This window comes from Pollicipes pollicipes, unplaced genomic scaffold, assembly GCF_011947565.3.
Source record: "Pollicipes pollicipes isolate AB1234 unplaced genomic scaffold, Ppol_2.1 Scaffold_6138;HRSCAF=7277_pilon_pilon_pilon, whole genome shotgun sequence".
Classification (NCBI taxonomy): domain Eukaryota; kingdom Metazoa; phylum Arthropoda; class Thecostraca; order Pollicipedomorpha; family Pollicipedidae; genus Pollicipes; species Pollicipes pollicipes.
Genome location: NW_023596818.1, coordinates 24,396,927 through 24,454,100, shown reverse-complemented (window position 1 = coordinate 24,454,100; position 57,174 = coordinate 24,396,927). Strand labels below are relative to the sequence as shown.

At 53.7% G+C, this 57,174-nt stretch overlaps 1 protein-coding gene across 1 annotated transcript; it reads right to left on the bottom strand.

Annotated features, from left to right (window-relative positions):
* Positions 1-17,567: 17,567 nt before the first annotated feature.
* On the bottom strand, positions 17,568-29,225 carry LOC119105277 (tyrosine-protein kinase Src42A). Its single transcript, XM_037228743.1, has 7 exons — positions 28,473-29,225; positions 26,551-26,836; positions 26,071-26,239; positions 25,302-25,463; positions 20,669-20,879; positions 19,332-19,456; positions 17,568-18,328 (listed from the first exon to the last, which is right to left on the bottom strand). Exons 1-7 carry the CDS (start codon positions 28,904-28,906, stop codon positions 18,120-18,122), a joined length of 1,596 nt encoding a protein of 531 aa, XP_037084638.1. The 5' UTR covers positions 28,907-29,225; the 3' UTR covers positions 17,568-18,119.
* Between the last annotated feature and the right edge of the window lie 27,949 nt (positions 29,226-57,174).

Sequence of the window (57,174 nt, the reverse complement as noted above, 5' to 3'; positions counted from 1 at the left end):
CCCGGCCGGCTGGGTGGATGGGTGGTGGGTCCACTCGCCCGTCGTCCTCCCTCCCTGGCGGGCTGTGTGGGTGGCTGTTGTGTCCACTCGCCCGTCTCCCGGCCGTGCTGTGTGGATGGCTGTTGTGTCCACTCGCCCGTCGTCTCCCGGCCGTGCCGTGTGACTGTTGTGTCCACTCGCCCGTCGTCTCCCGGCCGTGTCGTGTAGACGGGTGCTGTGTCCACCCGCCCGTCGTCTCCCGGCCGTGCCTTGTGGGTGCATGCTGTGTCTACCCCGCCCGCCGTCTCCCGGCCGTGCCGTGTGGATGACTGTTGTGTCCACTCGCCCGTCGTCTCCCGGCCGTGCCGTGCGGACGGATGCTGTGTCCACCCGCCCGTCGTCTCCCGGCCGTGCCTTGTGGGCGCATGCTGTGTTTACCCCGCCCGCCGTCTCCCGTCCGTGCCGTGTGGACGGATGCTGTGTCCACCCGCCCGTCGTCTCCCGGCCGTGCTGTGTGGGTGCATGCTGTGTCTACCCCGCCCGTCATCTCCCGGCCGTGCTGTGTGGGTGCATGCTGTTCTCCCCCCCCGTCCGTCTCCCCGGCCGTGCTGGTGGGTGCATGCTGTGTCTACCCCGCCCGCCGTCTCCCGGCCGTGCTGTTTGGACGGATGCGGTGTCTACCCCTCCTGTCGTCTCCCGGCCGTGCCTTTTGGGTGCATGCTGTGTCTACCCCGCCCGTCGTCTCCCGGCCGTGCTGTGTGGACGGATGCGGTGTCTACCCCCCCCGTCTCTCCCGGCCGTGCGTGTGAACGGATGCTGTGTCTACCCCTCCCGTCGTCTCCCGGCCGTGCCGTGTGGACGGATGCGGTTCTACCCCGCCCGTCATTTCCCGGCCGTGCTGTGTGGACGGTGGACCGGCCGTTTGCACATACTCGTCCGCCGGCGGCCCTGCCCCGCAGGACACGTGGGGCCTGCCGGCTGGTCAGCGCGTCCCGTCCGCCCCGGACACGGCCAACCAGCAGCGGCGGATCGAGCCCTTAACAGCCGGCGGGGTGGGGTGCGTGGGGGGGGGGGGGCAACATCGGACCTTCCTTGGATTTGGTCTGTGCGGATTATTTTGGGGCATGGCTGCTTGTTCCCCTTACACGCGCTCGGGTGGGAAGGGTCAGGTTGACCCTCCCAAAGGTTTTTTCCAGAATGGGTTCCGAACGGCGCGGCGCAGCCGCGCCAAATTTTGCATAGCTGTATACAATTGAATTGCGGATCGTTTGGTGTAAAAATTTAGATGTACCTTGTAAGTTCGCTGACCTGTGGCAGGTCAAAGTCAGGCCATGGTTTCAGCGAAGTCAGTTTCTAGGGAATCGTTTAGTATGATGCAACAACGAAGTGTTAGACGAAACCATGCATCTCTAAAATGCTTTCTTAGGCAGCACAAATATTGAATGAGCAAATTACGTTGACCTAAGGTCAGGTATGGACGTCAGAGCAAGGCCAAAATAAACCTGTTTTATTACTCTGGGGTTTTCTTTATGGGGGAGTTTCTGGTGCTCATTCATAATTTATTAATAGCAGGAACCGTATTATACATCTTTCATGAACTTCTTAGAGGTCATAATAGGTCATTGACCTAAAATGATCCAGGTCAACATTTTGTCTTTGGACATACTACCTAGCGTAATCTTTGTCGCTAGCGTATTCCTAGCGTAATATTATTCAAATGCAACACTCAAAGCAGTCTTGTATGATTTTGGTTACCATGACCTTCAAAAGGTCAAACAAGGTCGCGGACCGTAAATGGGCGTGTGGCCTTTTGCTTAGAAACAGTCAGCTAGGTTCTGGGGTACTTCGGAGACCAACCTGAAATTTGACCTTGTTTAACCTTATTTGACCCGGAGGTCATGACCTAGGAACCTCAAACTTTGAGTAAAATGAGTTCACGTACAGGTCAACACAACCTGTGAATTTGGTGTCTCTAGCCTTTTTATTTCCCGAAATATCAGCAGGTCAAATTGACACCCACCCGAGCGAAATGTGTCCAGCTGGCCACCCGGGCGCGTGTTAGCACGTGCTCGGGTGGGAGGTCAAATGGGGCCCCCAAGGGTTTTCCGAAATGGACTCTGAACGTCGGGGCGTCGCGCGCCAAATTTCGCATAGCTGTAGACAATTGAATGGCGGATTAGATGCACCTTGTAAGGTCGATGGCCTGTGGCAGGTCAAGTCAGGCCATGGTGTCAGCGGAGGCACGTTCTAGGGAATCGTTCAATCTGATGCAACAACGGAGTGTTAGACGAAGCCAAAATCTCAGATGCGTTTTTAGGCAACGCAACAATTGAACGACCAAGTTCCATTGACCTAGGGTCAGGTATGAAAGTCAGACCAAAGTCAAAACCAACCTGTTTTATTACCCTAGGGTTTCCTGTGTAGGGTACCTTCTGGTGCTCATTTCGAATTGATTGATGACAAGAACGGCATAAGACATCCTCCATGGACCCCTTAGAGGTCCGGATAAGCCACTGACTTAAAATGACCCAGATTATCATTCTATTTTTAGGAACATACTGCCTAGCGTAATCTTTGTCGCTGATTCAAATGCAAAACTCAAAGCAGTCTTCTATGATTTTGGTCGCCATGACCTTCAAAAGGGTGAAACAAGGCCACGGACCGAGAATGAGCATGTGACATTTTGCTTAAAACAGGCATCTAGGTTCCGGGGACACTTTGGAGACCAACTCGGAGATTGACCTTGTTTGACCGTATTTGACCTGAAGGTCATGATCTAGTGACCTAAAAATTTGACTTGAAAAAAGTTCGTACAGTTCAAGACAACCCTGTAAATTGAGTGTCTCTAACCCTCTTACTTTCTGAGATCTCAGCGGGTCAAACTGACCCCCACCCGAGCGAAGGGCATCCAACCGACCGCCCGGGCGCATGTTACGAATCTGTTTGCTTTCGTCCGTCGCCTCCCGCGTTGGCTAACCGTTGACGTCGGCGTTGGCGGCGCCAGCCGGTCGTGGACAAGATCGCACCAGCTGGTCAGTCCGAACGTTCGCTCCCTGCCGCGTAGGCATGTCGTCGTCCGTTCAATGTAGGCAATGTCGGTCTGACGCGGCACATTGGTTTCGTTTGGGCTGATATGCTAAACTGGCCAGAACCCGCTTCTGATTAGTGTCGCCACAGGGGAATGAACTGGCGCTCCGCAGCGTTGTGCTCTGCCACACACGTGCGGTCAGCACAGCCGGCCCCGGACCAGACATGGGACGGAAGGCTGGTTTTTTGGCACTGATGCACGATTTTGTGGGTATGGTTCAGAGTTTCGAACTGACGGTCTGGATGTGGCAGACGTGAGCGCTGTTCCAATTGAACATTCAATGTAGCGCGAGTCGGTGTCCTGTCCGAACCCCGTCCCCCTGCGAGCCAGTGACCTGTCCGACCCGCCCGAGCTGCGAGCCAGTGACCTGTCCGAACCCGTCCCGCTGGGAGCCGGTGACCTGTCCGAACCAGCCCCGCTGGGAGCCGGTGACCTGTCCGAACCCGTCCCGCTGGGAGCCGGCGACCTGTCCGAACCCGCCGCGCGGGGGGCCAGTGACCTGTCCGAACCCGTCCCTGCTGTGAGCCGGTGACCTGTCCGAACCCGTCCCGCTGGAGCCGGTGACCTGTCCGAACCCGCCCCGCTGGGAGCCGGTGACCCGTCCGGACCCGTCCCGCTGGGAGCCGGTGACCCGTCCGGACCCCCCGCCCCGTTGGGAGCCGGCGCACCCGGCCCCCGTTGCCCGGACGTCGCGATTGATTTTGTGCCGGCGGCGGTGGCGGCGCCGCGCCGCCGCCGCCGCCGCTGCCGCTCAGTCGGCGCCCAGACGCGGCGCGCAGCGGCCATGGACACGGTGCTGGCATCGCTCGGGCTGGGCACGCGCTACTGCCTGGTCAGCGACGACCACGAGCGGCCCGAGTCGTACGGCGACGACCACGAGCGAGGCCCGCAGACACCCTGCTCGAGCGCTGCACCGACCTCGGCGCCGTGCACGACACGTTCTCGCGCACGCCGGCCAGTCGGCCGGCCAGCCTGCTGAGCAAGACTGAGGCCGGACAGTGAGCAGAAGCGACCGGCTGTGCGGCGCGAGCGGTCCCGCCCGCGCCGCCCAGCCCGAGAAGGAGAACGCCGGCCCGCGCGCCGAGGCCGCACTTGGCTTGTTTGACCGGCTGGCGTCGAGGCACGGAGACGGGCGGCTGGGGGCGCTCGGTGGACTGCGACCTGGACACAGGTACTGTCGGGAGTGGCTCCCCCCTCCCGCCGCTCCCCCTGAACCGGACACAGGTACTGTCGGGAGCGGTCCCCCGCTGTTCCCCTCTGGACCGGACACAGGTACTAGCCGGAAGTGTCCCGTCGCACCCCTCCCCCCTCCGTACCGGACACAGGTTGTGTCGCGATTGGTCCCCCCCCCCGCCGTTCCCCTCTGGACCGGACACATGTACTGTCGGAAGTGTGCCCCCCCCCCCTTCGTACTGGACACGGTTGTGTCGGGATTGGTCCCCCGCGGTTCCCCTCTGGACCCGGACATAAATATGCTGGCGTTCCCTGTTCCTTTTTTCCCCCGGCACAAGCGCAGGTTTCTGTGGCGGTACCCCACTTCTCCACCTGGCACAGAAACGGTTCTCGCCCCCCCCCCCCCTCCCCCCGTTTGGACTGGACACGGGCACTGAGGCACGCTCACCGTTCTCTTCGCCACAAGTACTGTGGCAACCATTTTCCCCTTGCGCTAGTTGCAGGTACTGCACTGGCCCCCTCCCCTCGGTCGGTCACGAGAACTGCTGAGTCCGCTTTCCCTCTCTGTTGGACTCGGCCTTCAGGGCCGGCTCGTTCTCAGCTGTTCGTGGGCAGGTTTCTGTCGTCTCCCCGGCGTGTGGCGGTGGGTCTGATGGCGGCCGCGAAGCAGGCGGCGCGCCGCACCGCTCGAACCGCCGCCGCCGCTGATGAGACGGCCACTGCGGTCCGCTCGCCGATGTCGGCCCCACCTCCCCCGCCCGAGCGTTGTCAGCCGGGGCCCGCACGCCGTGCTGCACGCGCCAGACGCTTCCGATGCGTATGATGGTGCCAGGCGCCTGAGCGACCGCTGCTCTGTGCACCAGCCGTGCGCCGAGGCCAGCTGGCAGGTCGGTGGAGCCGCGTCCGGTCAGGCGCCGGAGTCCGTCCCCAGTCCAGCGTCAGCCGCCAGAGCCACCAGGCAGGCGCCTCGCTGTTTTGTTGTCCACGGTGCGGTACATGGGCGAGTGGCGAGTCACCCTGACCCTGCTGGAAAGAGACTTTTTGTCGGAGCAGCCGGGACGCCGCCGTATTTGGAGCCGGCATGGCCTGCGCCGGACCGTCGCCGGCGTGACACACCAGTCCTCCGTGCTGGCTCACGTCAGCGGCGCGGCGGCGGCGACTGCCGACCGCGCCCGGCTGCCGGGGACGACCGCGCCCGGCTGCCGGGGACGACCGCGCCCGGCTGCCGGGGACGCCTGCGCCCGGCTGCCGGGGACGGCTGCGCCCGGCTGCCGGGGACGACCGCGCCCGGCAAACCGGGGACGACCGCGCCCGGCTGCCGGGACGGCTGCGCCCGGCTGCCGGGACGACCACGCCCGGCTGCCGGGGAACGACCGCGCCCGGCTGCCGGGTACGGCCTGCGCGGCGCCGAGACGGACCGCCGCAGGTCATCGGAGGCGCTCGCGCCGCCGACCATCGCACTGTGTTCTCGACGTGCTTGCCGTCGGCTCTGTGCCTGCCGTGTGTGTGCCGCCACTCTGGCGCCGGTCTGGGCGTCGGCTCGGGGGTCGCCCTTTGTCTGGCCTCTGACCAGTTGCGGTCCGGAAGGCGGCAGTGGGTACGGCTCGGGCCGGTGCTGCACCAGATCGCAGCACCATCGGGCCGGCCCGCGCCGGACCTCGCCCCCGCCGCCGCTTGCAACAGCGCCGCCTTGAACTGCCGCGCTCATGTGTCTTCGGCCGACCTGATTGTTTTTGTGAGCCCCATGTGACGGCGCTTAGCGGGACCGGCGGTTGCAGGCGGCGCGGCCGCTCGGGCGGCTCGGGGCCCGTGAACCTTGTAGGGAGGCGCGCTGCGACGGGGCGTGACTCAGCACGCCGGCTGACCGGCATTTACAACAAGAGATTTCCTCAATAGCGCGGCGATCTCGATCGGATTGGTCCGCACCATGTTCAGACAAAGACGAGGAGCGTGATCTGCCCCCGAGGCCGCGAGTCGATGCCAGACCGGAGGTTCGGCAGTTGTCATTCGACATAGAGGCAAGTGAATGACCTGTTCACGCTCTGTAATTCTTCTGACCGCACCGAAAGTTCCGAGGCATGCGATTGAAGGGCGTCGGAATTATGGTCACGTGCGCTGCCACGGTGGAGGCACGTGGGTGAGGCCGGGGGCAATGCCGCGGCTCAAATAAATGCCGGCGGTATGGCCAGAGCGGCGTGATATGAAAGCCGTGTATAGCTGGACGACAGAAGGCCAGCTGGTGCGCTGTTTCCTGCAAGAATGTGCCCTGGATGGGCAGAGTATCATAAGCTCAAGTCGCATTATTTTCATTGGTGTCCAGAGGCCTTATCTACATCTCGCCGTTCGTCTGAGTCACCTCTCGCTGCGTCCCTGGCCGTTTGGTCCGGTTCGGGTTCGCTGTCTGCCGGGGACCGGCAAAGCGGCATTGCTTTGTCAGTCTCGATGTCGTGTCTGCGACCGCAGCCGGGTGTTACCGAGGCCTCCGTTGCGGTTCTGAGACGGCGCGGCGGGGTATTTAAACGGCGCTCAGGTCTCACTTACAAGCAGTCGCTCTGGGGTGGTGACAGCCGGTGGCGTGGCTGCCGTGTGTATGGATTCTGCCTGTTGGCTGCTCCGTGCGGACGGTCTTGTCTGTGGGCTGCCGTGCGGACGGTCCTGCCTGTGCCGTGCGGATGGTCCTGCCTGTGCCGTGCGGACGGGTCCCTGCCCCTGGCTGCCGTGCGGACAATTCTGCCTGTTGGCTGCCGTGCGGACGGTCCTGCCCGTTGGCTGCCGTGCGGAACAGGGTTTTTTTTTTTCCCCCCCACCCCCCTGCTGGTTGGCTGCCGTGCGTGCGGGTCCTGCCACGTTGGCTGCCGTGCGGGATGGTCCTGCCTGTGCCGTGCGGACGGTCCTGCCTGTTGGCTGCCGTGCGGACGGTCCTGCCTGTGGTCTGCCATGCGGACGGTCCTGTCTGTTAGCTGCCGTGCGGACGGTCCTGCCTGTTGGCTGCCGACTGACGCATAGTCGCCAGCCTCGGCCGGCATCTCTCCGGGACGGCCATGCACGTTTGACCCGAGCCGGCCGGGTCTTTGACCGGCGCCGCCGCCGGACCGGGCCGCGCACGTGCGGTTGCGTCAGGCCGGCCGCATTATGACGCGGCCGGATGGGTGCAGTGGCTGTCACGTGGCGTGACGTGTGACGCGGCGACAGCGGTGCAGGCGGCCATTTGTGATGTGCGCACTAAACCACATGATAACGCGCTGTGACGCTCATAAGTGTGTTGTATGCATGGTTGTTATTTCTTGCTGTTCCACATACGACACAAGTCGTGAGAATTGCAGGGGCATTACCTTCCAATAGCAGCATAACCACTACAGTGGGCTGGCTCTGAAACGCATACTGGCGTGGGGTGAAAACGTCTCACATGTACCAGCACTATAAATTCACAAATTTAGATAGACTTAGACTGGAGCCCCCCGCCCCTGTCTTCCGGCGGTGGCGGAGGGTGCAGCGCTCCAGATTCCCGTGTCTCCCGAGTATGGGGAGTTGAGGTGTCCCAGATTCCATCTCCGTGCCGCTTAAGACGGCCCGGTTCGACCCGAGCGAACAGTGGCGGAGAAGGCGACACCGCGGCCGCCTCTTGTACAGCTCAAGACGCTATTGATATGCCCCGGCTGAGAGAATGGTAGAGATGCTTTTTAAGGAGGTAAGCTGCTTGGGCTGGGATTGTCGGCTCTGCCTGCCCAAAATGAAGTGAAGATGAATTCAGGAGGTTTGGTTGAGTGCAGGTTTGGTGTCCTGCTGCTTTTTTCGAACGGCTACCCTCATGTTTTGTTGTCTTTTATTAGTTTGTGTCGGTGCAGGTTTGCTCCCCAGTAATTCGTGCGTCCCTATCAAGCGAGATCGTTCCCAGGCGTGCTCTGCGATACGAGCCGCGTCACGGGCCGCGGTCGGAGCGGGACGGGCAGCAGACAATGGGCGACAGGAGGTGGTTGTCTGGCCGGCCGTATGAAGGTCCGCCGGTCATGGCGTCTGGCTCTGAAGGTCCGCCGGTCATGGCCGTCTGGCCGACCGTCTGAAGGTCCGCCGGTCATGGCGTCTGGCTCTGAAGGTCCGCCGGTCATGGCCGTCTGGCTGATCGTCTGAAGGTCTGTCGGTCATGGTGACTGGCTTGACCGTCTGAAGGTCTGTCGGTCATGGTGACTGGCTGACCGTCTGAAGGTCCGCCGGTCATGGCGTCTGGCCGACCGTCTGAAGGTCCGCCGGTCATGGCGTCTGGCCGACCGTCTGAAGGTCCACCGGTCATGGTGTCTGGCCGGCCGTCTGAAGGTCCGCCGGTCATGGCGTCTGGCCGACCGTCTGAAGGTCCGCCGGTCATATGGCGTGTGGCCGACCGTCTGAAGTCCGCCGGTCATGGCGTCTGGCCTACCGTCTGAAGGTCCGCCGGTCATGGTGTCTGGCCGACCGTCTGAAGGTCCGCCGGTCATGGCCTTCTGCCGGCCGTCTGAAGGTCCGCCGGTCATGGCGTCTGGCCGGCCGTCTGAAGGTCCGCCGGTCATGGCGTCTGGCCTACCGTCTGAAGGTCCGCCGGTCATGGTGTCTGGCCGGCCGTCTGAAGGTCCGCCGGTCATGGCGTCTGGCCGGCCGTCTTTCGCCGGCTGATGTGGACCCCGCTCTCAGCACTGGGAGCCGCCCAGCCTTTGGACTGCAGTGGGACGACCCCTCGGCTGGTCAAGTCTCCTCAGTGACGCCCGCTTGACCGCCAGGACTCTGAGACTCGTGCTTAAGTGAGCCGTCTCGCTTCCAGATCGGACCAGGGCAGTGCACCGCTCATGACGGGCGACAACGGCAACGACTCCTGGGGCTGGAACTCGTCTCCAAACAAGTGAGTGTCCTCTCACCTGGGGCTGACGCTGCGACACGGCGGTGTCGAACTGTATCATGCGGGAGGAGTTCGACTACACTGAATGCATGTCTCTTTCGTCGCCATGATACACGGAGCTTTTGGTTTATATTTTGTCGCGTTCAAGGGGGTTTTATAGCGGCGCTATGTTGTGTGCTTTTCCTACAGTGTGCACCGGGTGACGGCAAGAGAACTCCACACGACACGTTACACCGGGGCCCGTTTCCCCACCCCTGACTGTGTCGACGTCCGGTGTTTTGAGTTCGTGTGAGTAGCTGTGCCGGCCCCGGTGTTCTGAGCTACCGTGTGAGGGCTCTGCTGGCCCCGGTGTTCTGAGTACCGTGGGAGTGGCTGTTGCTGGCTTTGGTGTCGTGAGTACCGTGTGAGGGCTCTGCTGGCCCCGGTGTTCTGAGTACGTGTGAGGGCTCTGCTGGCCCCAGTGTTTCTGAGTACCGTGTGAGGGCTACTGCTGGCCCCGGCTGTTCTGAGTACCGTGTGAGGGCTCTGCTGGCCCCGGTGTTCTGAGTACCCGTGTGAGGGCTCTGCTGGCCCCGGTGTTCTGAGTACCGTTGTGAGTGGCTGTGCTGTGCTGTGCCGGCACACGTGCCCCAAGTGGGGCACATGGCCGGCGCTGACAGACGCACCGTGGGCGCAAAACCCACCCAGTTTGGAGCCGTATAACGCCCCTCAGCGTGCCGCACGGAATGCTTTTGGTGCTGGTGGGCACCTCACGTACGTGCCAGTGCCGGGAAATCGACTCCAAAGGGTACAAATGCCTGCTGATAGAAAGCTTTGGAAGGATTGTTCGCTCAAGAAATTAACGGGTCTAAGCAGATTTATTGTTATCATATTTATTCTAGGACACTTCCTCAGGCTTCTTCGAGTAGGGCATGGTTGATTTGCGTTACTTGGCCGTTGCGATGGTAGTGCCTGGGAGGGAGCCCCAAACAGGAAGCAGGCCGGTGTCGGCCAAGAAAGTAGCTTTAGACTACTTTCCTACCAGTCACGAGTTCCATAATGGAATCACATTAGTGTAGGAATCTTGCGATGTGCCCTTCTTGTTAAGCTCCAATCCGTGTCCATCGTCAATACTTTTTGCGTTGGGAAAGATGTTTGCAGTGTTTTTATTATAGCTGCTTGTTCTCAACAGACCCGTGCTTAATTCCGAATGTGACTGGTAAACCCATGGCGAAGATTTCGGGTCTTGGAAACTGAACAGGGCTTTGAGTCATGGCCAATTCCGACTCCGGGAGATATCACTCAATACCGGAGTCGGTTCCAATGAATCGATTCCGATGGATCAGTTCCGGTGACGACAGCTGCCTACATAAAAGGACAGTCATTTTAAGAATTGTGCAGTTTGGCATGTCTGCATCCCATGTTGTAAGCATAAAACCTGCCAAAATTATGGCTATCACGTTGCTTACGTTATTCAACATTAAGTCGACTCAGGGTCGATTCAGACCACACCCAGAATCGAGCACAAGTGCACTAACGAGTAGCTTGCTTTTCCGATCATCAGGTCGTCTCTTCGACCGTGGGTTTGTTACTTTGTTTGCTAGATGAACTAGGGGGCCGGCTCCTCGACACCGACTGGATATAGCAGGCTCGAAGCTTCGGTGCGTGCTTCATAAGGCGACACCCGGCTTCCTCTGTCCATGCTGTGTCGTGATCTAGGCGCGCGTGGCATGTGCCGTGCGCGGGCCGCGCGGATGTCTTGAGCTTATGCCTGGGATGGGCGCCGCATGGGCACAGCTGGTGTCACCGCCGGTCTGCTGCAGCCGAAAATAGCTCCAGCGTTTCGAGGAGGTCCGGGAAAGCAGTGATCTAACGACGCCGTCGTTCTTCATTTGCATATAAAGGAGTTCTGAAGCTATCCCGAAGTACGTGTCTGGCGTAAACCCTACCATAACAAGAGATTATTGTGGCATAATCTTCTCCCAATTTTTCGGAGCATGTTATAAGCCATGGTAACTTTAATGATTGTGAATTACGTTATGTACCTCTTAGAATATTTAAATAAACATAAACAAAATGAATCGTCATCAGAAAAAGGGACGGCGATGGGATGGAGTTGGTTGCCGTTCGTAACACGATGGTCGTCCGTATTGTGACGTGGCGGTCGCGGGCTGGTGGATGTTTCGCTTCATTTGATTCACTGTGAGCCGCTGGTGCCCCCTGCGACAGGGGCACCGGCGGCTCATAGTGACTGGCGACACCCACAATATCACTCGGTCAAGTGATATTGTCTCCGTGGCCGTCCCTGTTCGTCTGATTGGAAGGACTCTCGAGTGGTTCCCCAGTAGCTCCCCGGTAATTCCCGGTAACTCCTCAATCACTCCCTAGTAACTCCCCAGTGACGCCGCCTCGTCTGCCTTGCAGGACATCCTCTGGTGACGTTCAGTGGGGCTCCGGCGCGGCCTGGGACGACGCTCAGTTGGCGGCTCCCAAGACCAAGGCGGCCAAGGCGCGCACCGCCAAGAAGCCGGGCGGCAGCGACCAGGCTAGCCTGATCGATCTGGGCGACGCCAAGGAGGGACGACTGGCAGAGCTGGGAGGACGACGCGTGGGCCAGTCTAGAGCGCAAAAACTGAATCTCGCGCCACTAGGAGACATGCGGCGACGGCGGCGGCGGGGCTGTCGCTGATCGCCGGGCCCTGCAGGGGAGACGGCGGCAGCGGTGCCGGGGGGGGGGGGGGGGGGGAAGGGCGCCGCGTGGCGAGAGTTGCGCCGCCTCACCGGCCGGGAGGGGTGTCACGGGGTCGGGTCAGGTGACGCTGGGCTGGCCGGCTGGTGCCGCTGGACGTCGGCCTGGTGCGGTCCGCGCCCGCGGTGCCACCGCACGGCTGGCCGCCGGGCTTCGCGGGGCCTGCCTGCTAACGCGTGGCCGGAGACGGCCGCTAGCCGCTGCTCCGGGCCGCGGGCCGGCCCACTCCGAGACGTGCCGGGGACCGCCGCCGGTGCGGAGGCTGGGTCACGGGCGGCGGGCGGCGGGCGGCGACGGCGCGGCGCAGTTCGCCTGTGACGCAGTTGGGCCGGCCGACCGTGCTAGCATCGGTGGCAGTGCTGCGACGCGGCACGGCACACTGTGTGGACGGTTCTCGGTGAGGAGGCGCTGGGCGAGGGGGAAGGGGATAGGACCTGTGCTTCTTATGTGTCTCGAGCTATATGATGTCGAGAACATGTGTCAGATGTCCTGTCTGGGTGTGCTTTGGCAGGAACTCCGTGGGAAGTGGTGTGCGGGCCACGGCTGCAATTTCGTTGTTGCGATTCCGCTGTTTAAACGCTAATATATACTTTATTTGGAATTATTCTAGAGTTGTCTAGGGCCTACGCGTTTCGAGATGCATGCGGTGATCCATGTGTGCGCAGATGTGAAATTATTTTTCCTGACACATGGGAGGTTATTTTTGGAAGAGAAGACGCAGCCTGTTTTTAATTGGTCGATGTGCGGCGGTAGGACGTGGGAGCTATCCGTAAACATTCTTCCCGTTTCCGACAGCGCTGGCGGTCCGTACGTGGGCACGCGACTATGTATTGTAACTGGCACGCGGCTATTCCAAGTGACGCCAGACGCGCGGCGGTCTCTTCAGTCGCATTAGCTTCAATCGTGACGGACATATCGACGCTCGGCTATGTATGGTGCGCTATGCTGTGCTGGGTGTGATCGACTCGACGGGGTCTCTTCGCCAGCTGCGGGCAACTTGTCATAGGATGTCTTTTTAAATCCAGGTTATCGTTCTAAAGTGGCGAGCTGAAAACGTCCGAGGTGCCCGTAGTGTGCCCTATGTGTGGTACACTATACTATGTCCGGCGTGGCGCACTCCCCGGATCGGGGAGGGGATGCGGATGGGTGGGTCCGTCTGGAGTCGTCACAGCATGTATGCTTGTGCATTATGTGAGAACTTCGAGCTGTATGTAGCGTCGTTCGGGACAGTGCATCAATTCAGGCTGATACCCAGCCGATAAGCTCGTGTCTGGTTCGGTCGGATTGCTCCGTCTCCTCCGTCTGTACTTCGGTGAACGGACCATGCAGTGTAATCTAAACAGCTGGGCCGAAGAGACCCAAACGCTCATAAATCGAGTGTTGTGCGAGTTTGGGCGCAACTGAAGTGAATACAAGTATTTAAATTCGTACGTTTTGAGGTGTACACGTGCACCATGCCTCGCGACCCGCGGGCGCCCCACCTCAATTGAGAACTTTCACAGCTAACTTGCGATCAGACGCACCAGAGCTTGATAACTAGCTTGGAGGGCTCCAGCCCAAGTTCTGCCTTTTGGCAATACTCACCATAAGTTCCATTCTGGCCTTTAATGGACCGTCGCATTGAGTACATTTGCGCTATCGTGGACGCCCGGAGCCAGATGCATGCTCATCTGCAGCGCACCGGTGCCGCTGTCCAAGTGCTTACCGTTTACCGCCTCATTCCGTAGGCTGCGCCGTGCGCGACGGTGGCGTGTTGACCGTGCGCGGGAGGAAGGGAGAACCCCGTGCGGGAGCGAGGTGGATCTCCGTGGGATGGCCTTGTGCGGGAGCGAGAGAGATCCCCGCGGGATGGCCGTGTGCGCGAGCGAGAGATACCTCCGCGTGATGGCCGTGTGCGGGAGCGAGGGAGATCTCCGTGGGATGGCCGTGTGCGGGAGCAAGAGATATCTCCGCGGGGTGGCTGTGTACGGTAGCGAGAGATACCTCCGCGGGATGGTTATGTGCGGGAGCGAGATGGATCTCCGTGGGGTGGCCGTGTGCGGGAGCGAGAAATCTCCGCATGATGGCCGTGTGCCGGAGCGAGAAAGATCTCTGTGGGATGGTGTCGCGCTGGAGCGAGAGATCTCCGTGAGATGGCCTTGCGCGGGAACGAGGGAGATGTGAGAGGTGCCGTGGGATGGCCTTGTGCGGGAGCGAGAGAGGCCCCCGCGGAGGCCGACATCAGCTCTGTCTGAGTGTCGGATCGAGGCGAGCCTGCAGGTTCGACGGCGTCACGTGCGAGCCCTCCTAGTGTCCCGCCGCTGTTGACGATGTGAATAGATCTTTATGCGGCTCGTGATGTTATTACTGGGACGTGCGGCGAGAGGCGCTAGAAGGCGGATGACGTCAGCGAGTTTGTGTTTCAACGTAGAGCAACGAACTCAAAGGATTTGAGCGAGGCGGCATTCGCCAAAAGGCATTGTGAGTTGGGGGTTTGGACGCCTCAAGCTGTGTACGTGATCAGGGCCGTTTAACCAGTACCTCATGGCATAATGAAGGTCAATAATTGTGAAAATCAGAGCTCTTAACTCGCAACACCGTAAACAAGAATTTCAAGGCCTTTCTTGCTGACTTTAAGTTCACTGAAGGTGGTCTACTAGTGCTTGCCGAGCGACTGAGGCCCTTCGCAAGGCTACCGTGGCCGGGCGTCCCGCAGGGCGCGTCCTCCTCATCTATACCACGCCGCCTGGTCGTCCAGTGGTTCATTGATAGGACAGACATGTCCTGGAGTCTGGGCTGCACATGGAAGGGTGTTGTATTCTAATGGAATGAACGCGCAGCTGCTTTGGAACACCGAGCGAGTCAGAATCGGAATACAGCCTCGTTCGTGCATTGACATCGGGAAGGAGTTGCCAATGCGTGAGCCTGATCATGATCATCACGAACGTCATGCATTGATCGGAATCGATGATTACCATCACGAGCATCGTGTATTGATCGGAATCATGGATATGTCAAGCGTCAGAGCGACCATTTAGGCAGATGCAGTCTGCCAGCGGCGCACTGCTTAGTGGAACAACCGTAACATCTCCGTCGTCTTAAGCCAAATTCAAGGCCCGTGATGGCCGTTATGCAGCCCGTAAAACGGGTTAGTGACAGAGTCTTGCCTGCATCTCATTGAGTCAAGCCTCGAGTAGGACCGGAGTCAGAGTCGACTCGGGACTGTCCACGCCGCACTCAACCGGAAGATGACTCAGCTCGCCATGCTGTCCACCGGGGATTTCGTGCGGAAGAGCGCAGCGGTGTCCGCCCGGGTCTGAACTCGACGATAAAAACAAAGGTAGCCGGACCAGGGCTCAGTTTTTTCAAGCAGGAGCTCACACCTGCGTAAAGTGACATGATAACTGTCGTGCACATTTGAGGTGGTGTGTCACTCCAGTCTCTGACGGCAGCGCACTGCTGGGCGCGTCAGTCCAGTCTCTGACGGCAGCGCACTGCTGGGCACGTCACTCCAGTCTTTGGCGGCAGCGCACTGCTGGGCGCGTCAGTCCAGTCTCTGACGGCAGCGCACTGCTGGGCACGTCACTCCAGTCTCTGGCGGCAGCGCACTGCTGGGCACGTCACTCCAGTCTCTGACGGCAGCGTACTGCTGGGCACGTCACTCCAGTCTCTGATGGCAGCGCACTGCTGGGCACGTCACTCCAGTCTCTGACGGCAGCGCACTGCTGGGCACGTCACTCCAGTCTCTGGCGGCAGCGCACTGCTGGGCACGTCACTCCAGTCTCTGACGGCAGCGCACTGCTGGGCACGTCACTCCAGTCTCTGACGGCAGCGCACTGCTGGGCGCGTCACTCCAGTCTCTGACGGCAGCGCACTGCTGGGCGCGTCACTTCAGTCGTGAGCCGCCTCTTGCCGCCGTGGAGCCACGGACGACAGGCTGAGCAGGGCAGAGCAGAGCAGAGCAGAGCAGAGCAGATCAGATCTTAGCCAGAGCCAGCCACTTCCACATGTCCGACACGGGATGGTTTTCACAGAGCTGACCCGTGCAATAAGCTAAATATTTTTTTTCGAAAACAAAGTAGGAAGCTGAGGCAACTAAGTAGGTTACATGGGTCAGTGTTGGGAGGCCAGGACACCACTAGTGAGTGGCGGTTAAAGGATGCATTTCCATAGTTGTCAAAATACAAACCTATTCACAGCGAATTCATCCCGTGCCGTCTTGTCACTACAGATTTGGAAAGTGAACAAAATAAGTCGTGTTAGTCTGCTGAAGTCCTCAAAGGCAAACGTCGCTGTAACCATTTGCCAACAGGATGCCTGGTTGGACGCTGAAAGCCGTGCACCAGTTCGTTCCCGGGGCTCTCGCCGAGTCTGGTTACCCGGGAAGCATCTGACCACCGCGGTCCTTCAAATCCCAGCTCAACAGTGGCGCAATGAAGTGCAATGATCAAGGCCACTGTACAGTTAGACCAGGCCGGCCCAGAACCTGGGCTTGCCCAAGCCGAATAGTCGTGCCGGACACCGGACCGCAGAAGGGACCACTCGCAAACCCCCCTCGCCGAGAGAGAGAGGGGGGGGGGGGGCGGACGTCCTCCGAGGTGCCGAGGGATGTTGGCGCCCAGACGGCGCCAGCTGGCGTCTGCACCGGCGTACGCACCACCACGCGCGACGTCGGCGCTTGGGCGGCGCGCGCCGTGCGAGCGCTTCGTGTCATTTTGCCGCACCACTCGGCACTCTGCGCCCGATGGCACGCGTCGGGACGCGCCAGACCGGATCACCAGAAACAACACCGCTGCACATGGTGCTGATTTATTAGGCTAATGCTAAAATAACGTAGAGGACAGGACAGCATAAAGGGCGTTTAATCGGCTGCAGGCAGAGTGCGGGGGCGCGACTCCGATCCCGGCGATCACTGTGTGCTTGACGCATCGAAGACAGAGAATACTGAAATCCACGTTGCAGCTAAAAATACACTCACACCGATCATGCTCCATCACAAACATGAAATCGCTGTCGCACCTTATTGGTAATGGTACACCTGGTCGTGCAATGCAGAGCGTGGGCCCCAATGGTCAGGCGGCCTCACGAGAGCAAGCGAATAAAGCACTGAAGCGAGGGCCTGCCCGGGCCCGGCCGCCCGAGCGCGCCGCGCCGACACGGGTGGCTGACGCCGCTCGTCCGGCGCGGCCGACGGGCGCCGGCCGGTCCCGGGCTCCTGGCTACAAATAAACGGGGCGTGTGGTGCGCCCTCGGCGGCCGAGTCCACCGACGGCAACTGAATACACTAGATCTCCGGGGTCTCCTGATTCGCGACGCTGACCGGCGCTGCCGACCACATCACTGGAAATCGGCGTAAAAAGGATACGAAACGAGACATATCTACATAAAATACCTAATCCACCTGCCTGGCTTCCGGCGACCCAATCATCTATAAAGGGCAATGTACAAAAATAGCCTTGAATAGCGGAATCAAGAGGCGCGGTGTCCGGCTCGGCCGCTCCGGCCCGACCGTCTCGTCAGAGCGAACAATCGCAGCACCTAAACGTAACCCCGGGCGGGCAGCGAGCCGTCGGCGTTTGATTCGGTGACCTGGCGTGACCGGAACACGACGGTGCCGGAGTCAGGTCACCGGGCTCTCCCCCATACATACACGTCTGAACATGGGGGTCGGGAAGGCCATCTCAGACACGGGACCACTGAGGATCGTCCACGCGCGCAATGCAGCTAGCTCTCTCCCCCCCCTCCCCCTCCTCTACTCCCTCTCTTCCACCCTGGCTGATCGGACCAGCAACCCAATAAAGACCCCCACTGCGCCCAAGAACACGGAGCCAAGCCTGAGAACGTAGCTCACTCTCTCTCCCTCTCTCTCCTCTCTCTCTCTCTCTCTCTCTCTCTCTCTTTCCCTCTCACTACATGCACACTGAGAACGTAGTCGATTCTTCTCTCAAACCAAAACCACACCAATAGCGAAGCCTCACACCTCCTCCCCGATCCAACCGTACCAAGGACTGGGCGGGCCTCTCTCCCGCTCGCATCAACACTCATCACGGGATGAAGCACCTGTGGCGGGGCGACCGGAGCCGACCCGGCCTGGGAAGGACGCTCGGGCCGCGGCCGCGAGCCCACTATGGTCTCGTGAGCGGGCGACACGTCCGGACCCGCTCCGGAGCTCGGCGGCGGCGGCTGCGACGGCTGGCGACGGCGGCGGCGGCGACAGCGGCAGCGGCGGCGCGCTGCCGGCCGCGGCAGTTGCTGGCAAGGGGCGAACATGACTGGGTCGCAGCAGCGGCCAGACAACGGGGGCCCGCCTAGAAGCCGGCCGCCTCCTTATACTCGGTGGAGTCCTGCGAGAAGAAGTCCTCCAGCTGCCACTGCAGCGTGTCGAAGGTGGGCCGCTTCATCGGGTCCTTGTTCCAGCAGAGCAGCATGATGTCGTACAGCTGCGGCGGGCAGCTGGGTGGCGCCGGCATGCGGTAGCCGTGCTCCACCTGATGCAGCACCTCGGCGTTCGTCATGCCTGCAACGGCACCGACGGCGGACGGTCAGCTGCGGATCAGCCACGGGCCGCCCGGTCCCCCACAGAGCCAGCCGTCAGCCGGGCTGGCCGGAGGTCACGCACAGGGCCGGTCAGCGACGTCGCAGACGGCGGCCGGCCGTCACGAGCTGTGCCAAGCCGACAGGCAGCGGGCAGCATGCCCGACATTGAGGACCGAGCGCGCCCGGCTCCGGAGAGATCGTCACAACAGCAAGTTAAGGACAGTGACACGCGCTACCCTAGGCAGTTTAATGCGACGGACTGGACCGGGACGAAACGGAATCCTGCCGGCCGAAAGTAGGCCGAGGTTTGCGTGCGCAGCTCGACCCGGGCTTCGTGCATCACCAGTTCGCTCGCGCATGCCGGCTGTCATTCGCCTCACAAAACAACCTGGGCTCATATGCTCGCGACATTAACACCTTAAATGCGCGACACACGTCAACTGGCGGCCAGCTCGGGTGCTGAGGCCTCGGCAATGTCAGGTGGTGTCGCTGTGGGGTGACCGCCGCCGCCGCCAGCGGGGCCGGTCCAGGCCGTCCGCCAGTCCGCTCTCGCCGGTCGAGAGACGGCCGGCGGACCGTCGGTGCTGCCCCCTGGAGATGCGCCGGCATCCACAACCAAACACGGCCCGCCACCGAGCATACCGGTACTAAGTGCAAAAACCTTCCCATACACTGCGGGGTAAGCACGTCTACCAAGAACGAGCTCAGCGGACAACGGTAAAAACACAAACAGACGAGTCCACCACATAACAAACAGGATCCGGCAGTTGACCAACGCATCAGCAGCGAGCGCCGACGTCCGACTACTTGACAGTACCGCATAACACCACGTGGTGTGAGAGTCCTCACCCGGCAGCTGTAACAGCTCTCGCCAGCTACGCCTCAGCCGTGCTAACAACCCCACAAGCACACCAGCCTGCGCATGGAACACAGAGCGGGCCGCCTGAGCCCCGACCACCGCCGCCGGCTGTTACGCCACTCGCCTGGGTAGGGAATGCGTCCGTAGGTGATGAGCTCCGTCAACAGGATGCCGAACGACCAGACGTCCGACTTGATGGAGAACTTGCTGTAATTGGCCGCCTCCGGCGCCGTCCACTTGATCGGGAATCTGCTCACGGAACAGAGCGCAGCCGTCAGAAGTTCGGCCATCGGATGTCCCGGTGACCCTGTGACCCTGGTGCACGACGTCAGTGCCCTTGGCCCACATTGCGCCACCTGTGGCACAGCTGCGGGGCTACACAGCTCCGATAGCGAAGAGAGTACGCACATCACACCCCAGCGGCGTAAAAGCCGTCGACAGACGCGCGGTGCGGTCAAGTCAGTCCCAGCCGGAGCTAACTGGACGCGCCGTCCGCCGCTGTTTCGAGTCACCGGCCAGAGATGGCAGGACAGGAGCACCGTATCCCTTGCAAGCCGAATCCGGACGATGACGATCAGCTTATCAGCCCCACACGCCGCCAGGAAGGGGGGGGGGGGGGCAGCTGTAGCCCTGTAGCAGCTGTAGTCATCACAGCCCCACACGGATCGGTTTTACGGGACAGAAGGTCACAGGGCCGCGCCATCGAGCCTCAGCGCCAGGCGCAACTTCCCCGTCACCCACCTCCGTCACCTCTGAGGCATCTTGGCAACACTTCCAACAAAGATGTAGTAACGATCTGGCTCGGATAAGACGTCCGACCCCACCCCCACCCCGTTGGCCTGGTGTGCTTCCAGCCGGCCCTGTCGGGACCGGGACTGCGCTGACTTAACCTCCCTCGATCTAACCTGACCCAGCGCCGCCCTCCCCCCCCCCCCCCCGGCTCACCTCTGCGGCGTCACCGGCCTGCCATGATCCTGTCCCACACTAGCCTCACGCACCGCTGCCTCCCTCGTCACCACCACGCCCTCACCCGCCGCTGCTCTCCCTTATCACCGCCCCGCCCTGACCCACTGCTGCCCTCCCCATCACCGCCCCGCCCTCTCCCATCGCTGCCCCCCCCCCCTCGTCAACGTCCCGCCCTGATTCACCACTGCCCTCCCTCGTCACCGCCCCGCCCTCACCCACCGCTGCCCTCCCCCTCGTCACTGCCACGCCTTCTCCCACCGCTGCCCTCCCCATCACCCGCCCCACCTTGACCCATCGCTGCCCTTCCTCATCACCCCCAAGCGCTCACTCACCGCTGCCCTCCCACGTCATCGCCCCGCCCCGACCCAGCGCTGCCCTCCCTCGTCATCACCCAGCCCTAACCCACTGCTGCCCTCCCTCGTCACCGCCCCGCCCTGACCCATCGCACCCCTCCTTCGTCACGGCCCCGCCCTGGCCCGCCACCACCACACTGACCTGGCTCCGACGCGCGCCTCGTATTCGTTCTCCTTGATAAGCCGCGCGAGACCGAAATCAGCGATCTTGACGATGCTGTTCTCGCCGACCAGCACGTTGCGCGCGGCCAGGTCGCGGTGGATGTAGTTCTGACTCTCCAGGTAGGCCATGCCGGCCGCGATCTGGGCCGCCATGTCAATCAGCTGGTTCAGCTTCAGCGCCTTGCCGCGGACTGTCGGACACGGCGGGGCTCAGTGGGGGCAGGTTTTGACGGAGATGGGGGCCCAAAGCAGGCGGCACTCAACGACAGCAAGTTTCAGTGGGCGAGGAGGAAGGGGTGTTTGGGTCTCGGCGAATGGGTCCCAGCGGAGGGCACCTCAGGGGGAAGGTCTCCGGGGCAAGTCTCAAACGGCGCAAGTTCTCAGCGGGGCAAGGTCTCCACGGCGCAAGTTCTCAGCGGAGGAGGGTCTTAGCGGGGGAAGTCTCAGCGACGAAGGTCTCAGCGGGGAATGTCTCTAGGGGGGGAGATCTCAGCGAATGAACGCCCTCAGCGGGGAAAGATCTCAGCGGAGAGGCCCCGCGGGGGAGGACCTCGGCGGGGAAGATATCAGCGTTGGAAGATCTCATATCAGGCGGGAGTCTCTCAGGAGATATAAGGGGGAAGGTCTCAGCGCGCCCGGGGTCAGCGGAGGACGTGCGACCGGCAGCCGGGTCACGCGGTTGCAGACAGCGCCACAGCTTATGTGGGGCGATGTGTACTAGGGCGGTGCGGGGACAGTGAGTGCACAGCTACACAGGTATGTGGGGTCAGCATATGGGGTGGCATGTCGGCAGATAAAGCCACGCCGAATAACGGTTGCACCGAGGTTGACCCTGGTGACCGAGTCACACGTTGAAATAAACTGAGCCATTGGCTGAGAGCACGCAATACGGCCGCCCAATACAACACGCGCTGCTGGAAGCCACACCGGTACACCGACCGGTCCATCACCAGCCTCCCTCGTCCTGCAAGGGGGGCGGGGCGGGCGGCGGGAGGGGGGGGGGGGGGGGGCGCATGCATATAGGCATCCATGTGGTAGAGTTTAACGAGGAGTTTCCATTGTCATTTTCCGCGAGACTCACGCCTGCTTAGTTGTTGTGATCTGAGTGGGACCCTGAGGTCCTCACGTAGAGCGGAAGTGAGCAAACTCCCGTTGGGCGAGGGTAAACAAAGCTAGCCCCTGTCCGAAGACTATCGGCAGCGGGGATCAACATAGCTTACCCTTGTCTCGAGGCACTCTCATGGCGAGGGTTAACATAGCCCTTGTCTCGAGGCAATCTCGCTGGCGAGGGTTAACATAGCCCTTGTCTCGAGGCAATCTCGCTGGCGAGGGTTAACATAGCCCTTGTCTCGAGGCAATCTCGCTGGCGAGGGTTAACATAGCCCTTGTCTCGAGGCAATCTCGCTGGCGGGCGGCATCTGATAAGCCGGCGCCGGTTCTACGTCACTACGGTGCCAATCCCGCCCGAGCACATCTACCAGACAGTACGACTGCCGGCACAGGCCGCGGCTCGCTTTTTCAGTGATCGATAACTGATGATTCACTAGGCGCCCACGGCGACGGCGGCGGCGGCGGCGGCGGCGGCACGGGTGTCCCGATAGAGACCAGCGCCGGCGGCGGGGTATCGGCCGGCGGCGGCGGCTGCTACCCGGAACAGAGCGACCGCCGCGGCAACGCCCCGAGGTCACCCCCCGCCACCTCAGGCCCGAGCAAGATCAAATCCAAACACGGCCATAACAATCCATTTGAGACTAGTGGAGTGTCGTAGACGTTACTGGCAAGCGCGCGTGTGTATCACGCACACACGCGTGTATCAAGTGTGTATCACGCACTGAATTAGTGCCGGATATCGGAGCATTACAAACTATTGAGCTAGTATCGACCTAGCGCTGGCACTAAATACAACACATCACAACCAACAGCTGCCAGGCGTGATATCTCACAAAGCCAGCTCCGTCATATCGGGCACGCAGACCACCAGGACGCGCAGCCCGACCCCGAGCGTAGTGCGGCGCGGTGCGCATCCCTGCACGGGGTCTGCTCCGACCGCGGGGACCATGCCGGCCCACCCTCCACCTGCGGCACCGCGACTAGCGACCGCTCGCACCGGCACAGCCTACACCAAACGCAGCACCCGAGCCAAACTTCCAGAGACGCACTCTGAGCCCGGCCTCTTCCGGACGGAGCGCCGCCGGCAGCAGCCGGACTTCCGACCGGCAGCAGCCAGCCCTGGCAGGTGCCGCTGGCTGGACTCGCCCTCAGCCCGGCCCCCTCCGGACGGAGCGCCACCAGCAGCAGCGAGACTCCCCTCCCGGCAGCAGCGGGACTTCCCGACCGGCAGCAGCCAGTCCTGGCTGGGGTCTCTGGCCGGACGCTGGCGGGACCTGATCAGCTGACTGCCGACTAACCATGTGGCGCTCCGACGGAAGCCGGCTGCAGCAATCTCCACCCGGAGCGGACGGCCGCCGCCGCAGTCTCCGTCCGAGGCGAACGGGGGCCCGTATCGGCGGGCGTGACGCGGACGGACAACCCGCGCATGCGGCGGAGACGGAGCGGAGACGGAGCAGAGACGGAGCGGAGAGGAAGTGGTGATAAAGCGGAGACCAGACGGGGATAGAGCGGATACGGAGCGGCGATAGAGCAGAGACAGGGTGACGACAGAGCGGTGAGGAAGCCGTGATAAAGCGGAGAAGAGGTGGCGACGGAGTGGGGCCGGAGCGGTGATAGAGCGGAGACGGAGCCGGACGACCAGCGTGGCTCGGGCCGGACGGCTCGAGACCCGAGGACTGTGCATGCGTATGTGGCGTGCGCGCCTGTGTGCGTAACACTGATACATGCGAGATGACATCGATACGGTCAAGCATCAGCAGAAAAGGTGCGCCATGGTCCGGTGGTCTTTGGCGCCATCCCAGACCCGCATACATCGCTGCCACGTGCAGAGCATGTCGGGACGCTTCAACCTCTGCTCGGTCGGGACGCTTCAACCTCTGTTCTGTCCGGAAGCTTCAACATCTGCTCGGTCGGGACGCTTCAACCTCTGCTCTGTCCAGAAGCTTCAACCTCTGCTCGGTCGAGACGCTTCAACCTCTGCTCTGTCCGGAAGCTTCAACCTCTGCTCGGTCGAGACGCTTCAACACGTGTTCTGTTGAGTCGCCTCAACCTCTCCTCTGTCCGGAAGTTTCAACCTCTGCTCAGTCGAGACGCCTCATCGTTGTTGGCTTTACCGCTGCAGAGTGCACGAATGGCGCCAAGCATCGGCATATCCCACATAGGTGACCGCTAGTGAACGACCGACGGCCCGGTTAGCAAGTTCGTCACGTGCAAGCCAGTCCTGATCAGTGACGAGGCGCACGAGCGTGCGTCTGTGGCCCACTGCGGGCGCATAGGATCACACTCAAGACAAATACGCAACGAACAAATACTCGAATGGCGGTGATGGTAAGAGTTTTAAAGTGCGCCAAGTGCTGTGACCATTTTGTGGGGCACATAGACTACACAACACATTTATGTGACTTGTACAAAACACGTAAACCACGAAACCCTGCGCTGATAAAACTGCATGTTGAAATCACGGAGTGGCGTAGGCTCAGTGGCCACGTGGCCACATTTTCACACCACCCCGTTGCGCACAACACTCCCGTCAGCACTCACACCTTGTGCGCACTCACTCATCTCAGGGCCCATCCGTCCCTGTGGAGACCCGCCATCTGAACCGTGCCTCGACAAGACAGTGCCGCACGTCTTGCTGCCCCCCCCCCCCCCGCCCACTCAAGTATACCAACCTTAAAACCAGCCTTCACCAATGCCGACACTATCCACATGGAAGTGAATTCATACCGATAAAAAAGATGAGCAAAACGTGGACAAAGGGCGACGGTGGCTGACGTCACGTACATGACGTGGGACAAGTCGCGAAAATAGATTCTGCGCGTCCGGCAAAGATAGTACGTGACGTCACGTGCATCCTTGTCGTCCGGGTTGCTGTGAATACTTCCCACGCCTTACACGATGGCAGGCGTGGAGTCAGGGGGCAACCCTGTCTTCACAACGAAAGAAACCATCTTTCCTCGTTCGCATCGGATAAAGTGAGCCGATTTAGCCGAAAAGCTGACTGCGCGACACGCACCATATTTTTTGTTCAAGAGGAGATGCTGCAAATTTGTATGCATGCGGCTAAAAAACAACGCTTTTTGGGATCGGTACAAGTACTTCAGTCAAGAAGTGCTTCTCAAAAAATATGTGATTCAAATCGACAGGCCATTCCCAAACAGCTGTCCGATATTTTGGCCACTCTACACCAATACTGCGACGAACGTTTAGCCGAAGGCGTGCGGCTGGATGAAAAAATAATCTGCTCCTTCAATATGTTGAGCGCCTTACAACACATACTATCACGTCGTGAATGCTGATAATCCAGCTACTTTTAACACTTAAGCTATGGGGACTACATGAATCAGGCAATCGATATGCCCTTAATCCCAAACGACCGTCACCTTTATCGCAATCCGTGCAGCCAACTGGCTCCCAGCCAGTGAGAACACCGTGAGTTCTGGGAGGAAGGAGAGCGCCGTGTGTCCTGGGAGGGGGAGGAGATGCTCGTCGGCGCCACTCACTGCTCTGCAGGTACTCCAGCAGACTGCCGTTCTTCATCAGCTCGGTGATGATGTAGATGGGCTCCTCCAGCGTGCAGACGGCGTACAGCTGGATGAGTTTCGCGTCTCGCAACTTCTTCATGATGGCCGCCTCAGCCAGGAAGTCCCTCGGGTCCATGGTGCCTAGCAAAAGCATGACGCTGGCTGTGAGGACTGGCGATGTATTGATGCTTTAGGGCGTGCCAGTTTCAGAGGACGTCTTCTGGCCACCTTTGGACTGCTACACGGGCACACCGGGTCTGGAGTCGTGCGTTCCAATAAGCATGAGGCGAGCCTATCATACGATGCAGTGGCGGAGTCGCACGACACTCACCCAAAGTCACGTTAATAGTTAAAGTAATGTTCAGCTGCAAAACATCCAAGTGGCTCTTAAAAAGCATTACGCCGTATGATTAACTTGCTCAAGGCTCGAGGCTCGGGTTTAAGGGCCATCGAGACTCACGTTTATTTTTACATGAGCTGATAGCAAGCAGTGACCAGAGAAAAAACAGCATTCTCAGCAATGCTACCCACCAACAGCTGAACAGCTTATCTAACGACGTCGTGCATGTGACACAGGGCCAAAGAGGGCTGACAGAGGTGCGGCGAGGCGGCCGCTCTGGGCCGTGACCCCGTCCGGCAGCCACTCATCTGGCTTCAGGGTCTTTATGGTCATGGGGGTGGTGTTGTTCCAGAGGCCCTTTCACACCCACCCCTCTTTGAGCCGTGACCCCGTCCGGCGGCCACTCACCTGGCTTCAGGGTCTTGATGGCCACGGGCGTAGTGTTGTTCCAGAGGCCCTCCCACACCTCGCCGAACTGGCCCTGGCCCAGCTTGCGCACGAACTTGAGCGAAGTGCGGTCAATCTCCCAGTGGTCGCGCGTGTCGTGCGACAGGCCGGCCGTCACTGGCTTCTCGACCTGGACCGGGTCAGCGCAGAGCGACGTCAGAACACAGGCCGGACAGAACGGAGTCAGGACACAAACCGGGCAGAGTGGCGTCAGAAAACAGGCAGGACGGAGTGGCCTCAGAACACAAACCGGGCAGAGTGGCGCCAGAACGCACGGCGGACAGGGCAGCGTCAGAACACAGGCCGGGCAGACAGTCAGACCATCGGGCACAGAGCGACAGGAGAACACGATGGTGGAGGCGCAGTCGGAGTATGACAGAGTGTCAGTCGGACTCCGAGCACAGACGGGACAGCGCGGACAGGGCGGGGACACTCTCTCACCTGGATGCAGGGCTTGCGAAGGTTGACGCAGAGTCCATCCGCGTCGCGGCTGTAGTGCTCCACCAGGTCAGGCAGCGTGCGGAAGGTGGTGCGGCGGGCGATGAAGAAGCCGCCCTCGTCCAGCTGTCGGATGCGGTAGTGCTTCACCGTGTCGCCGTCGCGCACCGACAGAGAGTAGTCGTTGCGGCGCGACTCAGAGTCGCGGATGAGGAAGGCGCCATGCTCGTTCTCTGGCAGCAGCAGCTTCTTCTCCGCCTCGATCCGCTTGATCTTGCCATTGTACCATCTGCAGACAGTGGTGATGATGGTGAATATTTGGGGTGATAGGCAGGATAGATGCTTGGATATATGCATGTGGCAAAGAACATTGTATTTTGATATTATGGCCTGCTGCAGAAGTGTGAAAGGTTCAAACAACTGATGGATGAGGCTTAGTTAAGACAACTCCACAGCGGAATTGACAGATGTCCGCACACTGCACAATGGCAGCTTAAAGTCTACTGACCAGATATATTTATTTGGATACTATCCAAAACGTGAGACTTCTCTCCTCTCACAGCAGTACCACTCACTGCAGAGGTGTCACTTTGTATGCTTGGGAGGGGGGGGGGGGAGAATGTGCCTCCAATGCCCTTCTGAGCCCTCCTTCAATGTATGAACAAAACATGAAATACTGAACCAATGAAATGCAACAAGCCTTGTCCGAGCTGCTGGTACACAAGGACCCTAACAACATCACTATCATTATCACATTCACATCAGCTTCAAATGGGATGTCGTTCACCAATAACTTAAGTTCAGAACCAATAAAATACTATCTTATATCAATTTTAGCATAAGGACACAAATTCAGGTGGCCAAAATCTGGGAAGTTATCAAGATTTTGGGGTCAGAGAGGTCACCTTTATTGCTTCAGCACCCCCAAATCCATTTAAGATTGTGACACCCCTCAGTAACAGCAATCATATCATGATGTATTTGCAAGCAGACCATTATGTCTGCATACAAATATGCATGCATGCAGGCAAACAAGACCAACAGAAGCAGGAAAGCACAGTAAATGGCACTGTCCGTACAAGCTAGAAATACCGTGTCTTACCTGCAAACACAACACAGAAAAGTTGAGGAATAATCATGAACATGTTAGACACATCTAATCCATGAATGACTTAACCAACAATGAAACTACCCAACATGCAATAGTCAAAAACCAAAACAACAATAATTTCAGCCTCGGTGACCTGAAAATAAAGTACTCTGCCTGATGAGCTGCCACAGACTCATCTTAAGAAATCTCAACCAAGCTCTCATCTTGGGACCCATTTTTCACTCAAACAGTAGCTTGCAGACACTGAGAACTTTGATGTAACAAGTTGCTGGACTACTGCAGCACCCACACTTAGGAAGTTCAGGTACGTAACACACATATTTACATTGAACACAATGTACCCATAAACAGCTAACACCAAAATCTCAGGATTCAGGTGAATTCTGACCAAATAGTAAAACATTCAATTTATTAGCCATCTAAGCTAGACCTTCAAATATTCCAGTTTTCAACATCATCAACATATGACTAGCATATACTTAACCCTATCACATAAGTCCTTTCCATGCAATGCACCTTCTATTAACCTTTTGATATAAAGGTATTGATGTTTTATCTGCTGCAGAGCATGCATAATTTTTTCAGTTCCATGACAGGATGAAAGATTGCAACCAAAGTCTAAATCTCATAGGTTGTGTGCATAAATTCATTCTCAATATGCCTCACTGGGTACAAGACACTAATTATTTCCTTTAATGATGAACCCAGCTGTTACTGGAATAAAAAATACAAATAAAAAATGTTCTGATAAAACTGACCCCCATCCTAAACCCTAAACACCACTTTACAAGTGAAAGAGATACAGAATACTTACGGCTCTGCTTCAATGGACTTCAATTTTGCGACATAGTTAGATGGGATGTAGCCTGCTTGATATGTTGTTCTGCTCTTGGCATACCACCAATCTCCCTGAGTATCATTCAATATTTCCAGATGATCCCCTTTCTTGAAACTCAAATCTTCAGTTGTTCTTGCATCATAGTCATACAAAGCAACAAAAACCTTAGCATTGCTTGCTGTAGCAAGTGTGCTATCTGGTACAGATGGCAATGGTGGCCCATTCAAACGTGATTCTACTAAATACCTCCCACCAGCATCACTTGGTTGTTGTGCTAACTGACTATTTGCTGTTGATTGCTGATTGGGGACATCAAGGGCAGTGTGAAAAGCATGACGATCAGCTGGCGCTGATCCAGAGACCAAGTCTCTCTTCACATCCCTCTTGTCTTTGCTAAAGCAGCTGCCCATCTCCCATTAGTGTCCAGACCATTTAAACACAAATGCACCCACCAGACGGCAACAGCCCCTCTTCGAAGCTAATGATGGGATTAGCCACCACCTACAAGCCAGTGGCAGTGGTCCTTGATCAACCAAACTGGGACTTTGGCAGACCGTTCCTGTTCCACAAAGCGCCTCTTCTCCCTGCACAGTTCCACCAGCCACTCCCACACGGCGTTCACTCAACGCAGAACTGACACTCGGGCGGAATTTTCTTGCATATCAGAAAATACGATCCCATTGGGTACTTTCACACAAACACAATTCGCCGCAGTGGTTTCTAAGGATTTGGGGGCTGAGGAAGCGAAGGCGTCTGATCGTAGTAGAATACTGTCCGTGACGTCAGAAAATTGCATGACAGCCTTCCGGGCCAGGGGCAGTACCAGCGAGTCGTAGTAGAGTTGTTGTGCTTTAATATTTATGACGTCAAGAAGACTTCTTCAGAAGTCTGAGTGGTTTTTTGAAAGAGTTTCTAATTGCTACAACTTCATTAATTCACGAGATATTATTTTAATAAATAAGGTTTTGTTGCGTACCTTACACACCGATAAGATATGACAACGATACAAATTGATAAGTTTGGTAGTGTATACTACATGACGACGCCTATGTCGGATATCAGTGAAATCTACTACTACGGCTGTGATCAACTCGAGAGGTGAACAACAGCTGGCAGCAAAGCAGTGGACAGGTGTACTAAATTACGAGTGTTTGAAAATACCGTAGCATTCCGCACATATTTGTACCGGGCAGCGCTAAAAGATTATCGAAGAGTAACAGATGCGTCTTTCATGGGCTATGTAACGGGTACGGGGTCCTCTGGAAAGCAAATTGGTGTTCTTAGAAACAATTGCTTATCATGCCAAAAGGCCTTGGCAAATGGTACTTACGCAACGCACGTCGACATATATATGGTGGCTGTGTGTGTGTGTGTGTGTGTGTGTGTGTGTGTGTGTGTGTGTGTGTGTGTGTGTGTGTGTGTGTGTGTGTGTGTGTGTGTGTGTGTGTGTGTGTGTGTGTGTGTGTGTGTGTGTGTGTGTGTGTGTGTGTGTGTGTGTGTGCGCGCGCGCGCGTTTGTAAGTGCCAGCCTAACGATTCCGAAGTGTGAATACACACCCGCATGGCAGTACCGAATTGCTTGGCAGTACCGACATTCCAGTATTGTTAAGCTTTTTCGTGAAAAGTGTTCAAAGCGCTTCGAAGAAGTTTTAGATTGTTTTCGAGGTCGGAACTGGTAGGACGGTTTTTCGACGGTGCGTTAACTAGCTGTGTTTGCGAGTCAGAAGACCACCTTTTCCGCACGCACACGCCCTCACGGTGGCGGTGCCTGGCGACCGCCGCCTCTCCCCGCCACCCCGCTGGGTAATTGCCGCGGTGGTCAAGAGGAGACTGGCCACCATTGTGAAATCTGATCCAGATCCTTTGGATCCTTTGGATGAGATCCTTTGGGAAAAGCTGCTGGGCCTTGCAGGTGGGCGCGATACCGCTGGCCGTACCCTAGGAATGCTTGTGACTGAGCAGTCCGGCATCGAATACTTTGCAGACTGCCAACAGCCTGCTCAAGGTGCATGCACCTTCAGTGCGTGTTGCGGGACACGTCGCGGGATGCATACAACTTATGGCAATGGGTGTACTTTGCAGTCTGGTTTGACTTCGGACCTCAGAAATTGAGTTTGATTCATCAAGCCAGGTCTTTGCAGCATTGCGTGCGACTGGTCGTGTCCTGCATTTGCTTTGCGGAAGCTGCCGCTCTATTTCGCATAGATCTTCCTACGCTCTTTTTATTCGAACATGTGCCTTTCCAAGAGCTGGAATTTTAGTATCATATCAATGCCATATTTTTGCATTATTTTTGTATTGTTTTAGTGCCATATCCGAATTTATGATAGCTGCAGCATTATCATACCATTATCTTAGTCAGCGTCCAGAAGTCGAGTGCGTTATCAGGCGCCTCCAAACTGGTATGAATGAAAGTACTAACAAAGCTGCCCTCGCACGCCAGAAGTAGCCGCGATCCAACGCGGTCGGCGTCAGTGAAATGCAGACAGGGGGACGCGGCCCCGGCCGCATCGCGGCACACTCCGCGGCACGCCGCGCGCAAAAGGCGCCCTCCCTCGTGTGGCCGGCGGGTCGGCCGGACCCCGACCGGCGAGTCGGACGGCTCCAAGGCGCAGGACCTCACGATACCTTTAGCGTTTGCACCTGAGAAACGATCTGCTTGCTGGTTCGCACAGCTGGCTTCACAATGTTGTACAATGTGCGCAGTTTCACATGTGTTTTACATAAAACGTTAGATTCATGGGCATGTGGGCTCTCTTATGCAGATTGCATATCCATTACCTGCGTGAAATCCATTTCCACGTTAAGTTGAATGACCGAAAAGTTTTGAAAAGTTGAAAGTGTTTCTAGGAGGTTCTAATATACACTAAACACTGACAAAAAACGGTTTCCATGCAATTTCACTAGTGTGCATAAGCAGACCTTTCGTATCCAGCTAAGATTATTTGCATGTCGAACAAGTCTTTTAATCATGTCAGAGACCCTACTCACACTAGCAGCATTTGTAGTTTGGGAGGTGTTGCACGGAAACTCTCATTAATTGGTTGCAAATCCATTGAAGCTGTGTGTGTGTGTGTGTGTGGGTGTTATGAATGATTACTCGACATTAAACTCATTAAGACGTGTTTTGGCAACAGCAATGGCGTGTTACGCTGATGCAAGTCAGGCCCTACAAATAATTTCATTGTGAAAGCATAATACTTCGGCGTGCAAACAATCACCTGGAAACAATGCCTTTGAACCGAATCTTACCAACAGCTAATTTCTCACCCTGGTATGTTTGTATAATTATACAAGCTCGCATTTGCATGAATTGGTGTTGAAAGCTCCTGTTTTTAAGGCTATTTAGTTTTTTTTTGCATGGCAGTTTCTACTACTAGATTTCGATTGGTCTCGGGCGGGGCGACGCATCCCATATCGGGTATAACATGTAGGTTGCGGTACGTCGGGATGTACGCCTCAAGGGTGTGTTTTCGATGCCTTGACGTCACGTTCGTTGGAAATATTCTAAGCAGGCGACTGTCTTCGTCTTCTGGCTAAATATGTTTGATGGATCAGAAGACCTGTTTGCATTTGCAGACCAGTCATATTCTTATATATATATATATATATATATATATATATATATATATATATATATATATATATTCAAACCCAGACCCTTTCCATTTTGCTCCAAGTCATTGGAGCTTCATGATGCACTAACGATGGGTGTGGTCAACCAATTTTCTTCTGAAAATCCATCAATGTTACTGTTTGCCATGCTGATTACGGTGTTATAGCCTGTTTTCAGCCATATTCAATTTTAGGACTTCCAGAGATCAGCAAAGTGTTTGGTTATCAAGCCTGGACCCTAACGATGTTATTTAAGTCAATACCACTGGTAGCTTTTAGCGTACTGATTTCAATTCACGCCACATTAAAAAAGTTAAGCTGAATTAAGTTAATTAAGTTGGAAAAATCACAGACAGGGACAAAAGGCGCAGCTAGAGCCTTGGCAAGGGAGGAGCACATGGTTAACAAAGGGCCCGCCAAAAAATCACCGGATATGACCCATCTGTTAATGAGGGAATGTTTTCTAAGATGTCATATATATATATATATATATATATATATATATATATATTTACACTACGAGGCACATTTCTGTTCCCGGTAAAGGGTTGACTGACGGGCCATTCTGTCCCACCGCGGTGTGTCGCCCGGCCGTGATGCTGGCTACACGGGGCGGCATCTCCTGGCCGACGGGAGGCCCTGATAGTGATACATCATGTCATATTGGTCCGCTCCCTGACGCGGGAGGCCTTCTGACCCGCGCAGCTGACCCCTGGCCGACACAGGAGCCTCTCATTCTGTCAGGGACTCCGAAGATTGCAAATCGCGGGCCCCGGCCTCATTCTTGCTTTAGAAATGGGTATCAAGAGCTCAGACAGACATGGAGCCGACTGCTCGGCTCAGTGTCGAGGCCTCAAAAAAAATGGATGCAGAACCTTAGCAAGAGGGACCTAAAAGAAGCCCTCTGACTGGCGTTTCAAGCCATGGCACTACGGGTGGGGGCTGGGTCCGAGTCCAATCGTGCCGTTGATCTTGGGTTCCGCAGCGGCCTCCGGTCCCTGTTCGAGCCTCATCAAAGTCCGTGATCGACTGGGGACCACTAGCAGAGATATATCCTCTTGTCATGCACTGTGGGCCCTTGGCCGACAAAGGGGCCCAACCACCATTCCAGAGACCCAGACCAATGCCAGTCGTGGCCCCTTATCTTGCTCCTGTCTGGCAAATGGGCCCCCAAGGCTCAGGATGACAGGGAGCCATCTGTTCGGTGTTCGCGGTCTCTGGCCGAGTTAGACATCCACATTGTCTCAAGGGGTCCTTAACGATACAAGAGGACGTCTGACCGATATTTCAGGTCATCACCCTACGGACCACGATTCTTTATACGACCTACAGCCAATCTTGCGGGCCGTTATGCCCTTCAGCCGGGCCTTTGATAGTCTGTTCTGTTGGGCCGCCCGGGTCCCTCTTCGGACCTCATCGAACACTGCCCTTGGTCACTTCGGGCCCATTGCGAGTATAGGGCCCTCTGTTAGGTACTGGGTGCTACTGGTAGATACAGGTGCACGGACCAATGTTAATCTCTGGTCCCAGCTTTGTAGCTGATTGGGAAATGGGCCCTCAGCTCTTCTTCCCACTGTTCGTTCCAATACTAATGCAGAGCGGACTGTGCAGCACTGGTGGTGCCTGACCGAAAAATAGACATATATCGACTCAGGATGTCCCTGATCGGTACGAAGGGCTCTCTGACTGTCATTCGAGGGTCAGTCCCCGCAGGCCGGCACCCCTGAATAACACACCGACCAGTCTTTCGTACTATTAGACCTTCCAATCAAGTCCTTGATCATCGGACCCGGTGGGTCCTCCAGGCTCTTCGGGACTCCTCCAACATTGCCTCTGACCGATTTGGGGCCCTTTGCCAGCACAGGGTCCCTGTTAGGCGTTAGGGGCCGCGACCAATGTAAGTCGTCGGCTCCGCTTTTTCCCCTGCTTGAGAAATGGGCACTGAGGCCCATGCCGCCGCGGAGCCGAATGTGCATTTCTGATGGTGTTTGATCCGACATATAGCCTGTTACCTACTCAGGGTGCCCTGGTCCGTGCAGGACCCTCTGACTGGCATTGAAGTGCCCGGACCTCCGGCTGGCCTTTTGAACCCTTCAGGCCCTCAAGTCTTATGTCAGGGCCGAATGAGCTGAACTAGTATTATCTGCCAATTATTGGACCCTTGTCGGTAAGCGATCCTTTGGCGTCAGTGAGGCCCCCTGTATCGAGCCGGAATCAACTGCTTCGGTCTGAGGGCCTCCCGCACCAGGGAGGGGACCAAAGCAATATGCATCCCTCTGTGGTCCCCTTGATCGACCAGGGGGCCTCGGCCACCGTGTCTCCAGAATAGCAGCCGGCAAGTACCCGGTTGGCTTGTTTGGACGGAAATCCCCTTCAATCCCTGACCGGAAAAGGCAATGGAGTTGCCTAGTGTTCTTCTTATGGGGCTCCATGTCCACGAAAGGTAAGGGCTCTCCATCACGCTTTGTAACAGCGCTATGTTTTTCCCTGCAATTTTCGATATCGCCGTCGTCATGACAAGCGCCATGGTACCCCCACTGTTGCAAATGAAAGCACATTTGTGATTGGCCCAGCAGGCGGTAAGGACCTCTTACCGGGAAGCGCATTGGTTAACATTTGAGCCATTGCGTCACTACGGACCCTGTGATACTTCTATATCCAAAGCCAGTGCGCCTCGAAGAGCCACTATGGTAAGCGTCGTAGGGGAGAAATCAAGGCCATGGTTTAACATGTCGTTGAACTTGCGGGATAATAAATTCGTGTCTGCATATATTTTTGCCTGAAAAGAGCATTTTAAGCCTTCGTAGCAGTTACTACACTTTGACAAATAAGTGCGCGGCAAGCATAATAGAACAGACTCGTTCGAAAAGCAGGACTAATGAAATGTGCTTCTTTCATAATGGTGCGCAGGAGGTCAAATGAGATTTTCACCGCAGGACCGGCTGCGGGGGTGGTAAAAGTGTACTTTTTGTCGCCGACCAAATTTTTGGAGAAAAAATTTTCGCCAGTAGCGTCATACGGTATCATATGGCAAAATGCTCATTAAGTCCATGCCCAGTAGCGTCCTCAGTTATCAGCCTATCGCCGAAAGTTTCTTTCATCACTGCAATTTCCAATATCATGTACATAACCGAAACGTTCAGTCACATCCTGCCCTTGAACAAATGTCAGGGTATGTGCCACTGCTAGGAAAGCAGATGTACCTGCCCTAGACCACTGAGATAGCCCAATCACAACAGAGGAGTTTTCTTCCGCCCTCGGCACTTGGCGGGGCCTCACGTTAAACTCGATCTTCAGCTGGATTTGCTTTCCTCGACCGGAAAAAAAAACAACGAAGGACCTCAATAGCCAGGGCAGCAAAACGCATGACATTCCGAAACAGTAGCGAGCGGCACTGGAAATGACATCAAATATGGGGGTCTCCACGAGGCCATGCCTCCTTATGAAAATCTAATGTGCGCTTCGAACCCCATCTCAACCGTCACCAAACTATTCACCACACCTTTGGCATGCTCCAAGCCTGGCGCAACATGTTTTGACTGGTGGGCGCCTTCCGCCGTGTCCCAGCGGGTAAATTGTATCTATTTTTTCTAAAAAAACAAAAAAACTTCGCACCAGGCAGATAGCTCTTTCTGAACAAGTTACTCGCCATGGCACGAGGGACGGGGGGAGGGGCTGGGGGATGCGGCCCCCCCCCCCCCCGTACGGTTTCCTGAGGATACCAATGCGGCGTATAGTGCAGTCTTGCTAAAATCTTTGGTAGCCTCTAGGGTATCCACTGTGCGCGTGTTGACACCAAAAAAGTGTCCCTAGCAATTCTGATTTCAGAGTAGCGATGTTTTTTGCGATCATTGCAAGACGATTCAAGGCCGGCGGGCGCGGCGAAGGGCAAGCGACGATTCTGCGGACCGCCTGCGGAGGGTTGGTTCCGTTGCACCAACAAAATCCTACCTACATAGGCTTCAAACGGATAAAACTACATGCCATAGTACTTATGATTAAACAAGGAACATAGTTTTTCATGTACCGTGTCACTTTACTGTATGGTTTCATATATATGAACATGCAAAGCTGGTGTTCGGTTTTCAGGAAAATTGGGCCTTCAACTTGGTCTAGTGGGGTCAGTTAACAACAGGAGACTTCTCACCAATCACGAGATCTCGCTAAAGACAGTTCAATGTTTGTTGGTTTTTTGCGAGGCTTTACCTTTCTTAGTTTGCAAACGTCAGGTAGTTCCCCCCCCCCCCCTCCACCTGCTCGCGGTACAAAAACCGGTGAATCAGGGTGAGGATTAAAAATAGTTGGCTGCCATCTTTTTTATTTATTTTATGGACGCTTGCGTAAACAAATGCATTTCAGATCACGAAAACATCAACTGCTACAGAATGACACATTTCATCACCAAGATCCAAACATTGGTAGAAATTCAATCAGCAAGCCAAAATTGCCCTTTGCATGCAAGTAGCATGCACATCGAATATTATCTATGATTTATGTCATGTATAATGCAGGAGTATCAATTCAAATTGATTTCTGGGGCACTACGCAATATTTATGTTGGTTTGGTTCACCCTCAATGCTGATTCCCCTTCCCCTCATCCAATATTTTTAGCTAGAAGATCACAACAAGATGAGATAAAAGCTTACTATAACACAAAACCATCTTCTCTGGACTTAATGTATTGATCACGATCCATGTGTTGCTATCCCCCTCATCATACGTACAAAATTATCACTGCTGTCATTATGCCATCACCACACAACCTACGTTGATTTCTAGTATCAATGTAGGCTGTGTCGGTATGAAGCCGGCTGCCCGCATTCACAGCCTGTACTTAAATGTGTGCAGTGATTATGATAATGGTTCTGTCAGGACAATTTTACAATTCAATGTTAGCAAAAACACCCATGAAACATTCTTTCATTTCATTCTACTTTCCGTACTGTAACGGAGCTTTCCTGTTGCAGTACGGGTGTTATCATCATAAGATAGCCAACATTATCCTCAGAGACAACCAAATGCCAACCTTTCACTGATTTCATAGGACAGCTGGACCACAACACCATAAAACCACCTGCTATAGGAAGTAACACTCTTGGTAAAGGAGGAGATGTCAGTGGAACTTGTAACCCGCCCCACCTCATTGCCTAGATTTCCTACACCACTCCGCTCCTCACTTCCATAGCCTTCTGATCGCCTACACCACTGGGTATTATATAATTTCCAGCAACCAAGATTCATGTCAGTAGAAGATTGAGCCGAGAATGATTGTTTAAAAGCTATCAAATCGTTTATGAAATAATTGCATTTCAAGCAGCGGCAGAGTTTTTGAAGATAGGTTTGGGAGCAGTGAAAAATTATGCAATGTACCCCAAAATATGAGTATCTCCCACATAAGTACACTTCTTCACAAATTTAGGGGGATGGTTGGAACCCTGAACTGAATAAGAAGGAGCACCCCTGATTTCAAGATATATGTGACTGGTAACCATTCTTAATCAGGGTAAGTGCAAAACACCGCATAAATTGACATTTCCGAACTATTATCACCTTCTGTTATTCTTCATGAGTTGTGCCATCAGACTTTAAAATCCAATCCACGATTCTTTGAAAGGGAGGAACGCTGGTTGCTTTTGACTGCTTCAGTGAGTCATCAGCATTTTCGGTGTCTTGAAATTGCGGTTTGGATAATACAGGGAGCTAGAATCGCTTTTGAACTAAAGTGGGAGTGAAAAATTCCGTCGCAAAAAGGCCGTGCGGGAGTGAAAAAATCAATTCACAAAATATGGAACCTATGATCTCGTGACTGATGCTTCAGCAAACGAAGGCATCTATCTCAAGTTGGCAGGGACGTAATATCAGAAACCTGACAAAACCGTCTTATTTTTTAACATCTTAGGCCACTAAAGTGGAACAGAATACATTAAAGCATCATAATGTCATGACAGTATAATGAGCATAAACAATCATTAACACCAATAATTTGATGCAACACGTTACACTTCCCCTCCACAGCAGTTTTAACACAAATAAGCAAAGGAATTCAATAACAAAATAACAACAGAAAATTCAGCAAGCATAAAAAACCAAAAAAAAAACTTGGACTGCCACACATCAGCCCATCACCAAGTCAAACACAATAGACATACCTCTGGCCTCTGTTAAGATGGGTCAGGCAAAACAAACATTTCATCACTGTTTCTTACAAAATACCAATGCTTATTTCCATGAAAGTAGCCTAACTATGTCTTAACTAAAAAGGTCTTACTGCGTCTCATCCTGTCTAACCTGTTTGCATCACAGCAGCAGTTGTGAGTTGCTGATTCTTGCACAATTCCTATTACCACTTGCCATGCACTTAACCAACTTAATCTAAATTAGAGTAGCCCATATATTGAACATCATCTCAACTCGCCTATCTGTTGACAGCAGCACTTGTAATAGAAACATGATAAAGCTAATTTTTGGCTGGTTTCAACTTGTATTTTTATTATTCATTTGTGTATGCTTGTTGACATCAGAAAAAGTTGACAACACATAAATCAAAACACTTAAAATCACTTTGAACAACTTATTTTGATTGCCATAGTTAACTTATGTCAAGGGCAATGATGGGTATGCTCCACAAAACAATTTCTCTTCTCCAAAAGTAACACAAATTTTACATGGCCATGCTAGTATTGCTGCTTGCCTTTTCAGCTGCAGCAAGGGCATCTTTTCAGGCTTGCTTATTCGTACTTACATGCCAAAATTTGAGATGTTGGCTTTACGTTTTAAATGAGGCGGTCTGACTATTTGTTTCATACTAATATTTAACTCATGTTGTAATTGCTATGCAGCTTAGAGTATCCCTGTGCTAAAAATATAGTGCATTTATACAGTGCGGTCATTTGCCAGTCAGCAAACCGTGACGACTATAGAAAACACCTGGTTAAAGCAGCCATGAGGTACCACTTCAAAAAATTTCGGGCAAATTATCTAGAATGTGAAACAAAATAAGCCCATTGCATACCTTGTGGCATCATTATTTGCCTTATAACAAAACTCGATGGATTAAAACAGAAAATGGCTAACTATGGTTACCAGCCATGTGTTGAAAGTAGGTAAGGTAAGCAATTACTTGGTCCACAGGAGACTTACTGGCTTGTTCCTGCTCCCCCAGAACAAAAAGACAGTACCATTTGCATGGTCTGCTGGCAGACAGAGTCATACCACTCACCCCCAAATGTAAATATCATTCATGCCCACCAACCTACGAGATTAAAATGCGGAACAGGTAAGAGGTGTGCGTGATAAACATCGCTAGAGGGCAGAGTTTTGCCATCAAACACTTCTGTATTAGCTGTGTTAGGTCTGTCCCAAAGCTCTATATGACAGCATTAGGATAGCCTTGTCAGGTAGCCTGGTGAGCTAGGCACCCGAAAGGCTTAGATTTATCATTATTGAGCACCGCCATGAACCAAGGAAACGGTTAACTGAGGGTTTAACAGGGCACAAATTGCGGTAAAAATAAGTTCCGTGCCTCAAATTGTCTTCTTCATTCCCTGTGGATTATTCACTCTTAGGTGCATATCAAACGTGATTAGGCGGCTGGCGACTTAATCCGATTTATGTATGAAAGACGTACAAGTTTGCAGTTGGAGTATGTTGCAGAGAAATTGTTCAACATCTTAAGCAACAGATGGTACCTCTAAAGGCAATGAAAAGGGAAGGAAGAATAAGATGGTATCACACTCGTATGATACCAAGAAAAACAAAAGTAGTTAGATAAATATAAGAACTGATACGTTTCTGGCAAAATTTTGTAATCGGCTGATTTGATTTAAAGTCTGTTAACATAAGTGCTCAAATGGTGATATTCATCTTGTAAATTTAATTTAGAAGACGTTTCTTGAATTTTTCACTCCTTCATTTCGGGAGCGATGCAATTCAGTGGTCAAGTTTGATCGCGAAAAAAGAAATGCGTGGACTAAAATTCTCTACTAGGCCTTGCTGGTGTTTGCACCAGGCTCTGCTTTCGTGGTGTGGTGGTGAGACCCAAAAAAATATATGTATATATAAAAATAGGGGATACGTGAAAACCTTGCATTCGGCACACAGCTGCCGATTGTGATGCATTTTGTAAACAAACCAAACTTAATGCGTGCAAGCGGCTGGAGTCGCTGGGGTCCTCGGACTTGGAGGTACCTGGCGCCCTTGCTCTGTGCATACATAGACATGATTCAGATGTAGGTGGGGCAGGACATAGCCATTGGTGTCCAGGTTCTGTGGAGCCTCGTTTATGCTTGATGGTTTCAAGTGGGCTTGGTTTTGGATGACATCTGAAACCTCAGAGAGTGAAATAGTGTTTTGGCACGTGCAATTAGACAATGTCAGGCAGGAGTGAAAAATTAACATAAAATATGGGGAAAAGGAGTGAAAATTCCCCCTCATAGGGTGTTGCTTTACACCCAAAGTCTGTAATTCTAGGACACTGAGATAATCACAGGTCAATTTCGACCTTGATCAGATCATCCCGCCGACTTATCCTGAACTGGCTATGCTTCTTGTCGGTGGGGACAGGATGCTGAATCACGGCACAGTCAACGAAGTGAAAAAAGGCAGAAATTAAACCCTAGGGAGGTATTCATGGCACTGCAATGCGAATGCCACTTACAAAGTTGCAGTGCATTGAAATTCACCGCCCACTTCAAATCAGTCGCATCGCAACATTTGAGGCACGGCCTTGCGACCAGATAAATCCCCATATCTAGATCTTTTTCAGTACTTTATGCTATCTAGTTTGGAACACTGAGAGTCGTCTGTTAAAAAACAGCGAAGCGGCCGACCGGCCCGGCCATAGGAAATACACTGATTTGTCGCCGGCCGATCACCGAGTCGGCCGACCAACTAAAAATCATTGAATATTTTTGTCGTCAGGTTGGAACGAAGCCTAGTAAAGATACCGGGGTGACATAGAGTACGGGTAAAATCGTTATTCTGACATTCTTCTGACATTACAAAAATCAACAAAATTAAAATCTTACATGTCCGAAGAACGAACACCCCGCACCAACGGATCGCAAAACAACGCATCACAGCACATCACAGCGCATCACAAACAAACAATGTGTCACAGCCCATCACAAACAACCAGCAAGTGTTTGGCACCACGACTGGTTGCACGCAGCCCACTCGAAATCGACGCAAATTGTGTCGAACGGATCGGCGTACAATTCGCCCATGGTACTACACGAGGCCGCGGCGCTGGGTCCCTCCTCGTGGTGCAGTGCTCACAGCTGCTACAGAACGTCTCCAGACTCTGGACCACATGAAGCCACCAGAATCGTGCAGGGATCCTCTCAAGAGGCTTGTCAGCTCCAAAATGCCTCCAGCCGGACCGGTGTGAAGCAATGTGAGCACTCCTGGTTCTAACAAAGCCAGAACAACGATCTGCAACCTCTCTTCTTCACCCGCACGTCTCTTGTGCATTCTGTAAAGCACGCCGTTTAGGAGCTCGAGCCTTGGTCACTGCCTCAGAAATGGAGCTGCAGCCGCAGACAGTTCAGCCCGTTTTGGTTTCACACCTGCAGACAAAAAGCAAGTTACCTTCGCGACGCCGTGTCACGATCCTGTTGCTCCCGAAGATAGCTTGAGCATCACCGTAGGGCAGAGACCTTAGGTACACAGGATTGGCCAGTTTGAGTCGAAGCGTCCACACGGTCAGCTGACAGCCGGGTCACTGAGTCAGCCACAGTGTTAAGTGGCTCCGGTCTAAATAAGACATCAACATCGAGCTCTGGCGGAATTTCAAACCATTTGGCAATCATAACTGTTGGATGCTTAAAATTTAGCAGCCACTGGAGACTGGAATGGTCGGAAAGTAAATTGTGAGTGTAAATTAAATCCATTTCAACATCCATGGCTGCTATGTTTATGCCACAACCAAGTCGAACCAGATCAATTTTATATAAGCGTGGCACCAACCCGACCACTGAGCTGGCCTCTGGTAGGCCTAAGCTGGATGACGACTCACTGTCTCGCCTAACCTCCAGGGTGACGACTCTATTTGGATGGCACTGCTTTGAGCCTCGCCCGCGGCGGGGCGGCTCCCCGCTCCTTCAGCCACGGCCACAGCTTGCAGGTCGCAGCACCACACACTGCTGCGCATGCGTTTTCGGCCCCGGCCACGGCTTGCAGGCCGCAGCACCACACACTGCTGCGCACGCGTCTTCGGCGTTGCTCCATCCTGTACAGAAGCGTCGCCTTCGGCGTTTCTGCCCTTCGCCTCCGGACTGTCGGAGTGGTCTTTGCGAAGCGCCGCCCCAAGGTGCGCCCCTCAGAGGCCTAACGCACATGATGAGAAGGTGGAGTCGATTAGCAGACAGCGAGCGTCCGCGTGAGCTGCGCTTACGCCTTACATTCTCTCCAGCCTGCGCACTCCGTCCCTTGTCCCTTGTCCCTTGTCCATTGTCACCGTCCTCATGGACGTCGTTGGCGAAATCTCTACCCGCACCGAACATCACGCCACCAAGGGCGGCGCACACCGCGTCGGAAGAGAACGGATTGTGTCTTTATCTCTCCCAAGACGCCTGACACCACGGATGGGTCCAGTTACCGCCACGCGTAGCTCTGCACCCCGGGCGGTTCGATGCGGTTCCTGGCAAAAGCATGAGCTACGCCAATTCCCGACGTCACGCCTGAAGCCAAGTGAGAGACAGAAAAACACGAGTCGACCACCTCCTAGCCCGCAAAATTACCGGCGTTGTGCCAACGAGTCGTACTACATGTCAAACATGTGCATATCTGCATCAGAGCAGGACTGCAGTCGTCTAGCTACTTCTGAGACATGACTATTGCCGAGCCGTATTGCTCGGGCGTGTTCCGAGCCGGGCCCCTGCGACCGCTACAAACCTTACGTGGCTCAGCCCCGGAAAAAGGACAACATAATGCACATGGAACTAAGGTTTGTTGGTCTGGTGGAAACTTCACACCGTCAATTCCAAAAATAGTTGCGACACATGATTGCCCTTTCGATTACCCATTGGCACTTCCGGCTGGGGGGCGTACCACGTACAAAGCGCGTTAAACTTTGACTGCCGCGTGAGCGTTACAAGAAATGAGCTAACATTCGGCTATTGCCGTCACATGCTTTGGCAATCGGCCTGCCGTCCATGGCCTGTGACCATTAAAGGGTTTCAGTCCGCCCTGGATTCGGACACCAACCTTTCCCATTGGGAACTTTGCAGAAACTTCACTGAGCCGCGAAATAGATCTGCGTTTGCAGTCACCCACAGGCTACGCTGCATAGATGATAGCAATCGCATCACGGGCACGTCCGGTGCCGCCCAGCCACAGGCTAGAAGTGAGGAGCGCTGCTGGAGAAGCAACGACAATATGCCAGAGAAGTTCATTAGGCTTACAGGTAGAAAAAGACAGCGAGGAGTACGATCACAACGAATGGGCTCGTCTTACAGCTCAACCAGCATGCAAGCGTGATTTTGCGTCCACGCACAGCTGAAACGAGTTCCAACTTCGATGTGCCCTGTGTGCTACCCAGTACTGCCTCCTGCCGGCGGACCGGAGCGCCGGTCTCCCTCACCCGACTGCACCTCCCGGTGCTGCCCTCTGCCGGCGGACCGGAGCGCCGGTCTCCCTCACCCGACTGCACCGCCCGGTGCCGCCCTCTGCCGGCGGACCGGAGCGCCGGTCTCCCTCACCCGACTGCACCTCCCGGTGCTGCCCTCTGCCGGCGGACCGGACCGCCGGTCTCCCTCACCCGACTGCACCACCCGGTGCCGCCCTCTGCCGGCGGACCGGAGCGCCGGTCTCCCTCACCCGACTGCACCTCCCGGCGCCGCCCTCTGCCGGCGGACCGGAGCGCCGGTCTCCCTCGCTCATCCGCACCTCCCGGTGCTGCCCTCTGGCGGCGGGCCTAGAGTGCCGGCGGCGGCCGGCAGGTGACTTCCGTTTCTTATTCAGAGTGCGTCGGTGCCCACACGGGCAACGCTGGTCGGCATTCCCGACCTCACCTGGTCTCCCCGCGCTGTGGATGGGCTCTTGAAGCACAGAGACAGAAAGGTTCGCGCGACAAGCCACATCACCACCGTCTGAAGGACACGCCTGGTGACCCGGTCCACTTCGGGAAGCACGCCGCTGTTCTCTCCCGCCCCCCGCCTCCGGTGCCTGTAACGAATCCCTCCAAGATAAGAGGGGCCCTTCGCTAACCGGGCAAGGGCGCCGTGCGAAGACCGATCAGTAAATTGAGCTAAACCAAACAATGAATGAAAGAAAGACAGTGTGGGGAAGACGGCGTGATCGCTAGACCGCGCACGCACGCTGGACTTGTTCAGTCAGAGTCTGACCAGTCCACACTGCTATTTAAACGACATACAACCAAGCAGACACACAGTCGAGCCAAAAACCTTCAATATGCACAAGCGGGAAGTCATAAACAAAGCTGGGTATATATCGCGGTCGCAGCTTGGTGCGCAATGCCTTTCAAACTTTCAAACAAGCAGCCTTTCAAACTTATCATTGTAATGGGGCTATTATCACCACTTCTTTTGATAACTTTAACTATGAATAATTCATCACAGCTCCAGATAAGTGAAATCCAGTTTTCATGAACCCATCATAAATGGGTATTGTACTGCTACATTACTTATACCTATGGGCGCGTTTGGCCAAGAGAAAATAATTCAACAAGTAATAATCTCTCCGATAATCATTCACGAAGATTCTCCGTTTACGTTCGGCAAGCCCGATGATTATTCCCCAGATTTGTTTCCCATGCGTCATGCGCAGCCAACGGTCGCAGCTGTACATAGCAAGAAAGGCTCTCCGTCCTGACCATGCACTGAAAATTTTCCAGCATGCACCCTCGGTACGAATCATCCGCGATGACTTTCGGCGTTAGCAGTGCCGAACGCTATTCCGGTAGATTTTCCAGTATTCCGGATAATATTCTAAGATTGCGTGCCGGCCGAACGCGACTCATATACTAAAATTATGGCCCGGCCGAACGCGACTCATATACTATCTACTAGTTATGAACGACATTATTACCAGTTTTAAATTACTATGTTTTTAGCGGTCTAAATTCACATCTAAGCTGCTATAGCTGCAGTTATAATCGGAGAGTGATTGAACGCGTTTGATCGCATATCTTTGGTGTAATCGGAATCAAAACCCGAAAGATGGCCAAAACCCGGCCTTCCGTCGTTTATTCTTTTAATGTGGCCGCCTCACGTCCCATTACTAAATGCCAACGGGCGGTAGCCGCGTGATCCCGAAGCAGGACATCGTATAGACATGTGATTTTGGTAACATCGGGTGGGACAGAGTGCTTCTGAGCCACTACGTCAGTGTCATTGCAAAATATTACAAGATTGGCCGGTGCCACGTATTTGTTCGATATGAGCCAGCCACAGCGTATGATGAAATGCGGCGATTTGTCTTTCCGTGGTCGCAACGTGCGGCAATATTTTAAATGATAGATATAAACGGTCTCTGCGTTTGGAACCAAGCGCAAAGCAGACCAAATATATCCGGCCTACTCCAGCACCTGACTGGTTCTTCCAGCACCGAAATGGCCAAACTCGTCATGTTTGAAGCTCAAAACGTGTGGAATGAGACCTTTTGGGACCAGTGTGCACTTCGAACCTGATTTGACGACCATCAAACGGCTGCCCTTATCAATGACCGGCTCAAAACCGCGCTGTCGCTAACGACGGCTGTGTGGCCGCAGCATTCCGTTAAGGCGTACCCCCACGCGCAGTGCCCTGGATGCTTCGTCTTGTTCCTGAGCATCTCGCACCCCCCCCCCCCCCTCGACCAGGTGGATCAGATCGTGTGGCTGAGACTGTGGCGCTGGCCGCACTGCGGAGATCGCCACGCGAGACAGAGGATCAGCATGCTGGCTTTCTGAGCTCTTCTGAAATGTATGGAAAATTGAGCTCTTCAAATTCTTCAACCCAGTGTGCGTACCACTCTTTCGAACTTTTGGTGCTGCGTAACCATTGAAATTCACAGTGGTCAATTAATCACTTGAAGCGCACTGCAGGTGGGTATGGTCTAAATTTCCTCAAGGAAAGAACAAAAGCAAACACCTTCTTATCTCGAATGTGTCATTTTTTCACACGATCTGAAGAGGCCTTTGCTCACCCCTGCACCCTCGGGGCTATCTGAAAATGCAGAGCTCACCGGCCTGTCGACCTCTGATCGGCCCCACTGTGAAAGAACACAGCCCAAACCAAAATCCGATGCATCCGTGCTGACCACAAATTCTTGCTGTGCGTGTGGTAAATGTAAGAGCATGGACGTGCTAAAGGCCTGCTCCAGTTCTTAACAAGCATTTTCTTTACGTTCATCCCACTGGGACTTGGTTTTTCCAGAGATGGCATGCAGCGTGGCCACCACAACCTGGAGATGTGGCACAACATTATTGTAGTGATTGCAAACCCCAAGAAATCGTTTCAATTGCTTGGTTGTTTGTGGGGACGACCAGTCCTTCATAATCTCAGCCTTTTCTGCATCTGGCTCAAAAGCTGTACCCACACACAATGTGCCCAGGGAGCCTTATTCGACGCCTACATGGCACCACTTTCTGTCTCCTAACAGTCAAACCTCTACACCTCAGGCTTTCCAACACAGCTTGCAGTAGGTGCAGGTACTATTCCTCAGCTTTTTCCACCGACGATGACATCATCGAGATGTGCAGTGGCCCTGTTTTCAATCAGGCCCCGCCACACCTCTGCTATCAGGCGAGAAAAAACATCCAGAGCCCCTCATCCCCCAATGACATGACACAGAACTCCCATTTCCCGTCCTCTGTCGTAAACACTGTTTTTCTGGTCTTCCGGGGCCAGTAGGACCTGCCGATAAGCTGAGTTCAGGTTCAGCATGGTAAACAGCCTGGATCCGGTCAAGCCATCCAGGCATTCCTTGACAGATGGTGGGTAGCAAACCTCGTCCATCGTCTTGCTGTTTAATGAACGAAAGTCCACCGCGACACATTAAGAACCATCTGACTTCTTAACCATCAAAATAGATGACGACCAAGGGGAATTGGAAAGCTGGATTAACCCACGGGTCTCCATGTCTGCGATTTGCCTGCACATCTCTGGTCTCAAGTGATATAGGGGACTTCTTGGCCCGACTGCAACAGGTGGCGACCCGCCGGTGTAGATACCGAAATTGGCACGATGTGCTCGTCGCAGCTCAGCGTCAGAATTTACGAACACGTCCCGACATCCGTCACACTCTTCAGTTTCCTACAACTGACCTCACCGACTTCATTTTCAGCCAAATCAACGTTTATCGGTCCTACCCGTTTAGGTTTGTCGCCTTCCACTGGAGGCATCTTCATGCATTCAGCATTGTCAAGAACGGAATGGATATAAAGACGAGCATAATGCGGTCCGGGGTGTTCCACGATAATTGGAATGCGGTTATCCACCCCAGACCGAGCGGGGCAAGGACTAACTGAGATTCCATAAGAACTGAGATTCCGTACCGTAAAAAAATTCCGCGAAATTCAATGACGTAACGTCAACATAAACGGATGCGGTTATCCTCCCCAGACCGAGCCAGACAAGGGCTAGCTGAAATTCCATAACGTCCCATTTGTCGAGGATCTGGATCAAAGAAAGCCTCTCGAGAAATCGACCCGAAGTCCTCAGTTTTTGCGTAAATAATCCTTTCAGAAAATGGTTCCACCGTAAAATGAGATGCCAGGCGCACGGAACCTGGCTGCATCTGAGTGCCATCTAACCGCTCCTCCAACGATAGGTGAAACCCCCTGAACAAAGCACCCGCTAGATGTAGTTCACTTGGAAGGACTTAAACGACGCCAGAACATCGACTCCGAGGATGGCCGGAGCGGACAAATCTTCCACCTGCAGTACCTGAACGTCATTTGTCGATGCCGGGCCGATCAAGACGTTTGCCAAAACCATACCAACACATTTCAAACTCGTGAGGTTGGCTGCGATCGGGTGTACAGGCGCTGGATTGAGTGATAACAGGCTGACCCTGGGAAGAGAGCCGACACACAGGTAACAATTACTCCCGTGTCAACCAACCATGTGCAATTCTCTCTCGCAATGCGACCACGCACATGAAGCGAACGGACCTGCCAATTGTGGGGATCTTTGACCTTGGGTCCGGTTACGACGGGTCCCGCAGTAGTACCCTCCTCAGCTTAAAGCCTGAGGACAATCATGCTAAGCGTGCCCAAACCCACGGCAACACCAGCAAACCACGACAGCCGATCGTCCCCGGCTGCGGGCCAATAGAGCCTAAGAGCACTCCACCTGCAGGTGGCCAGAAAATCCACATGTCCAGCCCCGCACTAGCCTGCCCCGAAGACCAGCCCGGCTCGACCGAGGCCAGGCGCCGTCCAGCCCGGCCCTGCGTCGCCACTACCCTCCCCCTGACTACGCTCCTGTGGGCCTTCCGCCCAGCTGACCTTGACAGGGTCACGTGGCGACCCCGCACCCCGCTGAGCCGACCACTGGCTGACCCGACTCGGCTTCAAATGACGTCACGCCGCCCCCGGCGACAGCGCCCGCCGGCCAGGCGGCTGGCCCGGCCGCCGTGCGGATCTTAAACACGGCACGAGAGAGCTCGGCTACCTCGTCTCGGAGATGGTCAACCGCTCCTTTCCCCTTCTGTAGACCCCTCGCAATTAAGCTTGTGTTCGGATAAAGAAGTTTAAGCCGGCTCAGGAATGACTCACAGATTTTGCTATCCGATTCAGCTGACGAAATCAAGCTGAAGCTGAAGCTGAACTCAAAGCAGTTCCACATTTTTTATCGACTCAGTTTACTCATTGCTTGCATTGAGTCATTTGATTCATGACCCAAACGGCTTGCAAATCAAAGATGCGATCGAGTTCTGACTTGTTTACACACACACGCACACACACACAAACACACACAAACACACACACATATATATATATATATATATATATATATATATACACACATATATATATATATATATATATATATATATATATATATATGTACATATATTAAAATGAATATATACATAATAGTATGAGAAATAGAGGCAAATAGGCCATAAGCAAGAAGGTAGCATTTGCCGACCAAATTCAGTGCAGCAAACGATATGTCCCCTGTGATCTGTTATCAACTACCTCTCTCAAGTCTTAGCTTTAAGGCTAGCATATTCTGCCTGGCACCTACGACCCAGACCCGTTAGATAGCATGCATTGTAGACTTGACTGCACTTAGCCTGACATTGCACAGCACGCACCGACCAGGCGCGAGCTAAGTGCATCCACGCGAAGGTAATTTCATTTCTATGCGCCAATACTAGCCATGCCGTTGGCAAGGAAATCAGATATGTGAACGATTTAGCATCGAGTTGCAGTCCTTGCAACAGCGATTATCTAGCACAAGTTATAAGCATAATATGCCTTGAGCTATCTACCTGAGCTTGATGAGTATTACCAATTACAACTGCATTTCTCACAAACTTCACAAATAATCCCAGAAATAATCCATTTCACACGACCCACGTCTTCCACTCAGCAAGGAACTGGACTGAACTGAACTGAACCGAACTCTGAACAACTGAACAAGAGATAGGCTAACCTAGGCGCCGACCGTCGTTTCCAACAGGATGCCTTAAACTCATCTCATCAGGTCACTCTATGCTGGGTTAGGGGCCAAAACAGGTTTCTCTGCAGCGCAGGGATTAGTGCTGTGCGCCACGTTACTCACGATCCAAGACAACCTAATTTGGAGACAGAATTCTCACAAGTTGCGAGATGCGTGGAAATAGTTATTGAATATATCCCTGTGAGGAGATGTGCGACATACAATGCGCATGTGAGGCAACACGACCCTGCTGTTTACTTCATATTGCCTCAGCAAAAGCATGCTTAGAGCAGTTCAAGTGGTAGTGAATGAGGGATCATGTGTGCATTAGTTCATTGCTGTGACAACTGACAATGCAAAATATGACTGTTCGTTTGATCTGATAGGTAGCAAACAATCTTTCACAGATTTTAGGTCAGAATGTAGGAATGAAGGATGTCTGTACCACGCAATATCCTCTGGCTCCTGGCTGCGGTTCGGCAAGCTTTAGCGCAGGATGGACAGTGGTGTGTTTACTTACTTGCTGCTTGGAATTACAATCAAATTTTGTGCTGCTTTTGCAAAAAGCTTTATAACTAATACTGCATGCTGGTTTATAACACCCTCAAATGGTTTGTTAATTTGTATGGCTTACCGCCAGCCTCAAATGCTGTGTAGGAATTCTCCTCATCCTTGATAGGTATCTTATGATACGCGCTGCGGGGGTCCAAAGTGCTGTACACTTTGTAGCGAGCTACTTTTCCCACCTGTTCGCCTATGTTAGGGAAAGGATAGGCATCCAACAGGGTGAAACGATACACCGTTTGAGAGAAGTCAATCATCTTACGTTCTTTATTATTCTCGTTGGCTGAGACAACTACCTGGTTCCCCCCCACCCCCCTGGGAAATCGCTCGGCTCAATGATCCCCTTTGCTAAGAGTTTGTCTGCCTCGGTCTCAATGAACTGGGCGTCAGGTGTGACATCCGGTCTGGATTTCAAAGAGACATGTTTACAGTCTGGGGACGGATTCCCAAACAAGGTTGGTGGAGATACCTTCACAGCAGCCAGACCACACACTGTCAGAGATGACCCAGGTCCCCCGAGTGGGGTCTCTTCACTAGCATGCTGCGTGAGGACGTCCTGACCCAGGATCACATCAGCGCGCAAGTCACGAAGAGCTGTGAGTCGCACGTCAGGGTACGTACGCTCAGAGAGCATGATGTTCGCGATACAGTAGCCCTGGACTGCTGAACATAGTGACGTAGAAGTCATCGAAACCCACCCGCCAGATGGGAACATCTGCCAATCGTGGGAAGAGACGACGTCATATCTCACAAAGCTCTGAGAACTGTCTCTGTCTACTAGGGCGTTCACGGGCTGCCCATCCACCTCAGCAGACACCACAGCCCTGGAGAGGCCGCCTGCGAGGCAGCCGAAGTAACAGCCAGCGTGGAAGCAGCACCTGAGCTGTCCCTGTCTGAGTCACGGTTCGAGTATCTACACACTATGGGGACATGTCCAGGCTTCCCACACGCGTTACATTTCGCATCCTTTGCGGGGCATTACGCTCTTGGGTACCTCAAGTGTCCGCATAAGCAACACCTGGTCGCAGTAGCTGGGGCAGTAGCTGTAGCCGCTGCGGAAGGCAATCCGGGCGGCAGACCATCCTGCGGACAATCCACAACGGCATCAGGCGCCGGCACAGCAGCAGCGTTGGCTGACAAAGACGGACGAGCGTAAGAGTCCGAGTGTTCTTGTGCAGCTTCCAGTGATCGCGCTTGCTCAAATGCTGCCTGCAGCTCAACACTCTTGTTCTCCAGTGGGCGTTGGTGAATTGAGGATGACAGGAGACCATTGATGAAGGCATCACGTATATAGTGGTCTCGGTTCTGCTCAGCAGCAACAGCTTGAAAGCCGCAGTCCCTGTTCAAAAGTGTGAGACTGGAAAGGTACTGGTCTGAAGTATCTCCTGGTTCCTGCTTCCGAGAAGCAAGCAAGTGCCTCGTGAACATGCCACTCTTGGGTTTGACGTACAGTGACTGAAGAGTGGCAATGACATCTTCATATGAGACACAGGAGCTGGGATCCGCATCAAATGCTCTATGCCAGTGGCGCCACTGCTGAGCAGTGGTGCTCGAACTGGGATCCGCATCAGATGCCCTATACCCGTGGCGCCATTGCTGAGTAGCAGTGCTCGAACTGGGATCCGCATCAAATGCTCTATGCCAGTGGCGCCACTGCTGAGCAGTGGTGCTCGAACTGGGATCCGCATCAAATGTCCTATGCCAGTGGCGCCATTGCCGAGCAGCAGTGCTGGAACTGGGATCCTCATCAAACGCCCTATACCCGTGGCGCCATTGCCGAGCAGCAGTGCTCGAACTGGGATCCTCATCAAACGCCCTATACCCGTGGCGCCATTGCTGAGCAGCAGTGCTCGAACTGGGATCCGCATCAAATCGGTCTGGCTTCAAGAACTTGTCTATACTGTGTATTGAAAGATTATTATACAGGCTTGCTATATCAGCTAAAAAAGCTGTAGCAGAGGTTTGAAAGTGCCTTTTCCCCAGGGTTTATGTAGCTCAGTTGAGCCTTACTTGGCAGAACGCGTCTGAAAGCAAATGCGAGCGATGAGTGCCAGCAAGCATATCACAAAATGACCGCATGAAATATTTCTATAAAATGCTCAAGATTGCAGTAGGTACTTTTTGCATAGAAAGTGATCAGTTTTCTAGGCCAATGAACGGTACATTTAAAAATCATAAAAAAGGAAGAAAAAAGGGCATTTATCTCCTTTGTATGAGACCAGAAAAAGTAGATAAATAAATGCAATGATCAAGAGACCCTCCACAAAGGTTTGTACTGCAGCCATTTCACTAAAAACTGCCAAAACAAGTGTTCAAACGGCAGCATTTGGCTTTGAATTTAATTTAGAACGCATTTCTTAAATTCCTCACTACTATATTTCGGCAGTGGCGCAATTTAGTAGCCAAGTCTCGGCGGAAAAAATGGCTTGGAGTAAAATAATCTACCAGGCTTTGCGTGGTGTTTGCGCGGTGTGACCGGAAACTTTGGGGATGCAAGAAAACCTTTTATTTGGCACACAGCTGTAAGTAGTATGCGTTGTGTTTTGCAAGCAAACCAAGATTAATAAATGCAAGCGGCTAGAGTCGCTGGGGCTCTCGGGCTTGAAGGTACCTTGTGCCCCTGGCCTGCGCGTCCAGGCAAAGGCGGCCATTCAGGGCAAGGCCGTGTGCTACGCGGCCCATATGCAGCTTGCTACACACTTTTATTTGGTGTAAATTTAGGAAACAATTTCTTGCTTGCCTTTGTACTGCCATGGCCATCCTTCCATCATGCTAAAGCTTTGTTGGTGTGCTGTGTGCGTACATGCGGCGTAGCATGAGCCAGTTCTGAATCTATTACGCAGCTATGTACACCTCAGCTCCTCACATCTGTTATAACGCTTTGGTTCATTTGTGTTGTCCAGATCTCGCTTGGAGCAATATAAGATTCACACATGGTTTAGGTGTAGGTGAGGCAGGCTGTAGCCACAGGTGTCCAGGTTCTCTGCACACCTGTCTTTTTTCTGTAGTTCGACCAGACTATTGATATTGACAAAACTGAAATTCCATTTGGGGCTTCTTATAACGATAAGTCGAGAGCAGTCCTTTTGTCTCATCCATGGTATCGATGAAGAACTAACCATACGAACATAGTGCAAACACAGCTCTTCCAGGGGAATAATCGCACCAATCAACGGGACGGAAACGACCAGTACGTGTGACAGCTAATGGCACATCCGAGACAAACTAAAACCGCACAAAAACTCCCGACGTTGTCAAACAGGCGCAAAGAGCTCTTGACATACCATGCATACGTGTTGCCCGTAACCCTCCATTAACGCCTTTCTGGCTTTGCAATGCTCTCTCAATAGAGTTTCTATTTAGATACAAAATCGGAATTGTCTCCTGTTGAGGTACAATCTGCAGTCCAGGAGTACCGAAATACGTACGCTGAATCCGTCTTCTTTTACACCGAAGGATCTGCTCATGATGGTCAAGATGGTGCAGCAGTCGTCGGTACTGATTTTCGGTTTACCGGACATCTTCCAGACTTCAGCACGGTGTTCCCTGCAGAAGTATACGCTATAAAACGAGTGCTGTTACATATCTGAGTCGGACGTACTCTTCAGGCTGCGATTTGCACAGACTCCAAGGCATCGCTGCAGGCCGTTCAGCGACTCGATGATTTCACTCAACTGGGAGTGTATAACATCCATAATATGCTGTTTTCTCGCTACCAACCGACCAACACGAGACCATTCTGTGGACACCGAGACATTGTGGCATCGCGGGAAATGACCTCGCCTACATCCTTGCGAACGAAGGTGTCCGTCTACCAACGCCCCTGAAAGGGCCTCTGGCATTAGGTGATGTCCTCCATCTAACTAAATTCCGTTTCGCTTCGTATCTGCACAATCAGTGGGATGTTTCGCATGATCGCATGGTCTGTGCCATCGTGGGAACAGGCAGAAAGAAGTGGTTTTTGATGCGTTTGAGACGTGGCCACACTCGTCTCGCCTACAGCCCCCTATTCATTCGCTCTGTACCACCGGTCTGCGAGACTTGTAATGTCCGACTTACGGTTGAACACGTATTAGTTAGATGATCTGCCCCTGCCCGGGAACGTGGCGGGTTGTCGCGGGTTATTTGCTAACACACCGCCTCCCCCACACACCCCAAACGCTGCTAGGCGACAATGATCCTGCCTCAATCGATTTTGTCCTGGACTTCGTGATTAAATCGTCATTGGGTACACAAATCTGACGGCAACTGATTTGCCACTTGGCCCTGTAGTAATGCTGGGAGAAGATAATGAACCAAGTTTTATAACAGTTTTTCCCACATGTGTTCAATAAATTGTGACCTTAAATGATGATCGTTGTTTAACATATTTTCGTATTGCCTAGCCCATGAAAGCAAAATTGCATAGGTGTGGTTTTCCCGTGCTTCCTCTGTCTAAAGTGACCACAGGACTTTTAGGATGAGCCGGTTTTTGAGCGGGATCAGTAACAGAGACCCGCTTTCCTCTCTTAGCGAATAGCGTGAGTTGAAGCCACCAAAAAATGCAAGCTTCGATAGCCTGCTAACCATAGGCCGTTGCTTTGGCGCCGAGTTTCTTCACCTCATCGGCGGCAAATGCCATCAAAGAGCATCACAGTAACGGGAAAAATAACGACGCGCGTTTCCCTTACTGGGGAAAAGACGCGACTGCGTAAAATTTGCCCTCGTCATGAGCAAGAAAGGCCTTGAGCTGCGTGGCCGAAGACACAAGCGCGTTGAGAGCCAGTCAGTGTAGAAATATTGAAAGAGTACGGTCCGACATTACCATGATCTACGCAAGCACTGAGGATTCTGAATTATCTATTTGAGCAAGCACTGGGGATCCTGAATTATCCATTTGTTTCGAGACGATGGGATGCCAACTATGAACGTTATTCATTGTCAGTTGTGCGAAATGCAGCTGCGATTGGGCCATTGTGGGATGAGCCTTTGTGAGAACAAGATATGTACCTGCCAGTGAGAGGCTGATGACTGAAAATAATGAAGGGATATAATACTAGTATAATAATTGGACGTGTTGAAACTTATGAAACATCAATGCTTACTTATGCCTCCTTTTTATGTCTTTGCAGTTAGAGAACTAGAAATGCGCAGTTGAGACAATAACATGCTGTAAAATTACATTCAAGGTGTCAGTTTAAAACATCACAAGATGACATTGTTTCCAATACATTATATGCATCAATGCGCCTCTATTTTGTGCTTATTACATATCATGCCGCTTTAAATCAAAACCATCCACTTTTGACTCTAGCCCAGTTTATGAACCTTTACACACAAAATCAAATGCTGTCTGTCACTGGCAGTGAAGAATGATCGAGGAGCAACCCATATGCCTCCAATATGCAAAGCTCTTTCTACATATTGCTTAATTCCTTTCACATGTAATGTATCCATTTTATTTAATTCAACATATCTTTTATTGTAATTCCATTGCGCAAGCTTCTTTCACCCTATGAATCTTACAAGTTGCTGTCACGAGTCTAGAATGATACCATGATTCGTATCTATTTGGAATGCTATCGTTTTAAATGCAAGTTGTACACGAACATAAATATGTACCTTGGTCTCAGCTTGAACACACATATACTTACATAACCATCTTCCTTTTTTACCAAACTCAGTTTGTGAACATTCGATATTATTCATAAATCACTAAGACTAGCAGTGAATGATTACCAGTATCTTGGAGACTTTCCAAGGGCATGCTCTCATAATGTTTACAATTGCATTGCATTTTGTAAAATGAAATTAAAGAGGTGAGAATTGGTGTTGAAACATATGGAGAAATGCCAATATGTTACATGAATGCTAAATTTCCGATGTGACAAGTCGCAGCCCTGTATTAATTCAATATAAAAACCCATGCACTGTTTGACACAAGCAGCGCGTATTGTTATTCTGACGACCATTAATGGATCAAGGCCCACCAGACCATACACCTTCAACCTTATCCGGACCTTGGCTGCAACTGGCATAAAATAATTATCAGTGAAGTTATGTGCATGACGCACAGGTTAGCAGGCATGATAGGTTTTTCTAAGGCGCATATTGATGCTACTTATTTCTATTATATTTTGCTATTTACATATTTATGCTATATTTTCTCCTCAAATCCTGCCATTTTTCCTTACCTTTGCCGGTGAAGACTTATGAATAATAACTCAATAAAATGTTGTATAAGTAATGCAAGAGGTTTAAACCATCAATACGTGATCATTGTACTTCGACGAAAACAGGTTGGGACGCCAGCCATAATACAAGAAAGCATCTGACATGGGATGCTACCACCATCACACTGATATTTGCGCACAAACATTGCATCATATTTCACATGACTCTCTCTCTCTCTCTCTCTCCTCCTCTCTTCTCTCTCTCCTCTCTCTCTCTCTCTCTCTCTCTCTCTCTCTCCTTCTCTCTCCTTCTCTCTCTCTCTTTCGTCTGTCTGCTACGGCCTCCTACTGCAACCCATTCATCCGGTCTTGTTCGCTTTTTTCGTGCGTCACCTCTTCCATCCCCCCATCACCTTGTTCATCGTCGTCCACCTTCTCATCAGTAACTTTCCCATCTTTACCACTAACCTCTTTATCCTGCCCACGCACCATTTTATGTGTTTCATCCAATGTGCAGGTATCTGTTGTTTGCTTTTTCGCCTCCTTTTTAACAAGCCGATCATCTCACCTGCTCTCTTTTCCGGTTAGTCCACTTTTACTTTGAGATCCGACTCCTACTCTGTGACATAACTCGGAATGCGGGCCATATCCGAGGATGTATTGAAGACTTGAAGTAAACAGTTCTTTTCGTGACATTTCGTGTTCTGTTTCAATTTTACATATTCCGTTTCGTTT

Bases quoted from the DNA above. Each gene is read 5' to 3' on its own strand.
- LOC119105277 (XM_037228743.1), bottom strand. From the start codon at position 28,906: ATGGGCAGCTGCTTTAGCAAAGACAAGAGGGATGTGAAGAGAGACTTG. The intron at 26,837-28,472 runs GTAAGTATTCTG...CACTGTCTGCAG, and splicing joins AAGTCCATTGAAGCAGAGCC to ATGGTACAATGGCAAGATCA. The intron at 19,457-20,668 runs GTCAGTGTGGTG...TTCCGTGAGCAG, and splicing joins GAGGCGCGCGTCGGAGCCAG to ATTCCCGATCAAGTGGACGG.